The sequence below is a fragment of the Musca autumnalis genome, unplaced genomic scaffold, assembly GCF_047663935.1.
Source record: "Musca autumnalis isolate F117 unplaced genomic scaffold, ASM4766393v1 scaffold_3, whole genome shotgun sequence".
NCBI classification, from domain to species: Eukaryota; Metazoa; Arthropoda; class Insecta; order Diptera; family Muscidae; genus Musca; species Musca autumnalis.
In genome coordinates, this window is record NW_027411866.1 from 194,374,955 (window position 1) to 194,447,043 (window position 72,089).

General features: G+C 35.4%; 4 protein-coding genes across 4 annotated transcripts; 2 read left to right on the forward strand and 2 right to left on the reverse strand.

Annotated features, from left to right (window-relative positions):
• The first annotated feature begins 29,179 nt into the window (after positions 1 to 29,179).
• On the forward strand, positions 29,180 to 30,372 carry LOC141396868 (lectin subunit alpha-like). The gene is made up of 3 exons (XM_073972549.1): positions 29,180 to 29,341; positions 29,393 to 29,504; positions 29,651 to 30,372. Exons 1-3 carry the CDS (start codon positions 29,213 to 29,215, stop codon positions 30,313 to 30,315), a joined length of 906 nt encoding a protein of 301 aa, XP_073828650.1. The 5' UTR covers positions 29,180 to 29,212; the 3' UTR covers positions 30,316 to 30,372.
• Positions 30,373 to 36,589: 6,217 nt separating this feature from the next.
• On the reverse strand, positions 36,590 to 51,833 carry LOC141398391 (lectin subunit alpha-like). Its single transcript, XM_073975677.1, has 4 exons — positions 51,699 to 51,833; positions 37,109 to 37,184; positions 36,902 to 37,016; positions 36,590 to 36,837 (listed from the first exon to the last, which is right to left on the reverse strand). The coding sequence occupies exons 1-4, from the start codon at positions 51,722 to 51,724 to the stop codon at positions 36,590 to 36,592; spliced, it is 465 nt and encodes a 154-aa protein (XP_073831778.1). The 5' UTR covers positions 51,725 to 51,833.
• An 82-nt stretch (positions 51,834 to 51,915) lies between these two features.
• Positions 51,916 to 52,978, forward strand: LOC141396869 (lectin subunit alpha-like). Its single transcript, XM_073972550.1, has 3 exons — positions 51,916 to 52,087; positions 52,486 to 52,597; positions 52,710 to 52,978. Exons 1-3 carry the CDS (start codon positions 51,959 to 51,961, stop codon positions 52,928 to 52,930), a joined length of 462 nt encoding a protein of 153 aa, XP_073828651.1. The 5' UTR covers positions 51,916 to 51,958; the 3' UTR covers positions 52,931 to 52,978.
• A 2,559-nt stretch (positions 52,979 to 55,537) lies between these two features.
• On the reverse strand, positions 55,538 to 57,240 carry LOC141396870 (lectin subunit alpha-like). The gene is made up of 3 exons (XM_073972551.1): positions 57,079 to 57,240; positions 56,507 to 56,618; positions 55,538 to 55,834 (listed from the first exon to the last, which is right to left on the reverse strand). The coding sequence occupies exons 1-3, from the start codon at positions 57,205 to 57,207 to the stop codon at positions 55,617 to 55,619; spliced, it is 459 nt and encodes a 152-aa protein (XP_073828652.1). The 5' UTR covers positions 57,208 to 57,240; the 3' UTR covers positions 55,538 to 55,616.
• Between the last annotated feature and the right edge of the window lie 14,849 nt (positions 57,241 to 72,089).

Below are 72,089 nucleotides of genomic sequence, written 5' to 3' on the forward strand. Positions count from 1 at the left end.
CATCTAGTTTGGGTGAAAAACGTAGATAAAAATGGACGGTATCGTTATGGCGTGCAAATTGTGGACGGATAGAGCTCATTTGGCCTATCTGCAAACTGTAATGCCCGTTTCAATTATTTGAAATATTTCATCTCCATTTTCTTTCGAAATTTGCTATGATTTAGAATTAAGGTTTCGAGATTTGAAGTAGCCACAAAAATTCTACACCTAAAATTGTAGCCCCCGTTTTTTGAAGTTTTTAACAGAATTTTCTGACCGAATTAGCTAGGCATTTTGGGTTCCTAGTGGTCAAAACACTTCTCAGCCAAAAATTGCTTGCAAAGGCCCACATATATTATTTGACATTAAAGTTCACGGTGGCCAAAAAACTTCTCCAGCGAAAATTGTGGACACATGTTTACGTTTTTGTATAGTCCCTATAGTTCACTGGCTGTAATTTTACAGTTAGGCTCCCAGTGACCAAAAATGTGCAACCACAATGTATCTCGATTTCAAGTATTTTTAAGTTTTTTGACCGAATTAGATATTATTTAGTATTTGGGGTTTCCAGTGGTCAAAAAACTCCTCCTTGTTGTAATTGGTAATCAGGATTACCAGCGATCAAAAATCTTCCTCACGACAAGTTATACAAACTAATTATTTCATTTTAGTAATATTTCATGGTGGAGGTGGTGTCCGGCGGAACTTAATGCTAAAATTTTGCACCCGAGTTTCTTTTTTAGGTAGGTCATGTTCGAAGATGGACTATATAGGTCCACGTTTTGGTATAGCCACAATATAACTGTACCGCCCGATTTAAGGTATTTTAAAGATTTTATCTACATTTTTGACCAAACTAGGTTATATTTGACATTTGACGTCCGTTGAGGCTTTTAGCTCCATTTTTTACCGTTTTACCTGAAATATGACATTAGAGGTTGTGACGACGAATTTTCACTTTGAAGCTGGGGTAGGTTCAGCGGAGCCAGGGTCGTCACAACAATTTATTTGGTATAGGGCATTAGAGAGAGGAAAGACACACAATTATTCTTTTCGTTAAAAAACGTTATAAACACTTCTTTATTGATTGGTACTAAAATACACTTAACACAACACTATTATGATGCGGCGCACAGTGTTACCGCTTCCATACAAAAGTGGCCAAAAATAGAAGGAGTTGACCTAGGTTGATGAATTTTTGTACAAGTACTTATAAGGGCATAGGAATGAAAAATTTCAACTTTGGTCCATATCGGTTCAGATTTGGATATAGCCCCCATATATATTTTTCCCCGATTTTGCTATAACTTGGTCAATTTTGACCGAATAGCCTTCAAATTTTATATGTGATATTTTCTTAGGACCCTGAGTAGTTTCACCGATTTTTATAAAAATCAGTTCAGTTTAGGATATAGCTCCCATATATATCTTTCCCCGATTTTGCTATAAATCGCTCAATTTTTGATGCATAACCTTCAAATTTAACATGGGATGTTTCCTTAGACCACTGTTCAGTTTTACTGATTTTGATTTGATTTCGGAAAAACCGGTACAGATTTGGATATTGGCTCCATATATCTTTCACCGATTTTGCTATAAATCGGTAAATTTTTGAAAAATAGCCTTCAAATTTAACATGGGATGTTTTCTTAAGCCCTTTTTCAGTTTCACCGATTTTGAAAAAAAATCGGTTAAGATTTGGATAAAGCTTTCATATATATTTTCGGCCGTATTCGATGCACTAAACAGGCAATGTATGTGAGATATTGATTAAATTAGGAAAATATGACGTAATTATCCGTAATTAAGTGACATCGGGCGAAATTATATATGGAAACCATATTCAAACCAGAACAGATATGGACCAAATTTGATATTTTTCATTCCTGTACCCTCATAAGTACTTGTGCAAACATTCATCAACCTAGGTCAACGGTAAAACAGGGGCCTGAGGAACCTCCCATGTTAAATTTGAAGGCTATTCATCAAAAATTGAAAATCAAGAGCCAAGTGGCTATAGGTAGCAATCAAAAGATATACTCTACGAAATATTAAAAATTTATATTTTTTTATCATATTTAAATTTTTAATTCTTGGGAACGGTACTTTGCCCATGTGCAGTTGATGTCAACTTATTTTACTAAAATGTTATATTTATAGTCCACCCATCAACTCCCCATCCAAAACTTGTAATATTATCAAAAAACTTTTCAGAAAATGTTATTTTAAATGTCGTCTAATTTTCATATGATTATCGCTTTAGATTACCTGAGAAATATTTTTCATATTTAAGGAGCTATAACTTCATTATGGATGCACATATCGACAAAATTCTTTCAGATTCGTTGTATGGGATGTGTTTACTGTAAGGTAAAAATATAAACATATGTAAAAGTTGACAAGGGTAGATACTGATGGCAGGGCGTTTAGCACGACAGCGGGCGGTGCATGTTGACGGAGAGGAATATTGACGACAGGATAGTTGGTGATGACTGTTGCGGCGGATTCGGCACGGCGATGGCCAAAGGACGTTGGCGTCAACGTGGCACCACGCCGCTGGATATAGGTATCTAAAGCCAGGGGCACGACAATCCCCCTCCTGACTCCAAACACAGAGACGCAAAATATGTCTAAAGCCAAAGGCACGTTATAAACCCCACTTGACTCTAAACAACAAGACAACCGTTTTCTGTTTAGCCGAGGGCAACGTTAAAAACCCCACTCAACTCCACAAAACTACTACTAAACTACTTCTACATTTCCCAAGGGAACATTGTAAACCGCACTTAGCACACCAGCCATCAACAGACGACTGCTACGATTGTCTGTTTGCAACCTCCTTTTATACCCGTTGGTTGACTGGCCATCACACCGATGCAGCTAAGCCAGCTGATTGTATGGTGTCGTTGTTTGCCCAGCTGATAGTATGGTGTCGTTGTTTGGCCGCCAGGGTACCTCTCGTTGTCTTTCTGTTGATTACATTCGCCCTATTTCTCTTGGGCGTCCGTTAATTTAAATTATTGATTATAAATTTATTTATTTCAATATAATGATGAAACAAATAAAAGATCTTGTAATCAACAACGAGGCAAGGACTTTTGAGCGTTACAAGGTTCCCAATGACCAAAAAGCTTTTCTACTAAAAATTTCTGAGATAAATCCACGTTTTGTTATACCCCCCATATAACGGTACCGCCCGATTTCAAGCATCGTGACGTTTTTAGCTACATTTGCAGACCGAATTAGCTTAAATCTTTCATTTAGGGTTCCCAGTGATAAAAAAAAAACTTCTCCAAGAAAAATTATGGCCATAGGTCCACGTTTTATTGTAGCCCCCATATAACGGTACCGACCGACCAATCAGAGTATTCCATGGTGGAGGGTATAAAATGTTCGGTCCGGCCGAACTTACCGCTTTTTGTGCCTCATCGAAATAATGGCTTTTTATACCCTCAGCATTTATGCTAACGAGGGTATATATACTTTTATACGGGCAAAATGTGCCTCATCGAAATAATGGTTTTAGACCCCAAGTATGTTTGGACGAAATGTGTTTCAGACAATTTGGAGTCGATTGAGCAATGTCCCTCCGTCTGTCTGTCTGTCTGGCTGGCTGGAGCGCACGATAACTCTCGAACGGATAAACCGATTCGGTTCAAATTTTGGCTTTCGTAATATTTTACCCAAACTTAGTTTAAGTTCGAAGATGGGCTATATCGGTCCACTCCTTCCGGTACCTCCCCCACAAAAGTTCGAAAATGTTCGGAAAATTTGTGCGCACGATAACTCTTGAAGGGAGTAACCGATTTGGTCCATACTTTGCCCATCGTGAAACGTGTACCAGACTTAAATAAGGTTTCAATATGGACTCAATCGGTCCACTCATTCTGGAACCTCCCGAATAAAATTTTGGAAAAGATCAGTTTAGGGCCATCGGTTTGATTTTTGTTTTAGCAACTTGTATTCACTGCCCTTTATACGACGGTACAAGTTTCATAAGGGGCAAGTCCATACTTCCTGAGAAAATAGCCTGAAAGTTGCAAAAAACCCATATGACACCGTGTGAGGTGGTTGTAGCGCAAGATAACTCTCGAACGGATCTGCCGATTCGGTACAAAATTTGGCCTTCTTAATGTTTTGTCCAAACATAGTTTAAGTTTGAAGATAAACCAAACTGAGGGTATATCTCTGTCGACAAAGCCGACTGACACTTTTTACTTGGTTTACTTGTTATATTCTTAGCCTGAAAAAGTAATATAGGATAAAAAGGCATTACACTTTGATACGGTTAATGGATAGTGTCCCTGCAACAAATTAATGCAATCTGTTTCAGGCAATATGGTGTGGATTAAATTATGTTCACCAATCTATCTATCTATCTATCTATCTATCTATCTATCTATCTATCTATCTATCTATCTATCTATCTATCTATCTATCTATCTATCTATCTATCTATCTATCTATCTATCTATCTATCTATCTATCTATCTATCTATCTGCGGTGGCCGATGCACACGATATCTGTCAAAGAAAGTTGCGGCAAAACATCACACGTTCTAATATTTCTTAATAGTGTACATCAAGTGCGAAGATTGACTTGATCGGTCAACATTTTTCCTTTAGGCTAAGGAGGGTATATACACTTTGATACGACGAAAATGTGCCTCATCGAAATAATGGTTTTAGACCCCAAGTATGTTTGGACGAAATGTGTTTCAGACAATTTGGAGTCGATCTAGTCCGTCTGTCTGTCTGTCCTGCTGGCTGGAGCGCACGATAACTCTCGAACGGATGAACCGATTCGGTTCAAATTTTGGCTTTCGCAATATTTAGCCCAAACTTAGTTTAAGTTCGAAGATGAGCTACATCGGTCCACTCCTTCCGGTACCTCCCCCACAAAAGTTCGAAAATGTTCGGAAAGTTTATGCGCACGATTACTCTTGAAGGGAGTGACCGATTTGGTCCATACTTTGTATAGCGTAAACTTTCTACCAGAGTATGAGGTTCCAATATGGTCTCAATAGGTCCACTCCGTCGGGTACCTGCCACACAAAATTTCGGAGAAGTTCAGTTTAGGGCCATCTCTCGAATCGCTTTGATTTTTGTTTTAACAACTTTTATTCACTGTCCTCTATACGACGGTACAAGTTTCATCAAGGGCAAGTCCGTACTTCCTGAGAAAATAGCACGAAAGTTGCAAAAAATCCCTATGACACCGTGTGAGGTGGTTGAACGGATCTGCCGATTCGGTCCAAAATATGGCCTTAGTAATATTTTGTCCAAACATAGTTTTAGTTTGAAGATAAGCCATATCGGTCCACTGCTTCAGGTACCTCCCCCACAAAAGTTCAAAAATGTTCGGAAAAAATGTTTGTACGTTAACTCTTGATGCGAGTGGCCGAATTGGTCTACACTTTACACATCCCAATATATCTACCAGATATAGATCAGGTTCAAATATGGACTATATTTGTCAACTCCATCCGGTACCTCCCACACAAAATTTCGGATAAGTTCACTTTAAGACCTGCTCTCGAATCACTTTGACTTTTTTTGAAGCAACTTGCATTCGCTGCCTCAATTACGATGGTAAACGTTTTTTTTAGGAGCAAGTCCATACTTCTTGAGCAAACAGCCCGAATAGTGTAAAAACCCCCTATGGCACCATATGTTGTGGCTGGAGATCCACTTCCATAACGGTCAATGTCGATCCATTCCTTTTAGTATATCCTCCGCAAAACTTTTGATCTTTAATCCTAATCAAACGCCCAAAAGTTTTAAAACCACCTAAATACATACGTATTTTGGGAAAAAATTGTTTCAATATACACAGACTGAGGGTATATCTCTGCCGGCAAAGCCGACTGATACTTTTTTTACTTGTTAGTAAAAATTTTAATTAATATTGAGTTGGATATCTCAATTAAATACTTATGCCCACTCCCACTGATTATTGCTTGAATTTTTCCAAAATGCACCAAAAATCCTTATATACGGATAGTGAGTAGGTCCAATCCGCGTTCTACGCGTTTTATTCGTTTACAGATATATTCCTACACCTATGTTTGCAAAACCGACAGATAGTTTCTTTGTTTTTGCTTTCTTTTAGGTATAAACAAATTTTGTTTTGTTACTAATATTTCATTTCAACATATATTAATTTTATTAAAAATACTAAATATTTTCAAAAAGAAAACACAATATTTACCAAATAATTAGCACAATTATTATTTTTATTTACTTCAAATATCCAATACACAAATTGTTCTGTTTGTTATTTAAGTATTTTTCATGTTGTGTTCGATTTAATTTATTACAAGAAATACTTTAAATAAAATAAACTACTTCACACAAGTCAATATTTTTTCGAATACTTTGACGTCAATGAGGTGTCAGAAAAGAAGTTGTGTTTAACCCAAAAATGTTGGTTTGTTGAACTCTTCATTAAATTGATATGTTAAATTTACTTAACATTCAATTAAGTGCAACATTTACGCTTCCATCTTAACACACACTCACATCTACAGATACTATTTGCATGATGCTGCATACAATTTTATGCTCACAAGATATTATGATAGTATGCAGCAATGTTAAAAATTATAGTAATGCTGAAATGTATTTGGTTAATGTAGGAAATGATTCGTAACAAGAAACGGCCTTTTTTCGTGTTTTAGCCACAACAATGAACTGATAAAGATTTTTCATCGATTTGACCATAAATGCGGCTTCTAGAGATTTTTCGTGAAAATGCACCTTTAACCCCATACAAATTACAACAATGATCGCTACGTTGGCACGGTTAGCGTTAAGCGATAGCTAAAAAATTTCATACATAGGGTTTCTGGATCATATTAAAAAAACAAGTAAAAAAGTATCAGTAGGCTTTGCCGACAGAGATATACCCTCAGCCTGTGAAAAGTTTTTTCCCAAAAACGTATGTATTAAGGTGTTTTAAAAATTTTTGGCGTTTCAACCGACAAAAATGTTGATTAGGATTAAAGATCAAAAGCGACATTGACCATTATGTAAGTGGATCTCCAGGAACTACATATGGTGCCTATGGGGTTTTTAAACCCTTCGGGCTGTTTGCTCAAGAAGTATGGACTTGCCCCTGAAAAAAACTTTTACCATCGTAATTGAGGCAGCGAATGCAAGTTGATTCAACAAAAATCAAAGTGATTCGATATCAGGTCTTAAAGTGAACTTATCCGAAATTTTGTGTGGGAGGTACCGGATGGAGTGGACAAATATAGTCCATATTTGAACCTGATCTATATCTGGTAGATATATTAGGATGTGTAAAGTATGTACCAATTCGGCCACTCCCTTCAAGAGTTACCGTACGAAAAATTTGTCCGAACATCTTTGAACTTTTGTGTGGGAGGTACCTGAAGGAGTGGACCGATATGGCTTATCTTCGAACTTGAACAATGTTTGGACAAAATATTACTAAGGCCAAATGTTGGACCGAATCGACAGATCCGTTCTAGAGTTATCTTGCGCTCCAACCACCTCACATGGCGTCATAGGGGGTTTTTGCAACTTTCATGCTATTTTCTCAGGAAGTATGGACTTGCCCGTAATGAAACTTGTACCGTCGTATGGGAGGTAGTGAAAACAAGTCGCTAAAACAAAAATCAAAGCGATTCGAGAGATGGCCCTAAACTGAACTTTTCCGAAATTTTGTGTGGGAGGTACCCGAAGGAGTGGACCGATTGAGTCCGTATTGAAACCTTATCTAAGTCTGGTACATATTTCAGGATATGCAAAGTATGGACCAAATCGGTTTCTTCCTTCCAAGAGTTATCGTGCTCACAAATTTTTCGAACATTTTCGAACTTTTGTGTGGAAGGTACCGGAAGGAGTGGACCGATATAGCACATCTTCGAACTTAAACTAAGTTTGGGCAAAATATTACGAAAGACAAAATTTGAACCGAATCGGTTAATCCGTTCGAGAGTTATCGTGCGCTCCAACCAGCCAGACAGACAGACGGACGGACATTGCTCAATCGACTCCAAATTGTCTGAAACACATTTCGTCCATACATACTTGGGGTCTAAAACCATTATTTCGATGAGGCACATTTTGCGCGTATGAAAGTGTATATAAATGCTGAGGGTATAATTAGGTGGTAGGAGTTCCAACAAATTGTTTTTGGGTCGCTCCTGACCGGCTTTAACATGGCAAAGTCCAGGATTTATCTTGGTCCCTCTCTCATCTCAAGTGAACACTGACCTCCCCGTGGTGTCACCTGGGGAGCTGCCTTTAACATCCGTTAAAGGTAGTGAGCTAACATGTGCCGCGCGTTCACCCATAAGAACGTTAAAAACTTTGGTTTTGGCGCCGGGTTAGTAACCCTCCCCTAGAAAAATCAGCCTACTATGAATAAAAAAAGAAAAGAAAAACAAATCCCTCTAAAGTTGACCACCCCCGCAAACGTTTTAAGGACCATGATCTGCGAATCTGCACCTGGAATGTTCGCACTCTTTATAGAGAAGATGCAGTTTACGCATTGGCAGATTTACTTGAAAAGTACAAGGTCGACATTACTGCCATACAGGAAATAAGATGGAATGGGAAAGGCGTCACAACAACACCTAAAGATGACGCACTGTATTATAGCTGCCATGACATAAAGCATGAGTCTGGTAGCGGATTTGTAGTTGGCTGGAGGTTAAAACACCTGGTCTCCAGCTTCACACCCGTGAATGAAAGACTTGCTACAATTCGAATAAAAGCAATATTCTTCAACATCAGCTTTATTTGCGTTCATGCTCCTACTGAAGACAAGGACGAACAGACCAAAGATATATTTTATGAGCGCTTAGAAGAAAGATATAACCGTTGTCCTGCCCATGACATTCAAAATATTCTAGGCGATTTTAATGCCAAAATTGGAAAGGAAAATATCTTTGGCCCAACACTCGGAAAATTCAGTCTCCACAATGAAACATCTGATAATGGCATGAGGCTGATAGAATTCGCAGCGGCAAAAAACATGGTAGTTAGCAGCACCAGATTTAAACATCTCGACATCCATAAGGGCACCTGGCTGTCTCCAGATCAGAAAACAAGAAATCAAATTGATCACGTTCTGATAGATGGAAGACATTCATCGAACGTGTTGGATGTGCGCTCGTTCCGAGGAGCAAACATGGATTCGGACCACTACCTCGTTGCAGCAAAGGTACGTACCCGTCTAAACGTGGCAAATAAAGCACGAACAGATCGACAAGGAAGTTGGACATAGGTAGGCTGCCACAGCATATTCCACTCAACTAGCCCAATTGCTTAAACAAAGCACTCCTCATCCAGATAACATATCAGCGCACTGGCAAAGTATTGTCCGATCCATGCAAACAGCCTCAAAATCCATACTTGGATACCAGAGACCTCTACCAAGGAATCCATGCTATGATTAGTAGTGTCGTGCTGCTACCGAAGAGAAAAATGCGGCATATAGGGCTACTTTACAATCAGTAGCAACGCGTAGCGCACGAGAGAGATATCGGGAGAAAAGGAGAGAGAAGATACGTCTTTTCTGCAGGAGAAAGAGAGGTGGAAAAGCGGGAGTGTTAAACAAATCGAGATGTGCAGGAGCATGAAGTCCGAAAATTCTACCAAAGAGTAAAGCATCAAACTGATGGCTTTGGTACGGGCACCTCCTCCTGTAGAGAGCAGCAAGGTAATTTGGTAACTGATACAGACAGTGTGCTCAGGATATGGAAAGAGCTTTTTTCAAACCTGTAGGTATCCAGCGAATACGACGAAGATACCACAGATCCAATTCCAGAAGATGGTATTGAATGTATACCGCCCAGCCAAGATGAGGTAAAGACAGCAGTAAACCGGCTGAAGAATAATAAGGCAGCAGGAGCCGATGGCTTAACAGCCGAGTGTATTTATCAGCTTCTTAGCACTTAGAACGAGTACCCGACGATTGCCTACAAGATCGTGTCAGGGATATTGTGCGAACGACTAAAGCCTATGGTCAACGAGATAATTGGGCCATACCAATGCGGCTTTAGACCTGGCGCTTTTCCACTTCGGCGCTTTTCCATTTCCGACACATCACCAAAACTAGCAAATATCAACAGCCTCTATTCATCTTAATGGCTACTAAAAAACAAAAAAATATATGTTGAAATGTTGATTTGTATTAGCTACTACTTAATTTTCTTAAAAATGCTGAATCAATTTTAAATTGTTTTATGAAAGAAAAAATAACTTCGAAATAAAATTTATTTTGTAATTTTCTTCTAGATTCGATAAAAATTGCATTTAAAAAAATTAAATTTTAAAAACGGACATAACTCCCATTGGGATTTATGTCCGCAAGGGGTGGTCGGACATAGCTCCCAAAAATTTTGGAAATTATGTCCGCAAACACAGGCGGACATAACTCCCAAAATCGTTTTGGGAGTTATGTCCGTGGGAGTTATGTCACGCACCCACTGAGTAGCTGTTATTTTAATAATAAATAATAAGTATTTTGTGTTCTTAAATAATATAAGTGTTATTTTTTTTATTATTAATTTGGGTTTATTTATTAATTTTAGGTTGGATAAACTGAGAGTTATAAAGGTAAGTAGTTGTTTACAAATTATGTATATATACAAATGACATATTTCATTAAAAATTCAAGTTCGTTTCGTATAAGTTTTTGGTTTGATTGAAAACAAAATTAATTCAAATATTTTTCACAATAAGAAGTTTGGTAGTATTTTTATTGAATTTGTACTCGCAATATTATTAAAATATTATATTATTTCCCAATAGCGCACTGTAGTGGCACTTGGGAAAGTGCGACAAAAATATTTCTGGCAATATACCTATAGAACTGACATTTTTATCCCATTGACTAGATCGAAGTTTTCTCCTGATCCCCATATAGGGAATCATCCCGATTTGAAGTATTTTACTGTTATCAAAACATTGTTCAAGCAAATGGTCTATAATCCTATATCAAAAGTTTTCATTGCAAAGCGAACCCCTCGGCAAACAAATATCAACATTGACATATGATTCGGTATAGCTACTATATTAGGGTGGGGCGATTTGAACATCATAACGGGCACGTTTATGATTCCTGGGATTGTACTGAGCAAAAAAATTATTTGAGCATATGTCTACGGTGACAAACAAGCCTCCCGATTTTGACTTGAAGTTGTTTACCCACATTTTTGGATATTTGGGCTATAACATCCAAACCATTGAGATTTTTGATCTAACACTAAGACAAAAATTGTAGCCTAGACAATAATTAAGAACATGCAAAAGCATTGGAAAGCTCCTTCAGGCAGTTTTTGCCTTGAGACAGAGCAATTTTTTTTGGAAAATATCGATAAATGACACTGTGCTGCAAAAGTTGACCAAGCGTTCTGATGGAAACATCCTATTGTGTTTGAGTTTATGGACAACGAATGTACCTTTGGTTCCTTTGGGTCACTTCCTGTTTGCTACCTTCCACCATAGTATGGAGGGTATATTAAGTTTGTTTTTCTGTTTATAAACCATCGAACTAATCATTTGCGACCATAATGTATCAGGATAAATTCTAAGACGATCTAGCCATGTACGTTTGTTGTAATCATTCTATCGTGCGCAAAAATTGAGATAGAACGCTATAATTTTGCACCCGAGTGTTTCTTTCCATAGTCATTACGTAACCCATTACAAAGTAATGTAAACAAAAATAACAACTTATACTACTCTTTACTAACCCAGCAAAATTTGAATGAAGGGGTTCTATGCGATGACGTGATTTCATTTCATATTTTGCATTGGTTCAAAGCAAGTCGTGAAAGATCCGATCTTTTCATTAGCATTTAAAACGATGCAAAGGAAGTCGTGAAAGATCCGATATTTTCATCAGCATTTGAATCATTTCTACAGATCACTACAAACAAACAAGTTGATTTGTACATCCCTACAAGTAGCGACATCAATACAAAATTTTTGTTATAAAATGACAAATTAAATGTAGGTTCATGAACTAGAAATTCTTAAAGGAGTGCTGTTGGTGTCCATGTTGTAAGATGAACAAAATCAGCGGCTGAGAGTGGACGAAGTAAACTCTGTTGCGGTGCAGCGGCGGTGATTAAATTGAAATTTTGGATGTACACTTTATTCTGATAAATTAGTTCTAGTTATTTCATGAATTAGTTTGAATTAGTAAAGAGTCTGGTTTGTCATGAAAATCATTGGCATCGAACATGTTGCTGGGATGTTAGGAGTACGATGCCACAGAGCGCGTGTGTCCGACTACAAATTCTAGGGCTATGTGTTCAACGCTCACCGTCGAACGGGTACTTTTTGTTAACAACTCAAAGAGCACTGCACATGTAAGCGTTTAAACAATCCTTACTCTTCCATCAAAGAACGAAATATAATTAAAATATGAAGTGTGTTAAAATTGTAAACAAATTCCAACTGTTCTAAAAATAACTAATATTTTTTATCTTATAGCTTTTTTTCAACTTCCAATGGCTATAGAATAGCTAGTTATTGTAGTGTTCAAAGAATAACTAGCAATTCAGTGCGACATGCCCTTGTTAAAATAATGGGTTAGTAAGGGATTTTGTAAGTAGCTACGACTCCCAAAAACTATTATAAAAACCCATTATTTAGTAAGGTAATTTTTTTGAGATTTGATGTTCCTAATGACCAAAAAACTTCTCCACTCCAAAATTACCAAGATCGGTCCACGTTTAAATATAGCCCCCAAATTTAAGGTATTTTTCAGTTCACGTTTTGATATATGTAGCTCCAATAGAACGGCACCACCCGATTTTCTATATTTTGATGGTTTAAGCTTCATTATTACACCGAAATGGTTGACATTTGGTACTTAGTATAAGTTGGGGGTACAAAACACACCCTCCAGAATTTTGGCGGTATAGATCCATACCCTTATATAGCTTACATAGAACGGAAAATCCCGATTTTCTGTATTTGGAAGGTTGTGACCACAATAATTCATCGAAAGGGCTGACATTTGGTATTTAGTCTTGGTTGAGGGTATTCAACTTTCCGCTCCATAGAACGGTAGTTACCGATTTTCGGTATTTTGAAAGTTTTAGCTTCTTTATCACACAGAAATGGCTGAAATTTGGAACTTAGTATTCCTTTAGTCATATTCATGGCCACTACTGTAACTTTCCCCACTTCATCCTAGTTTTATATTATATTATTCTCTTATTTGTTTTTCAACACTCTAAATTTATAATTCTTCATTCTAAGTCTAACTCTCTTTCAAACTTACTGTTATACATAAACTCTCTCTCTCTCTCTCCAATATATTAATTATCATGCTCCTCAATTTGCTCCAAGATTGATTCTCTATTGTTATTACTATTTATTACTACATATTATAAAAGAAGATGTTTTAGAAATAAGGTCTTAGTTCAGATTTGGATCTCATGTAAAGATATTGTTTAAACAAGTACCGGTCGAATATTAAAGCTTCGAAAAAAAATTATAATAGTAATAAAATATTGAATAATAATTGAAGAAATAATAATCAATAATCCATCGAAATGGCTGACACTTGGTATTTAGTTTTCGTTGAGGGTAATCACCATACACGGTGCTCTTGAAGCAAATTCAAATGGAAGGTGCTCACACCTGGGTAGTTTTTGCAGATTCTGAAACTACAATGTTCATAGATGAAAAAAATCAAAAAACAAAAAAATCGCCGGAGCGCTTTTTAAATAAATCGCGATTCAACTTGACATTTTTAGGGGTTGTTTAGGGTTGTTTTCAAATTCAATTCTATTCTATATCGTCTCCTTATAAAACAATGTCATAACTGCAATTTCCCAACTTAAACATATATATCTAAACAAATGGTACAACCTAGGAAAAATTACATAAGTCAGTCTTGTAAAGAATTTTCACAGCTATAAGATTGTCTCAGGTCCCATACCGATAAGACTTGCCGCATTCAAGCAAAATAGGGAAACCCTAACAACAAAAACTAAAAATGTAACCTGATCTTCTTTATCTCAAAAATGCTACCAACTAGGAACAAATCATAAACGTCAATCATCTAGAGAACTTTCACAGCTACAACTTTTTTTTAGTCCCATTCCGATAGGACTTGCGGTTTCCAAGCAAAATCGTTAAAACCTAAAAAAAACTAAAAATGTGAATTATGACCGCGATTTATTTAAAAAATACTACAGTAAATTTTTTTGTTTTAGGATTTTTTTCATCTATGAACATTACTCTTTCCGAATTCACAAAAATGTCCCCTGTGTTAGCGTTTTTTATTAAATGTTAGTAAAGGCCCACCCTTCATGACATTACGATACAGTCAGTGCATCGTCCCAATTTGCACTTCTATATATCAAAAATGGTAAAACCTACCAAAATATGATAAAGGTCTATCTTGTAGAGAATTTTGATAGCTACAACATTTTCTATAGTTTCATTCTGATTGCGGTTTCCCAGCCAAGTCGCAAAAACCTAAGCAACCCCTAAAAATGTCAACTTGAATCGCGATTTATTTAAAAAGCGCTCCGGCGATTTTTTTTTTTGTTTTTTGATCTATGAACATTGTAGTTTCAAAATCTGCAAAAACTTCCCAGGTGCAAGCACCTTCCACTTAAATTTGTTTCGAAAGCACCGTGCATACCGTCTAAATTTGTCGGTATAGGTCCACACCTTCATAAAGCCCCCCATAGAACAATACATCCCTGTTTTCGGCATTTTGAAGGTTGTGGCCTCAATATTCCTCCGAAATGGCTGAAATTTCGTACTTAGTCTTCGTTGGGAATACAAAACTTTCCACCTGAAATTTTCAGGTATATATCTACTCCTTCATATTCCCCTTAAAGAACTGTACATCCCGATTTTCGGTATTTTGAAAGTTTGTGGCCACAACCTTCAAAATACCGAAAATCAGGCACCGCAATGCCTGAAATTTGGTATTTAGTCTACATTGGAGGTAAAAAACCTTATCGACTGAAATTCGTCGGTATATGTCCAAGTTTCGATATAGTCCACATAGAACATTAACTTCCGATATTCGTAATTCTGGGGGTTGTGACGTCAATATCCCACCGAAATTTGTTATTTAGTCTTCCATCGCGTTATAACATGTTCCAGAAGAAAATTATCTGTATAAGTCCACGTCTTCCTATATCCCCCATAGAAACGTAATTCTTGCTGATTTTATCATCCTAATTATTAGTACCGACACTTGATCATTGATATTTTCATGTTTCTTTTAAGAATGTTGTATGTTAATTTTGAACACAGGTGTACACGTCTAGTGTTGCTCACACAAATGAAAGCAAACCGTTTCATCTACAATCAAAGTGAATGTTAAACATGTTGTTGTTGTTTCTTTCCTACCTTTTGTTTGCTGTTATTGCAGGCATACCTTTATCGACAATATCAGCTGTATGCTTGAAAATGTATTTCTGTTTTGATGGATGCTAGTAGAATGCTGTGTTGTTGTTGTATTTGTTGATACTGCATATATTACCAAAACCATACCGGCAATAAAATGGAGCAACACGCATCTACATGACGTTATGCATGAGGTTGCGCTTCTAAAAGAAATATGCTGCAAATAAAGGTGACCATTTGCTTTTCAAAAAACTGAAAAAACAATTATGTATCTGATTCTACTAAGGTGACGTAGGAGATTTTAGATACCAAGCAACGTTCTTGACAGGCTCTTAAAAGCCCAGGTTTTGTTTTGGTCCCTCTAACATCTCTAGATGGCCCGACCTCAAAGTGCTTTCACAATAGAATTTTTAGAAATTTTACCTTTTATATTAGTGTGGAGGGTATAAAAACTATTGAGCAATATAAATTTCAAGTAGAAAAAATTGTTTAAAATCTTTGTTCAAAAACCATTGCAATGGCCACCCTATTCGTAAAATTAAGCCTATACAAATAATGAAGAAACATTTTATGTTATAGTGCATTTTTTAAATTCAATTTATTTGCATTTGTTTTTGTTTTTACACTTATTCATCTCTCTGCCTTTCGGCATAAACATTAAAATGTTCATTCAGCCATACTATCACGCCTCTCTCGCCTTTGGTTGCCAGTCCAACGAATGTTATTGCATTCAATAGAGCATTCTATACTTTTCCTTTTAGCAATGTAACTAAAATTAATTAATAATATAGTCATGTGCATGTATATACCGTACATAGATTTTATTCGTATGTGTGTGTGTGTGTATAGCTATGTATTAACATGAATATATTGCAATTTAATTCTCTACATATTTCATTTATGAAAAACCTTTTCTTTATTAGATTCTGTCATCAAACATAACAACGCCAATGGCTAAATTGAATTTGAAATTAAAATTATGCCTTGCTCTGCTCTCTTCTTTGCTGTGTAATTATATTAGCGGTAGTGATTAGAGTTGTACAATCTAGTTCATTTTAAAGATCTAGTTCAATATCCAGATCAGTCATTCGGATCAGAATGGTTCTTACTTACTTACTTAGCTGGCCCATTACAGAACGTTTGTTCTATAGGCCGAACTAAGAAGAGATCTCCATTTCTCTCTATTTGTTGTTTTGCTCTCTGGAATACCGCGCCTTTTCATCTCATCATCCACTTGTTTGCGCCATCTATTCCTTGGCCTGCCAATTCTGCGTGCACCGCCAAGCGGTCCGTATTTATACGCCTTTTTAGCGGGTTCATCATCGCTCATTCTTATGATATGGCCTAGCCAACGCAATCGCTGCATCTCGATACGTTTAACAATATTGATGTCGTTGTATAGCAGATACAGCTCGTGGTTCATGCGACGTCGATATTCACCGTCAACGCAGATTGGTCCGTAGATCTTTCGAAGAATTTTTCTCTCAAACACACCAAGCACTGCCATGTCTGCTTGCGCAAGTACCCAGGCTTCGGAGCCATACATCAGCACGGGTAGTATCAGTGTTTTGTAGAGCGTTATTTTTGTTTGACGAGATGTGGCTTTGTTTTTAATCTGCTTACTTAAACCAAAGTAGCATCTGTTGGCCAATACAATTCTTCTTTTTATTTCACAACTGATGTCGTTTGTTGTGTTTACGGAGGTGCCGAGGTAGACGAAGTCTTTTACTACCTCAATATTATAGGAACCAACTTCCACAGTCGGTCCGAGCTCAATGGACGCATTGCGCGTCGACACCATCAACTTGGTCTTCTCACCGTTTAACGCCAGACCCACTTTAGCAGATTCTCCTTCGACCTTCATAAAGGTATCAGTTACTTCTTTTACTGATCGTCCCATGATGTCTATATCATCAGCATAAGCAAGTAACATGTGACTATTGGTGTAGATTGTGCCACTTCTTTTGACGTTTGCCTCTCGTATAACCTTTTCTAGCAGGATGTTGAAGAGGTCACACGAAAGGCTGTCTCCTTGTCTGAAACCTCTTTTGGTACCAAACTCTTCGGAGAGGTTCTTTCCTATTTTAACTGAGGACCTCGTATCAGTTAAAGTCATGAATGGTTCACCAGCTTTTAATCGTTCGCTTGATGAAAACACCAAATAGAAACAAACAATAGAATGCAATCAAAATAATGGTTTTAGACCCGAGATATGACGCAATGTGACTCAGACAATTTGGAGTCGATTTAGCCATGTCCGTCCGTCTGTCTGTCTGGTTGGCTGGTGCTCACGATACCTCACGGTCGGATGAACCGATTTGGTCCAAAATTTGGCGTTAGTAATATTTTACCCAAACTTAGTTTATGTTCCGAGATGAAACCTCTACGGCACCATGAGTAGTGGTTGGAGTGCACAATAACTCTCGAACGGATCAGCCGATTCGGTCTCAAATTTGGCGTTCTTAATATTTTATCCAAACTAAGTTTAAGTTCGAAGATATACTATATCTGCGCATACATTCCACAAACGTTTGAAAATGTTCGGAAAAATTGTGCGCACGTTAATTCTTAAAAGGAGTTAAAGATTTGGTCCATACTTTGTACATCGTGAAATTTTTATCAGACATTGATGAGATTTCAATATGGTTTAGGATCTGCTCTCGAATCTCTTTGATTTTTGTTGTAACAACTTGTATTCACTGCCCCCCATTACGACGGTACAAGTTATCTCAAGAGCATGTCCATACTTCTTGAGAAAATAGTCAGAAAGTTTTAAAACACCTCTTTGGCACCATGTGTAATGGATAACTCTCGAACGGATAAGCCGAATCGGTCCAAAATATAGACTTTTAATCCCTTTGTTCTTTGTCCTTTGTCGTATCAACTTGACTTCGCTTTCACAATAACGCATTGCTGTGAATTGCTTGTTTACATTTTGTATGTGATTTTATTCACAATAATGCATTTTGACAACTAGTGTGATAATCAGCTGTTTTCCCGTTGTGCCTGTATTATGTGCCATGGTGGAAAAGTCAATTGAGAAAAATTAACTGTAGGTGGAGCTAACCTCTGTTGTTACGATATCATAACAACATTCTGTTAAACGAAAATTGTTATTCATTGGAATATTGACAACAAAAAATTTAAACTCAAATGTGACAGCAATCATTTTTGTTTTTATACCCTCAGCCTTTAGGCTAAAGAGTGTATTTACACTTTGATACGACCAAAAATGTGTCTCATCGAAATAATGGTTTTAGACCCCAAGTATGTTTGTACGATGTCCGTTTCAGACAATTTTGAGTAAATCTAGCAATGTCCGTCCATCTGTTTGTCTGTCTGGCAGGCTGGTGCGCACGATAACTCTCGAACGGATCAATCGATTCAGTTCAAATTTTGGGTATCGAAATATTTTGTCCAGATTCGATTTAAGTTCGAAGATTATGGCCCATCTCCTTCAGGTACCTCCCGCACAAATGTTCAAAAATTGTCGCAAAACTTGTGCGCACTATAACTCTTGTAGGGAATAACCGATCTGGTCCATACTTTGCACATCGTGTAATTTCTACCAAACTTAGATGATGTTCCAATATGGACCCAATCGGTCCACTCCTTTGGGTACGTCCCACACAAAATTTCGGAAAAGTTCAGTTTAGGACCTGGTCTCGAATCGCTTTTATTTTTGTTTACGCAAATTGTATTCGCTGTCCTCTATACGACGCTGTACGTTTCATTAGGGGCAAGTCCATACTTCCTGAGAAAATAGCCTGAAAGTTACAAAAAACCCTATGACACCGTGTGTAGTGGTTGGAGCGCAAGATAACTCTCGAACGGATCTGCCGATTCGGTCCAAAATTTGGCTTTCGCAATATTTTGTCCAAATTTAGTTCAAGTTCAAAGATGGATTATATCGGTCCACTCCTTCCGGTACCTCCCCCACAAAAGTTCCAAAATGTTCGGAAAATTTGTGCGTACGATAACTCTTGAAGGGAGTAACCGATTTGGTCCATACTTTGCACATTATGAAATTTCTACCAGACTTAGATGAGGTTCCTTGGGTAAATTCCTCCGGTAAATTCCTTCGAGTACCTCCCACACAAAATTTCGGAAAAGTTCAGTTTAGGGCCTGCTCTCGAATCGCCTTGGTTTTTGTTGTAACATCTTGTATTCACTGTCTCCTATAAGAAGGTACAAGTTATCTCAGGGGCAAGTCCATACTTCCTGAAAAAATAGCCTGGAAGTTGAAAAAACCCTATGACACAATGTTTATGGGTGGAAGCGCAAGATAATTCTCGAACGGAAATGCCGATTCCGGCCAAAATTTAGCCTTCGTAATATTGTCTCCAAATTTACTTTAAGTTCGTAGATAAGCCATATCGGTCCACTCCTTCAGGTACCTACCCCACAAAAGTTCAAAAATATTCGGAAAAATTGTGCGCACGATAACTCTTGACAACACACAAAATTTTGGATAAGTTCACTTTAAGACCTGCTATTGAATCACTTTGATTTTTGTTGAAGCAACTTACAATCGCTGCCTCAATTACGATGGTAAAAGTTGTTTCAGGGGCAAGTCCATACTTCTTGAGAAAACAGCCCGAAGGGTGTAAAAACCCCCTATGACACCCCCATGGTCTATGTCGGTCCATTCCTTTAAGTACCTTTTCCGCAAAATTTTTGAAATTTGCACCGGCTGAGGGTATATCTCTGTCGGCAAAGCCGACTGATACTTTTTTGCTTGTTTTTTATACCCTCCACCATAGGATGGGGGTATATTAAGTTTGTCACTACGTTTGTAACTACTCGAAATAATCATTGTAGACCCCACAAAATATATATATTCTTGATCAGCGTGCAATTCTACATCGATATAGCCATGTCCGTCCGTCTGTCCGTCTGTCCGTCTGTGGAAATCACTCTAGCGTCCGAACGGATTGACGTAGGTTGATGAAATTTTGGGAAAATATGTTATATTTACGTAGGACTTTTGGTATTGAAAGCGGGCTATGTAGGTCCACGCTTTCGTATAGCCCCCATACAAAATGACGCGTCGTCGTTTTAAGAAATTTTTAAGATATTTGGCCCATTTTACCACCGAATTGGTTGTAATTTGGTACTTTGTGTCTCCAGAGGCCAAAAAATATTCCTACCAAAGTTGGGTTATATAGGTCCACGTTTTGGTATAGCCCCCATAAAAGTCCCCTTATAAAGTACGCGTCATTTTAATATATTTTGAATGTATTAGACCCATTTGACTTTATAACTTTATATTTTGTGTTTCCAGAGGCTTAGAAACATTTCTACCATAAAATGTTTATATAGGTCTACGTGTTGATATAGCCCCCATAATACAATATCTCCCGATGTTCGATATTTTGAACGTTTTAGCCTCATTATCTCACCGAGATGGCTGAAATTTGGTATTTAGTCTTCGTTGAGGGTATAAAACTTTTCCCCCAGAAATTTGTAGGTATAGGTCCACGCCATCATATAGCCCCATAGAACGGTACCTTCCGAATTTCGGTATTTTGAAGGTTGTGGCCACATTAATCCACCGAAATGGCTGAAATTTGTGGTGGAGGGTATAAAAAGTTCGGCCCGACCGAACTTAACGCTTTTCTTACTTGTTTTTTTTTTGTCATAGACAAAGAAATCCTTTCACCTAAATTCTCTCACTCAATGAGAATTGAGTCAGTTTACGAGATACTCAATTTTTAAAATGGCAAGAACTTTACATTTTTAAACTATTTGTGATGGTAAAAGACAATATGTGGGTAGTATTTGACCGGATCTACACCCGCATATAAAATAATCAAAAAAATCTTGCAATTTACCCAAAAACAAAATGCAATTGAGTGAACACACAGCATATTGGTTGAAAGAGCGACCCCTACAAAAAACAAGCACACTACAATTTCTCTGTCTATCTCTTATTTGTCTATATTTTTTACTTAATAAAAAACAAATAAAAGTATAGAAACAAATTCCAGCCACAAAACACGACGTTAATGTTTTCTTTGATGACAAATGGGAAACAAAAGCGACTAACATTGCTGTTATCTATTCCAGTAAATGGTTTAGCACTCTGTAACCAAAATAGTGAACTATTATCATATGTTTTTGAAAAATACATTTGTTCAAGTCTTTATTTCTACGAGTATACGTCTTTGGTGTTGAACTAGACTGTACATCTTTCGTTCGTTGATCGTACGGTATTCAACTGATTCTAGTTCAGTGAATTATTGAACTACATATATATCGACTGACCTAGTTCATACGCTCTTTTCAATGAATCATCCAATTGAACTAGTTCGTTCATGAACTATACAACTCTAGTAGTGATTAGAACTGACAAACTATCGATAGTCGGACTATCGTTTTGATTACTATCGTAAAACAAAGGTTATGTCGGCCAACAAAACTGGATGTTTGGGTAATCTGTTGCTAATTATTTAATAAATAAAGGCTTCCGAATTAGATATGAATAAAGCTTTACGACAGCGATTAAAACGATAGTCGGACTATCGATAGTTTGCCAGCTCTAGAAGTGATGCTATTTTCTCCATGGGTATGCTTGAAAATTGTTATTGATTGCTACAGAGCTTATTGTTTAATGTTTTAGTTGAAAAATTCATATTATAAAACCATTTATATACATAATTATGAAGTCAAATGAACTATTTCCATAGAAATATGAAGTAAAAATGTAATTACATGTTAGTGGTTGTACATGCAAAACTCTTGAAAAATGTTGATGAATGAATGAGAAAAACAATTGCTTGTTATCTAAATAGATGACCCGATACAGAAAGATTTTCCACAAGCCGGCTTAGAATCGATTTGTAAACGCATCAATCTTTTAAGCATCTTCTGGAATCGAAAATACCATGTTGAGGGGTATAGCAAATCAGTTTTGGTCTCTCTAGAAGAGGTTAAACAATAGTTTTGTATTAAATCTCATTCGGAACTAAAAAACGAGTTAAACTACTTACTAAGTAATGAGTACGGTGGCACAAAGCGTGTGCTAGTATTTTTGTTAACAAAATAAAGAACAGATGGTGGTGCACATGTAAGCGTTTAAACAACCTTTAATATTCGCACGCGTAGCACAGTGTGTTCGACTAAAAATCAGAAGTTCGCATGATCAAATCCATCAGAGAGTGAAATAAAATAAAAATATGAAGTGCGTTGAATTTGAAAACAAATTCCACCGCAACTGAACTGATAATTTAAAATCGTCATGTGGCATACCGCGAGATAGAGGCATCCTTGGCATTTCATCCACACCTCTACGTAAAAAGGTTTGTTTTCGTTGTATCCAACACAATTTGACAATCCCTCAAAAAATGCTCTCGCCGATTGGCCCAAAGAAATTTTGAATAAAAATAGGTAAAACAAGTAAGAATGGCGTTAAGTTCGGCCGGGCCGAACTTGTTATACCCTCCACCACAAGTTCTATTGAAGTAAAATGGAATAATTTGTTTCCTTTCGTGTATGAAGAAGACTTAATACTAAATATCAGCAATTTCGGTAAAACAATGTGAAGCACCATTCTATGGGGGCTATTTCAAAACGTCGATCTATACCGACAAATTTCTTACGGAAAGTTTTTAGGCTCAAATTTCCTATATTTCGGTAAGAGAATGTGGCTAAAACTTAAAAAATACCGAAAATCAAGAAGTACGCTTCTATGGGGATATAGGAAGACGTGGACCTATACTGATAATACTCTTCTGGAATATTTTATTACTCTTGGAAGACGAAATAACGAATTTCAGCTTCTATGGGGATATAGGAAGACGTGGACCTATACTGATAATACTCTTCTGGAATATTTTATTACTCTTGGAAGACGAAATAACGAATTTAAGCCATTTCGGTTGGATATTGACGTCGCAGTCTTCAGTATTACGAAAATCCGGAGGTACCGTTCTATGGGGGCTATATCGAAACGTGGACCTATACCGACGAATTTTAGTCAGAAATGGGGCAATATGAAAGAGTGGACCTGTACAGACATATTTCTGGCGAACAGTTTTATATCACATTGAAGACTAAATACCAAATTTCAGCCATTTTGGTGGAATATTGAAGACACAACCTTCAAAACACGAAAAATCAGGAGGTACCTTTCCATGGGGGCTATATAAAGGCGTGAACCTATACCGACAAATTTAAAGGGGAAGTTTAAGTAGCCCCAACGAAGTCTAAATACCAAATTTCAGCCAGTCAGTCGGTGGAATATTGAGGCCACAACGTTCAAAATACCGAAAATCGGGAGTACCGTCCTATGGGGGCTATATGAAGACATGGACCGACACCGACAAAATTCTGGGAGGAAGTTTTGTACCCCTAAAGAAGACTACGTGCCAAATTTCAGCCATTTTGGTAGGATAATGAAGCTAAAACCTTCAAAATACCGAAAATCGGGAGGTACCGTTCTATGGGGGCTATATGAAGGTGTGGACCGATACCGACAAAATTCTAGGAGAAAGTTTTATACCCCTAAAGAAGACTACGTACCAAATTTCAGCCATTTAGGTGTGATAATGAAGCGAAAACCTTCAAAATACCGAAAAACGGGAGGTACCGTTCTATGGGGGCTATATGAAGGTATGGACCGACATCGACAAAATTCTGGAAGAAAGTTTTGTACCCCTAAAAAAGACTACATACCAAATTTCAGTCATTTCGGTGTGATAATGAAGCTAAAACCTTAAAAATACCGAAAATCGGGAGGTACCGTTCTATGGGGGCTATATCAAAACGTGGACCGATATATCCCATTTTCAATACCAACCATCCTGCAAGTAATAGCAACTTCTGTACCAAATTTTGACTCTCTATCTTTAAAATTGCGAGCTGTATCTTGATTTCAACAGACAGACAGACGGACGGACTGACGGACGGACGGAAAGACGGACATGGTCAAATCGACATAGAATTTTATGCTGATCAATAATATATATACTTTATAGGGTCTCCGACGAATATTTCGATGTGTTACAAACGGAATGACAAATTTAATTATACCCTCCATATGGTGGAGGGTATAAAAACTTTTTAAGTTAAACGGTTTTATGTTAAACATACATTGCAATGTTTAAGATAAATGTACTAAAAACCAAAAAATAATAAAATAGATACAGTCGTGGGAATTATAAACATATGCATAGACTAGACTAAAATAAAACCGTGGGGCACGTCAATTGTCTACAATCGTTAATTAAAATGTTTGTTTTGTAATGTTACACTATAATTAGGCAGTTGTTCAACCGACAACGATGGACGTGTGATAAGTAGGTCTAGTATGTGGAAACAAGCTAGCAAGCTCGATTATAAGCGAGTTTTAGGGTTTCATAGTGGTGAGCGAGTAGTACTTTGTCGATTAAAGACAAACTACGAGCAGTAAAACGCTTCCTCGCCAGGCAGCAGTGTGAATGTCCAACGATAAACTAGTTGAAACATTTCTTTTATTTACATGGAGTGTATAACTATTGGAATTTCCATGAGCAAGAAATAGTAAGTAATTTCCTCACCGTCTGCGGGCCAACTGCCTAACGACGAATTAAACGATTCTTCTATCGCACATTAAGTCGATAATTTGTAGACAATTGACGTGCCCCACGGTTTTATTTTAGTCTAGTCTATGCATATGTTTATAATTCCCACGACTGTATCTATTTTATTATTTTTTGGTTTTTAGTACATTTATCTTAAACATTGCAATGTATGTTTAACATAAAACCGTTTAACTTAAAAAGTTGTTTTACCTATTTTTATTTTCTAGTTTTTAGTTATTATTTCGCATTCTGTTTAATTCGTTTAGTGCTTCATTATTGCAAGGTTTCATGCCCGTTAGTTTATTGCAGTCCAACTCCTCTATACGTAGTCCCTGCAAAGATCTTACTCTACTAAGAGCCACGTAGGCTTGACCTTCTTCAAACAGTTTCGCACCTAAGTATACGACTGCGTGATCCACAGTGCTGCCCTGCATTTTAGCTAGCACGCAGTGACAAAACCTTTTTTTCCTGTGTTTTTCAAGGACGTGGGTTGAAACCCCAGTCTGGCTCAGCTGACTTTATTTATTTGAAAATTTTGCCTATTAGTGCAAAGATAATTTTTAATATTAATTTTAATTAATTTCTCGTTGGAATTGAGCTTAATGACCGTTTATTTTTGCAAGTGAAAAATGAAAGCCGTAGATCGATTATCGTTAACCAATCATCACAAATTTTTTGTAGAAATCGTTTTTTAGCCACAACCATGAACTGGTAAAGGTTTTTTTATCGATTGGACCTTTAGAGCATTTGCATGAAAATTGGCCTTTGGTCGCATAGAAATTACTATGGAAACAAAAATTCCTTTTGTGTAAAAGGTTAACGTTAACAGATCGTCATAAAATTTCATATACACGTTTTTTGGATCAAATGAAAAAAATTAGGGGATAGGCGTTTCAAAAAAATGTCATTCTTTGGGCCGCCCTAATGAACATAGTAGTTTCAAAATCCGCAAAAACTTTCTAGGTGTAAGCACCTTTCATTTAAAGTCGGTTCAGGCGCACCGTGTCGTATCAACAATAATAACATGATAACGATAGCCTCTTTTCTCTATATTAGGAAACAATTTTGATAGTAAGAGGCACTTTAAAAAATAAACAATTTTAATATAATAAATTGAAGAGCAAGTACTACTTCTTCGGGAATTTAAGACTTTCGAAAATATTGACTACTGAAAAATTATAATTAAACAATTTAAATTATAATTATCAATACACTACCCAACAAAACTCAAACTGGGTACTTGCGCAAGCAGACAAGACGTTGCCAAGACAACACCGCGTGTTGCCAGGCGCCATTTGCAATTTTTTTGACAGTTTTTAGCCTGTACGTACTCAGGACAGTTTGTCATGCGACCTTGAGTTGTTGTTGTTTACAGTGACTTCAAAAAATCACATTGCAAAAATGGAATCTACTTGTTAACATTTTCGTCCGATCATTTTTCACAACTTTCGACGTGGATAATCACGGCAAGAGTGCGTCGACCAAATTAGATATTTGTATGTCGATAAAGAACCATCCTATAGCACTATGAAAAACTGGTTTAATGAATTCAATCGTGGTCGCAACTAGCTAAAAAACGAAGGTCGACCAAAATCGGCCATTGTGCGAGAAAAAAATAAGCCGTGCGTGAACGGATAATACAAGATCGCCATGTTATATACCGTGAATTAGAGGCATCCTTGGGCATTTCTTCCACCAACTAACATTTCATATTGCAAAATTGGACAATCGCTCAAACAGAGGCACTTGCGGATTACTTATTTACCTAGCTGGCCCATTACAGAACATTTGTTCCATAGACCGAACTAAGAAAAGATCTCCAATTCACTCTGTTTTTCGCTTCGCTTTTTGGAATACCGCGCCTTTTCATTTCTTCATCCACTTGTATGCTCCATCGAAGCTTAGGCCTCCCGATTCTGCGTGCACCGGCATGGGGCATGTATTTATACGCCTTTTTAGCGGGTTCATCATCGTTCATTCTTATGATATGGCCTAGCTAAAGCAATCGTTGCATCTCGATACGTTTAAATATATTCATGCCTTTGTATAGCTGATATAGCTCGTGGTTCATGCGACGTCGATAGTCACCGTCAACGCAAATCGGCCCGTAGATCTTTCGACGATTTTTCCTCTCAAACACACCAAGCACTGCCTTATCTGCTTGCGCAAGTACCCATGCTTCGGAGCCATACATTAGCACTGGCAGTATCAGCGTTTTGTATAGGTTTTTTTTTTTTTGGTTTGACGAGATGTGGCTTTGTTTTTAAATTGCTTATTTAAACCATAGTAGCATCTTTTGTCCAATACAATTCTTCTTCTTATTTCACAACTGATGTTATTTGTCGTGTTTATGGCAGTGCCGAGGTAGACGAAGTCTTTAACTACCTGAAAATTATAGGTACCAACTTTCACAGTTGTTCCGAGCTCTATCGACGCTTTGCGCGTCGACACCATCAATTTGGTCTTTTCGCCGTTTACCGCTAGACCCACTTTCGCAGATTCTAATTCGACCTTCCTAAAGGTATCAGTTACTACCTTTACTGATCGTCCTATGATGTCTATGTCATTAGCATCAGCAAGTAACATGTGACTATTGGTGTAAATCGTGCCATTTCTTTTGAAATGTACATCTCGTATTACCTTTTCCAGCAAAATGTTGAATAGGTCACACGAAAGGCTGTCTCCTTGTCTGAAACCTCTTTTGGTACTGAACTGTTCGGTTCTTTCCATATGCATCTCTTGGGTCTTCTTAAGGATTTGCTGCAGGGTAAATATCTGGTCAATAGGGGACTTGCCAGGTCTAAAGCCGCATTGGTAAGGTCCAATTATTTCGTTGACCATTGGCTTTAGTCGTTCGCACAATATCCCTGACACTATCTTATAGGCAATTGGGAGAGACTTATGCCCCTATAGTTGGAGCATACGGTCTGATCTCCTCTTGTGGACGGGACACAGGATGCTTAGGTTCCAATCGTCGGGTACACGTTCTTCCTGCCAGATGGTGCTAACTAGCTGATTCATACATCTTATCAGCGCGTCGCCTCCGGTTTTAAACAGCTCGGCTGGTAAGCCATCGGCTCCTGCTGCTTTATTACTCTTCTGCCGGTTGATTGCTGTTTTTACCTCATCTTGGCCGGCTCTTGTGGATTGGTGCAAAGAAATTGTGAATAAAAACGATCGTTGTGCTTCAAACGACATTTATAAGATCGCCACAGACGACGAATCTTGGATCTATGCTTAGGAGTCCGAAACAAAACAGGAATCAACCGGTTAGGTCTTCGAAATCGAGCCAAATCCAGTCCTTCGGACTAAATGGTCGCCAGTTTTTTTTTTTTACAAAACTGACCATGTTTGTTTGCCAAAAGTCTCCTGAGAAATTAGAAAAACGAACAAAAGAGCTCTCACACATCGATTCAAACCAGGGCCTTTTGACTGGACAAAACGTGGAATTGATGGGTCATCCGCCGTACAGCCCTGACTGTGGATCCAATGACTATATTTAGTTCCAGCAAATCAAGAAAAAAGGCGTGGTCAACGATTTTCGTAGCCAGAAGATGTTGTAAAACCCTTCAAAAGCCATGGTTTTGAGGTGCCTATATCTGAGTGGAAAAAGGGATTCAATAATTGATTTGAGCGCATGAAAAAGTGTATAAATCATGCTGGAGACTACTTAAGAAAGCAATAAAACTATTGTTGATGGTATTGGCGTTTTCATTGTTGGACCAGATAGTTATCTTTCAGCCCTCGTAATAGGTCTGGTATAAGACTGATCTAGAAGAATTTGAATTTCATCCGCCTTGTTGCCATCCTTTCATCCCCTGGAGTCGAGGTGTTTTAAGGCGAAATAATTTTAAAACGATTATATCGGCATTTACTTCCGAAAGGATTGTGGTATCTGTAAAAAGTCACAATAGCTGATCAAATAATGGTCCTCTTAAAACGTTTGCTTGTCTCATGGTCATTTGGGGTTCAGTCGTCGCATTCTTCATGTGTAATAGTATTTTTGCCAATAAGCTGGCAATGTACTTAGCCGAACATATTAGTCACAACCTTATCGGATTTTATACATAGTTGAGATGAAACAACCATTCGAAATGGTGGACTATGCCATAGTAAAGCATGTGTGTGTTTTATACGTTTTCAACTCAAGATGTAGAACAGTGTAAAGTAATATATAATTGATAAAATCTCAAGTGGATAACTTTATCAGCTGATAAAGATAGACAAAGAGTTGATGTAGTTTGATTGCCATACGCTTATATATTTCAGTCTCCAGACATAAGTTAAGAAATACATTCACAAAGATGAAGACCTTTCAGGGATACATTATAGGAATTGTTGCTACAATTAATATTATAAATCTGTCCATTGCAAGTCCTACTTGGTATGCAACGAATAATGGACAACGATATCTGATTGAAGTTGATACTAAGGTACGAAAAAAATCATAATTAATTTCAATTTTAAGCATTTCCTTTTTGTAGCTAAATTGGCTACAAGCCAATAACGAATGTAAGCGACGAGGATTGCAGCTTTTGGAAATCGAAAACAAAGAAAAGAATCTTCAAATCAAAAATATTTTGCTTAATATTAGGGGTAAGTTTTAACTCTTCTCAGAAAATATGTTAGAGATATTTTATCAAAACCTGATCGATGCCAAATCGGGTACATGTTTAAAACCCTCTGACCTTTCTTGTTGCAAGAATCTATTTTAAATAACAGCAAACATCTTGTACCTATAGGTGGCTCCAAGGACATTTGGATAGGTTACCACGACGCATTTAATACCGATGGTGATAATTATCGTCCTTTTTACAACCTATCTAGTGGTCTACAAATAACTTACAGCGATTGGTATAATGGCGGCACCTCCAATCGACAGCCACAAGACCATTGTGCCCAGATATCAAATAGTAACAATCTTCAATGGATATCGACAGACTGTTCATCTAAAAATGCATTTATATGTGAAGAACCCAATAATGTTCGACAAGTTGAAGATAAGCGCGAACAAATATTGGAAAGGAATCATAAACTATCCAGTGAATTTAGACAAATGGAAAGCAAATTAAAACAAATCGATGGGGACATACGACAGGACACATTTTCAGCATTAAACAAACATCAAAAATCTACAAATGATGTTATTGCTGATCTGAAACAATCAATTGAAGCTATACTAAAGAAGAAACCTCTCTTGTTAGTCCTAATGGCTGATTCCATAACAACTTTTAACAGTTTAGTGGCGGAAAAAGAGGCTGAACTGGCTAAAATATCGGCAGAGTCTCGGGCAACTGTACTGAGTTCTCATGCTCGTGGTCAAAACTCAGTGAATGATTTAACAACTAAGTTTTCAAATTTACTTACCAGCAATACAAATGAAATTAACAGATTATTGACTTCTTAGGTTCTTTCCCAACTGTTTGAAAAAGGAATAAATAAAGGAAAAATAATTATTTTTTTATTTGATTGTTGTCTTATTAGGACGAAGATCATTTTATTTGTGAGACTTTTTATTTAATTGAATTAATTGAGCTTATCATGACCTAAAGAGTTTTGTATTGAAAAAGTAATATCTAGCGAAGTCCCTACACATCCAACCAATATGCTACGATCGTTTCGCTGGTGGTTTAAGCCAGCTCATCAGGCATATTTAGATGTGGTGCTAGACAAAGGCTGAGTTTGAAAACTTATTGCAAATTTGCAGTTGTGAAGTATTTTTGCAGCCTTCCTAGAATCCTTCTTCAATACAACACATACACAATCGAAGACTTTTTTCTTCATAAATTGTAATGCCTTCAAGTTCAGAAGTTTGATAGATTGGAAGTGGCTTAGCGTTCTAATAGTAGAAAAGACTCCAAAAATAGTATATATGGTAAATTTCAAATTTCCTTTACAAATACATAGAAAAAACATTAAAAACTTTTTTGGCGAGCACATCCGCCATTTTTGGTACATGGGTTACGAAAAAAATCGTGGTTTCAAATCTGTTCGCGTTCACAAAATTGGATGCTGCACTCAAAAGTTATATGCGGTTTTACTCTCGTGTAAAGAAAAAATATTTAAAAATTTCTATTGTGTTGTAATAAGAACATGTATATATGAATCGTTAGCAGCATTTGATATCTATCCGTAGATGCTAAAATAGTTGCTAATTTTATTTTATTTATTTATTTATTATTCTAAAATTTTATTTATTTATTTATTATTCTAAATCAGAGTCCAAAAAATCTCTAAAAAAATAATTTAAAAATACGAACAGAATCTAGACAACGCGTAGAAAAATGTGAGACCAAAATTATAAAGATCGCGTTTATAACTTGCATATTACAGCAACAACAAAGAACGGAAACTTATTGTTGGAAATTATTTCAAAAATATATTTTTGGTTAAATACGAAAAATTTGAAAAATAAATGTTGGGAGTTATTCTGTTATTTCGCTAAATTTCGATCCAAATCCTGAAGTATTTTGCTTAAACTTCTACGAGAAAAGTAATTAGTCATCGTGAAAGTATATTTGCTTTCTGTGATAAGCAATAGAAATAAGAAGTAAAGAGTAATATTGAAATTACAATCAAAGAAAAAACATAGAAGTTAAAAAGCGTATAATTCGCGAATTGGTTTAAATCGGTTGAGGTGCATTTGCTTTTCGGATACAGGGAGTCCATGTCTATCAATATGCATGGATTTTCCCATGTTTCATCCAGCGGCCAAAGTGTGCCATCAGTTGCATCTTACTATTCAAAAAACCTTCAAGTGGGCAAAATTACGCGATGTGCATATGATTATAAGGTGCATCCGATTTCAATGGCCCCCTATTAAAAATACGTCAATATAAATTATTTTAGACAGATTCGTCAAGAACTGCGGATGTGCCACCGCATTCTATTTTGGGATAAATAGGGATATTACTCCTGAATCTTTGTAATTTGTGACACACCTTTTTGGCAAATATTATAATCGCGTATAAAGGATTACATTTATGCAAAAATAATCATAGAAAATCGCGGTTCAATTCGCGGAATTGTCAAAATATATTTTGGCAGATTTTCCTACTTTCAAGGTATCTATTTTCGGCGTTTTAGTAGATGGATTCGACCGCGGAAGAGCTCATTAGAACCGGCACGTTCTAATCCCCGCGGAGTTCAGGGGTACCTGTGCGACAGTTGTAAATTTTAAAGCCAAAAAATAGGTTTTTTTCAGAAAATTTACGCACCAAATTTTCGCCTTTGGATTCCTATTACTAGGAAGCTATACGGAGCACACTCATGAGATATACATCGAACTACGTGGAATCTACAATCCTATAAACTAGTTTGGATTATTATCTAGTTGCACCCTATAATTATAAGAAAAATTCGAAAAACACTGAAATCAAAACTTCAAAATGTCAGCATCGATTTTAGGGGGATGCAGTGTATATATCCGAAAGTCATACACTAGAACCATGTTGCCCAAGGGGTATTGTTTAGTTCTTTCTTTGAGCACAGGTTTGAGTTTTGCGTGGTTTGGCCAGAAATCAAAAAAGAACACAAAAAACAAGTAAACTTCAAAGATGGGTTATACCGGTCCACTCCTTCCGGTACCTCCCCCACAAAAGTTCGAAAATGTTCGGAAAATTTGTGCGCACGATAACTCTTGAAGAGAGTAACCGATTTGGTCCATACTTTGCACATCGTGAAATTTCTACCAGACTTAGATGAGGATCCAATATGGACTCAATCGGTCTACTCCTTCGGGTACCTCCCACACAAAATTTAGGAAAAGTTCAGTTTAGCACCAGCTGCATTCACTGCCCTCCATACGACAATACAGGGTCCATACTTCCTGAGAAAATAGAAAGATGCATAAAAAACCCAATGACACTGTGTGTAGTGGACAGAGCGCAAAATAACTCTTGAATGGATTTGCCGATTCGGTACAAAATTTGGCCTTCGTATTACTTTGTCCAAACATAGTTTAAATTCGAAGATAAGCCATATCGGTCTACTCCTTCAGATACCTCCCCCACAAAAGTTCAAAAATGTTCGGAAAAATTGTGCGCACGATAACTCTTAAAGGGAAGGACAGATGTAATCCATACTTTGCACATCCTAATATATGTACCAGATATAGAGCACGTTTGATTATGGACTATATTTGTCTACTCCTTCTGGTACCTCTCATACAAAATTTCGGATAAGTTCATTTTAACGCCTGCTCTCGAATCACTTTGATTTTTGCATCGCTACCTGCATTACGACGGTAAACGTTTTTTCAGTGGCAAGTCCATATTTCTTGGGAAAACAGCCCGAAAGGTGTAATAAACCCCTATGTCACCATATGTAGCGGTCGGAGATCACGATAACTCTCGAATTGTTCAACCGATTTGGTCCAACATTGGGTCTTCGCCATAGTATATCAAAACTTAATTTCATGGGGCAATACCGGTCCACAACTTCCGGTACTTCTCCCCAATATTCAAAAAATGCTATGACGATATCACTTGAATGGGGCAAACAATTTGGATCTCCTTATATTTTGTCAAAATTTAGTTTAACTTCTAAAAGGCCCATATCGGTCCTCTCTAAAAAAGTTCAACATTTGTGTCTTAGTGCAGTCAATTTCTAATCCAGATTTTTGTCGGCAAGTTCAAATGCCCAAAAAGAGCCACAAGACCTTAAATACATTCGATCTGTCCGTAGGTGAAAGTTTCACTTCACATTGGCTGAGGGTATATATCAGTCGGGAAAGCCGACTGACACTTTTTTACTTGTTGTATTTTATTTTATTTTTTAAAATAGAAAAAAATTGTACAGTGGGCGTGAACACAAATTTCGCGATTTAATATTTAAAATCAATTTTTATCAATGATTGTACTCTTTGATTTTGTCGACATTTGTTATACTAAACTAGGATTAATTGCAAACATTTTATGTCCTATTTGATAGTGGGATTCGCATGCTTACTATTTTTCCTAAATTTTTTAAAATTTGTCAATAAAATTTTTCCTATATACCAACATGCAAAATATGTTACATTACCAAAAAAATTGGTAAATTAAGTAAAACTAATTCATTATTAACCCTTAATATCCTTGCTTCAAGTTTGAATTTCAATTGAAGTGGAGACCGCAAAATTGTGGAGTGGAGACCAGAAAATGTGCTCTAAGAATAGTAAAAACCCTAACAAATATAAAATTTTGTACCAAAATAAATAACTTTACATTTTATTATGTCTGGATTCTTCGTCTTGCTTTACCAACCTCAAATTATCTTGAAATGCCTGAATCAAACAAGCATTTTATATCCATACCATTTATATCCTGACATTCGACTAAAGATCGTGTTATTATGCACAGACTTCGCCTAATAAATTTTCTCATATTAGACAACATCGGCAAATTCTACGGTATGTTGAATAATGATTATGTTCCCCCGAGTGCACCTTAAAAGTATGGATCATTATACGCAGTGCGTCGCCAAGGCTACTAAGAATTATCCCAGACCCGTGCCCTGGCATCGAGGAAGAGTTGCTAACTATCAGACAGACTTCTTTAAACTCTTATCGAAAATTCAGATCCACGACATAACTCAATTACCATCTTTAACTTTGCTCACGACAAAATACCTGGCTTGGCACAGGTTACGTCGCACAGTGGATCAGAAATCGATTTTCCTGGCCAAAACCCCCATATTTTGTTGTCACCGATTTTTAATTTCTATATGGGATTCGATAGTTAACATATTGAAAGTAAGAAAATCAATAAATTAGTTCAGAAATATTGGAAGGTGCGGACGTGGCGTGCTCCTAAAGACGACAATATTTTCCGAATTTTGGAAAATACGTATTTTTTGCAAATTTCTGAAGAAAGAAATAGCTATTTCTCGGAAACAAAAACAGATATTGTGTTCATTGTTTCTTTATTGGGTAGATAGATAGGATTGATGTCTTTAAGAATCGTTTTAACAAATTTCCGTATCGTTTACACGAAGTAAGCTATTTTATTTTCCCTTGTGTACTAAATTTTAGTGAAATGTCAACTTTAGTGTACTAGAACTTTTAGGAAACAGCATGGAACTTTCATGGATTTTTTCAGTTTTTTGTTTGTTCTTCGAAAAATTCATGTAACACCGCGAAATATTCCTCGTATACCCCACATGTGGTATACAAAACTTCATATCTAGACGAGATAAAGCGATTTTGTCCGTCCATTAGAAATTGTACGCACGCTAAAGGCCGGAATTATGGACCAATCTTCACGATGGTGGTCGGGTTCAGACCAGAATATACCCCTATAGTTTTTGGCGATGATCGTGAAATATTTAGGGGATGAAATAAACCAAAAACGAAATTGTTATCCAATTTTGTAGCGGCTCTGGTAGTCTGATCGGCGGGAAATTGTAAGTGCGGTTTAGGTTTACGATAAAGAATATGCCTGCAGTTGTAGATAATGGTCAGATAATATTTAGAGGTTTAAATGGACCAAAACTTTTGTGTGAAAATTGGTAAAATTTTTAGTATATTGACTATATCTTTATTGCTGGAACACATGTTCCACCCACGTATGTTATATTTGAAAGTGGAACTTTTGACCTATCCGTTGATGCATATTGTAGCAATATATCGGTTAAATAGCAGAACTACTATTGTCGAACATATAAGTGGGTTACTTTATCGCTTTATTTTAACTACATTTACCGCATGCTAGGAAATGTCGCAATCATTATGGAAAAGTTTTCAAATCATGACAAAGAAAGTCCCAGTTTTTTTTTAAATTGATGCAAATTACAATTCTGACGTTTGTGTACCACCTTTGGTAAAAAGCAATGCAATATCTCGAAATATTAGTCGTTTTATACCTCAGCTTTTAGGCTAACGATGATTTATAAGACCAAATATGTGCCTAATTGAAATAATGGTTTTAAACTCCAAGTATATTTGGCGGAAATTCGTCTCAGACAATTTGTAGTCGATTTAGCCCTGTCTGTTCGTCTGCCTGGCTGGTGCAATCAAATTTTGAAGTTCGTAATATTTTTCTCGAAATTAGTTTAAGTTCGCAAAAATTCATTTCTTCTAGACCTATGTAGGGTTCGAATATGGACTATATAGGTCCCGACCTGCGGGTACCTCACACACAAAATTTGGGAAAAGTGCAGTGTGAGGACTCGTCTCGGATCTATTTGAAGCAAACTCGTGATACAAAACAATATTTTTTTTTTGAGGTTATATCTTCGTCAGCACAGCAGTAAAAGTCGCCTAATGCCATTTTTAAATTCTTTGGTTTCATTCTTAATACAAATTTTAAAAGAAAATATAACGTGTCGCAATAATATAAAATAAATTCCGTAAACTAAAACTAATGCTCAGGGCAAGTGGTGAGGGGTATCACATGGTCGGCCCGTCCGACTATAGCAATCTCTTACTTGTTAATATATAGGATGATATAAAAAACACTCATATTTTGATGAAAAATAGTAAAAAAATTCAAATGCTTAACGTTGACCTTGAATTCCTCTGCAACTACCATACCGAATTTGTCTAACAAAAAAGGAATTATGAAAATATCCCTATCCTTTGAAAAGTTACAGGATTTTGACGTAGTTGTGTCAAAACATTAATTTATCGAATACAAATTTATTAATTCAGAGGGAATCTTTCCAGTTGTTTAATATTAAATTGATTTGTTGCGTTAAAATGTTTATTTAGTCATAAATCGGGTTTCACAAATAAAACCTTGCTTAAACGTACAAGGGACATCATTCCATTTTAAATTATATGGGCTGTAAATATGAACACAATGTTCATTTCCTTTGTAATTATCCGGCTGTTTGTTCGCCCAATTTGAAAATGTCATACGTTTGCCAGACATTGACCAATAAAAAGGACGATTTTTTTCACCACTAACTTCAAGATCACTGGCACCGATCCATAAATTTGGTAGTGAACCTATATATGTATAATGCAATTCAAAAGATTAATTAAAAGTAAATATTAATTTAAAGCTACCTACCTTCAAATGAATTTCTAAGCAAAGCATCCAATGCATCACTTTTGGTAAGACTTTCAATTTCCACTAACCGCAAACCTCGCCGTTTACATTCATTTACGGCCTGGTGCCAATCGAACTGAAATATACATACAAATGAAATTAAAAATTTACATATATTTGTAAAGAGTATAAAACAAATAAGTATATAGATATATGAATTTTGCTTACATTTTGTTCTGCATCAATTAAATAAATATGTCCATCTTCAGCCTCTAACCAATTGGGTATGGCCTCAACAAATTTACTGAAAATTATATTGAAAATTAGAACACAAATACCGAATGTTGTTATAAAATTCATCTTCACAGATGTTTTGCTAGCAAATGGAAAAATTTGATGAGCTTTTATATTACCAACAACTCCAGCCATAGAGCATCATTGGTTTGATAACAAAAAAACTGATTTGAAGATAAAGATAAAAGAAAATTATTTCCTGTAAACATTGGCAATTTGTAATGACATTTATTATCAGCATATTTTGCGTCGTTAAAAAAGGTTGATATTTTACATAAGCCTAACCTTGAACTTGTTGCTTACTGTAACATTGTGCTTGTTTAAATCATTTTAAAGATAAGTTGAGTGATATTAAAAGTTCGACAACTTTTGATTATTATACAATCAACATTCCTGCTAATGTGTATATTAGGGCTATAACCAAAAAAATACCACACCAGTACCGTGGGAATTTTGTCCTGATAACGAAAACGCGTTTCTGAGATCGATTCGGTGAAAAAAGTTTCCGCACCGACTGCGATTACTAAAACCATTTGATATTTTTTCTACTTAAAATTTAGCTTTGTTTGAATAAATATTTATAGAAAACCAGCAAAATGCCCGCTACTTCGTATGCGAAAAAGGAAAAATATACAAATAAACAATACTTTATATGAAAATGGTGAACACTAACAATTTTCATGTATTAATACTTATTTTAATTGACATTTAATTTCATTTAAATACCGTTCGTAAACATTTAGTTAGAATTTCCAATAAAAAAAATCATTGCCGCATCCTCGAGTCAACATTTTAAATTTCAGTCCACGTTTCATTACAACGGTACGGGCAGTTTAAAAATTGTATCCACGTTTTCTAACCGAAATAGTTGTAATTTCGGAATTTGTGATTTAAAAATGTAGTTCCGCATTTCCAGCACCAGCTCAATACCTCAGCCCTCAACGACCTCCATACCCAATTTCGAAATTTGTATGCATTTAAGAAAACCTCTTATCTAAATACTAACACAGAACCTTATACAAATTCGAAATTTCAGCTATATCCCTTTATGCAACACCAAAACGGTACCAAATATAGCACTTATAATATGTAATAGTTTCAAAAATTACATCCCTATATCAAAAACTATATCGGAACAACGATACCCATTTACAGCTCTATCTGTTCTCCTAAAACCAAATTTAATGAATTTCCAAAACATCCTTCTAATCTCCACTCTATACCCCAACTGCTATCCTACTACCGAATTTCACAATTTCAGCTCTACCTCTTATGATACGTATGTATATCCACAATGACATACATAACTCAAACCTACACACCAGCAGCGACTATAGTAGCAAATTTCCGAATTCCATATACAAAATTTAGTACCATTTAATACTTTTCGTACGAAAGTACAAATTTTAATGACTAACTCAATCCTCCACTCCGGCAATAATCTTAATTCAATATTTGAGGATTTTAGCTCGATTCGTTGACCAAATCCAAATTTTATCACGTTAAGTATAATTTAGCACTTTTGGTACACATAAAAACGAATTTCAAAGTTTACTTAAATCCTTTACTCCAGCAGTAATCTTAATTCCAAATTTCAGTACCATTTAGTACTTTTTCGTTACCTAATAGTAAGTATTTCCCATATCATTTCAGCCATCAACGACCCTCATACCAAATTTCAGAATTTGTACGCATTAAAAAACTCCTTATATTATCGTTCATGCAATAACAAAGACGTTCCAAATTTAGTACTTTTCGTACACGTGGGTATTAAAAAAAATTACCTTCTTATATCAACGATTTATACCAACCGCGATTCTCATTTATAGCTCTATCAGTTCCCTCAAACCCAATTATAGTACTATACATATAAATACATAAGAACGAATTTCAAAAAAATTCCTGCCAACCCCTTTGCACAATAACAAATTATATCAAATTCTATACCATTTAGTACATTTTATAGTACGCATTTTCAAAACCATCACCATATCTTAACCCCACATACCAACCGTGACTCTAAGAACAAAGTTTAGAATTCCACCCGTTCCTGCACCCGATACAACATTTAGAACTCTTTAATACTTTTCGTAAATATGCCAATATTACACACCAATACTCACCCTAACTCCAAAAATACAGATTCCAGTTCCGTCCCTACACCCAACAACAAATTGAGTACCATTTAGTACTTTTCTTAAACTTATGGTACGTATTTTGTGAACCACATGTCTCAACCCTACACTATTATACAAAACAACAACAATAATCTTAATTACATTTAGTACTCTTCGTACCCATAAGTACGATTTTCCAAAACTACCTCAATTCTTCTCTTTAACAGTAACTTTAATTCCAAATACAGAGTTCCAGCTCTCTCCGTTCAACCATATCTATATTGTACGAAATTTAATACTTTTCGTAACCATAAATAGGAATTTTACAAAACTCCCTCAATCCTACAGGCCAACTGTAATCTAAATTCCAAATTTCAGGATTCCAGCGCTATCCGTCCCAAAATCAAATTGTACCAAATTTAATGCTATTTAGTACTTTTCATAACCATAAGTACGAATTTACAAACTTCCTCAATCCTACACTCCAAATGTAATCTTAATTCCAATTAGGATACCAGCTCTATTCCTTCACCCAAATCCAAATTGTACCAAATTTAGTACCATTTAGTACTTTCCGTACCCATAAGTACGAATTTCCAAAACAACCTCAATTCTACACTCCAACAATAATCTTAATTCTAAATTTCAGGATTCCAGCGCTATCGGTTCACACAAATCCAAAGTGTACCAAATTTAGTACCATTTACGAAAAGTATTTCTTACTCAAAAGTACAAATTTCCAAAACTTCCTCAATCATACAGTCCAACAATAATCTTAATTCAAAATTTCAAGATTCCAGCTCTATCCGTTCACCCAAATAGAAATTGTACCAAATTTAGTACCATTTCAACTTTTCGTATCCATAAGTATGAAATTGCAAAACTACATCAATCCTATACTCCAACAGTAATCTTAATTATAAATATCACGATTCCAATATTTCCACGAGACATAGATCAAGTTAGAATATGACCTATATAGATTCACAATGGCACCATGAGTAGCGGCTGGAGAGCACGATAACTCTTGAACGGATCAGCCGCATCAGATATCTCAATAACGGTAAAAACTACGAAGATATCATAAATGTCAATCTTGTAGAGATTTTTCATAGCTACAACATTTTTTTAGTCTCATTTCGATAGGACTTGCAGTTTCCAAGCAAAATCGTGAAAACCTAAAAACCCTAAAAATTTCAATTTGTTATTTTTTGTTTTTTTTTTGATTTTTCTCATCTATGAACATTGCAGTTTCAGAATCCGCAAAAACTTCCCAGGTGTAAGTACATTCCAATTAAATTTGTTTCAAGAGCACCGTGTGTATTATATATCTGTAGGCAAAGCCGACTGATACTTTTTAACTTGTTTTCCAAGAGATAATGTAGGTTGATATGGAATCATACAACACACAGTGGATCCACATGTATGTATCAAGCCAATGCGCCCGTTACAGCTATGTGCTGCTGCGAAGAGTGTTTTAAGAAACAACGAGCGTAACATTCACCCCCCTTACCCCTCTGGAGGGGGTATACGGTAAGAATTGTTTTAGGCTGTTAATACAAAATGACATGAACAAAGGTCGCGATTATGTTATGATGCAAAAATAGGCTTGGGGAAACAAAACAATCTTCAAAACAACGTAAAATCCAACCGATTTAGCGGATTAAAAAAACCAACATTTTTGTCTGAAAATTTTTAATATAGATCTTTTAGCGTTTTTCCTCGTAGACACATACCCGCCACGTAAGTCATATATGGAAGAAGAATGCTTGACCTTTCCATTGATGCCAATTATGTTAATCTACGCGGTCAGATAACAGAGTTATACCCTAATATATCCATAGAAACAATATTCTAGGGTAGCCTTATTCTGCGACCCACCATTCATAGTCTGGCACTAGATGACATCTGATTTTAATACTGAACAATCTTAAACCTATGGCCTACTTTGGAAAATTATTCCCGAGGTGGGCACTGGTTGGCATCATGACCAAAACCTTAGGTCAAATTTAAGTATATGATCGAATTGGCATTCCAAAATACACTAAGAAAATATGCAGCGAACTAGAATTCCACAACACGCTAAGACACTATTTTTTATAGAAAACTAAGCTATTACCTCATCCTTCAAAACCCACTATAATATTTTGTTATACCTATTAGTTTCGCGATATTTTGAATATATTTAATTGCACTTAAAATATAGGTTGTACTCACAACAAAAAATATTAGTCAAATGTTCCGAATTTTGAAGCTATTCTTAAAAAGATCGTGTTCGAATGAAACGAAAACTAATATATTTTTAAAAAGGTCCATGTCATAGCCGTCAGAGTTGCCAGATGTTGTACCAAACTTTTGACATTCATTTTTTTATTTTTGGCCAATGGGTGGATACATACACTGTGCAACGGTTCCATTCAATTTCGGTATTTGTAAACATTCAGTAAATTTTCAACAAAATAAAAACGCGGCTATATCTGTTGTACTATTAAAGCATTCCCGCTGTACATGCATCACGCGTTTTTTAGTGCACCAATTGTGGAACCCACAAAATTTTACTAAAAAGGCTCGTGTCGATTGGTGAAAAGTAATTTTGAAAAAATACGATCGAGGTGCTTTGAAATACATTCAACCATTATGCTATATTTCACGGGTGGTTAGACCGATCTAACTTTAATCCTAATCAACATTTTTGTCGCCAAATTCAAATGTCCAACCAGCTAGGAAAGGATCAAAGTCGGGCGGGGCCGACTATATAATACCCTACACCACTGTGAATATGTAAAATATATGTGGGAGCTTAATCAAAATCAGAACAGATTTTTATAATTTTTCACATTTATTTGTAGACCAAATTCCTTCACATAGTCCAAATTTCATCAAAATGTGACATATATAACGTGTTTCGTGCATCAAATACCTCAAATCCGTCGAAAATATATATGGGAGCTATATCCAAATCTGAACCGATTTCGATATGATTTGCCACAGTTGTTTCTAGACTAACCACCGTCACACATTCCAAATTTCATTGAAATCGGACATATATAGCGTGTTTCGTGCACCACATGCCTTAAATCGGGCGAAGATATATATGGGGGCTATATCCAAATCTGAACCGATTTTTACCAAAATAAATAGCGTTCGTCCTTTGGCCAAAAAAACTATCTTCCCCAATTTTCATGCGATTCGGACAATAAATGCGACCTGTACTTTGTTTACAAAAATACATGGACAGGCGGACAGACGAACAGACAGACGGACATGCGTAAATCGACTCAGAAAGTGATTCTATGTATATCCCTAGAAGGAACTATGGGTCTATCTCGTTTCCTTTTGCATGTTACAAACTAATGCACAAAGACATAATACCCCTTCCCACAAGGTGGTGCAGGGTATAAAAAGTGTCACAAAATTCTGAGAAGACCCTAAATCCCTGAGAAGATTCAAGTCCCAGCCAAGCTCAGTCTGTTTTTTTTTTTTTTTTTTTTTGAAATTTTGCCTACTTGGGCGAAGATCGTTTTTAATAATTTTTATTAATTTTCTTTTCTTTTTTATTAATTTTACTTTGAAAATCCATAGAGCCATTTTTGATGACAAATATTCCCATTTCCATTATTAGGAAAGAAATATATACAGTGGCATTCGTATGTATATTCTTGATAAGGGTAAAAGTCTGAGTCGATCTAGGTATGTCCGTCCGTCTGTGATAATCAATGGAGCATCCAGAAAAAAGAGATTGGGCTCTGAAATTTAGGAAAGATCCGTCTATCGGACCACGTTTTGGTATGGTACCGATATGTGCATTACGGCTATAACCAAAAAAATACCACCACATAGCCGTGTAGAGCATGGAAAACTATTATGAAATACGGTGTAAATTTTTCTCTATCTTATCTGTGATAACAACATATTTGCTTTTCATTAAAATTTTTATTTTTTGTAATCTAATTTAAAATCATTATCAAACCGTTCTGGACCAATTTGTTCTCAAATCGCGCCATTTCGGAGCATATTAGGAACTTTTGACACTATTGCAATTTTTGGTTTTTCTTTATAAACTCGTGAATTTTATGTTTATATTTTTTGTACCTATCGGACAAGAGAATATGGGGTCATTTGCAACGAATTAGCTCAAGTTACAGGCTGTTTTTGTTGACTTTGCCTGTATTTGTTTTCTATAAATATTTTTTCAGACAAAGTTATTTTAAATTTTTAAATAGAAAAAAATATGAAAACGGCTTTAGTAATCGCAGTTGGTGCGGATACTTTCTTCACCGAATCGATTTTAGAAACTCGTTTGCGTTATCAGGACAAAATCCCCTACACGGTAGTGGTGTTGTATTTTTTTAGTTATAGCCCTATGTAGAAGCATCCCTTCTTTTAAAAACGGTCTATAAAATCACCCTTGCTTTTATGTGGCCCCACCTAAGAATATATTGCACCACCTAGGATTAAAAATTAAAAAAAAAAATAATAATAATAATAAATAAAATTAATAAAAAAGTACAAAAAAACTTCAAGGTACTTGAAATAGAGTCAAACCATTACATGGGGGCAATACCAAAACGTGGACTGATATAGCCAATCTTCGAACTTGACCTGCCTATGCAAAAAAGACACTCGGGTGTCTTCTCAATTATTGCGGACGCTAGAGTGATTAAAACAGACGGACAGATAGACGGACTTGCCTAGATCGTCTTAAAATTTTATCCTGATCAAGAATATATACTTTATAGGGTCACAAATGATTAGTTCGATGTGTTACGAACAGAAAAACAAACTTAATATATCCTCCATACTATGGTGGAGGGTATAAAAAAGAACAAATATTTGCACGACCAGTAACATGTGGGAAATTTTGTCCTAATAATGAAAACGCGTTTCTAAGATCGATTCAGTAAAAAAAGTTTCCGACCCGAGTGCGATTACTAAAACTCTTTTGATATTTTTTCTACTTAAAATTTTAAATTAGCTTTGTTTGAATAAATATTTATAGAAAATAAATACAATTCTCACAGGCAACGTCATTAAAAACGGTCTGTAACTTTCGCGAATTTGTTGCAAATGACACCATATTCTCTTGTCCGATAGGTACAATAAATATAAACATAAAATTCGCGAGTTTTTAAAAAAAACAACAAAATTGAAATATTGTCAAAAGTTCCTAATATGCTCTGAAATGCAGCGATTTGATAACAAATTGGTCCAGAATGGTTTGATATTGATTTTAAATTAGATTTAAAAAAACACAAATTTTAATAAAAAGCGTATATGTCATTATAACAATTAAATTAAAAAAATGCATTACTAAACTTCAATGCATTTGGTGCGGAAACTTTTTTCGCGATAGAGAAAAAATTACGCCTTATTTCATAATAGTTTTTCATGCTCTACACGGTTATGTGGTGGTATTTTTGATATTTGCAAAAAAGTGCAAAAAGTTATATCCCTAATGTGCATCCTTTTGTATAGGCCCAATATAACGACACCGACCTACTTCAGATATTTAAACGTTTTTAGCTAAATTTTCCGGCCGAATTAGAAGTATTTTCGGATTTCCGGTTTATTGTGGCCAGAAAACTTCTCCAGCAAATGTTAAGTTCATTGTCAATGTTTTGGTATAGGTCTAAAATGGTATAAACTGATTTAAATTGTTTTAAAAGTTGTATATACATTATACAACGTAGAAGTTGAGTGATACCAAGCAACGCTCCTGACTGGCTTTAACATGGCAAAGCTCAGGATTTATCTTCGTCTAACTAAATTGATGATCAAATAACTACAGCTTGGTATTTATATGCATGGGCAAACGAGCCGAATAATCTACCAAATATCAACGTGATATTTTTTCTTCTGAAGATGATTATTTAAATACGAATAAGTGTTTGAATTTGAGATATGCAGTGGATAAATCTATCGTTGGTACACAATACTTCATTCAGTAATGTCCACCAATGCTGGTACAATAATTGTTGAACGATTTTCAAAATCGAAAAATGAAGATATTTTCTAAAATAAAACAACAAGACTAATTTAAATAAATTTATTTTTTTGTTTTTTTTTTTTTTTTTTGGTAATATACACATTGTTGAAAAGTTACAGGCCAAAAAAGAGGATGTTGTAATATTTTAAGAAAAAATTCCACTAATTTTAAAGTTTCTCATGGAGTTATGCGGTAAAGAAGGAGGAGAAGATTAATATCATTAAAAACGTATTTTCCAAAGTTTTGAAATCAACAGGAGAAAGCAGTGATTTCTTTTAAAACAATACAATAATTTGTTCGTCTGGTTAAATTGTTTTAACACACACAAGCACAATTGATTTGGTTGGTTAGTTTACTTTTTTTAGAACAAAGTTACGAATGGTTTTGCGTCATTTTCTGTTTTATTTGTGATAATATACAAAATGTTTGCTTGATTTGCTTTTGCGTTGATAAATCAGCCGATTTCTTGCTGGTTTTACAGTTATGGTGTCTGTTTATAATTTACTACCTTACACTCTGAGACAGCACTTGATGGAAAGGATTACGTATGTATTCACATTTATACATAAAATAAATAAAAACAAGTAAAAAAGAATCAGTCGGCTTTGGTCTTTTTAGAATTTTGTGTCCATTTTGTACCTTTGAACTTGCCGACGATAATGTGGATTAGGATTAAAGTTTTGCGGAGGGGCTACTTAAATGAATAGACGACATAGGAAGTGGATCTGATTTTGAGAGTCATATCTTTTTGATATATATTGGTCACACTAGTTATTTCAGTGGGTCATCTTATAACTTTTGGACCAGTATGCCAGGAAGCATGGACTTGTCCACGGAAAACATAATATGACTGTAACCAGCAGGACCACAATGAACAGCATCGGCATTCATTTCCAAAGCATCTTCGAGACCCTAAACTGCGTTTCGACACGAATGTTGAACTTTCGTGGGGGAGGTACCCTAAGGGAAGAAGAAGTTTTCTTGCTCTCCAGCGACGACATACATATAGGGGTTTTTACACCTTTCGGGCCGTTCCCTTAAGAAGTACGGACTTCCCCCTGAAAAACATTTATCGTCGTAATTGAGTGTCTCGAGAGCAGGTCTTAAAGTGAACCTATCCGAAAATTTTGTGTGGGAGGTACCCGAGGGAGTGGACAAATATAGCCCATATTTAAACCTGATCTATATCTGGTAGATGTATTAAGATGTGTAAAGTGTGGACCAAATCGTCCACTCCCTTCAAGAGTTATCGTGCGCACAATTTTTCCGAACATTTTTGAACTTTTGTGGGGGAGGTACCTGAAGGAATGGTCCGATTTGGATTATCTTCGAACATAAACTATGTTTGGACAAAATATTACGAAAGCCAAATTTTGGACTGAATCGAGAGTTATTTGCGCTCAAACCATTACATGCTTTGTCATAGGGGCTTTTTGCAACTTTCAGGCTATTTTCTCAGGAAATATGGGCTTCCTCCAGATGAAACTTGCACCGTCGTATAGAGGGCACTGAATATAAGTTGCTACAACCAAAATCTAAGCGATTCGTGACCAGGCCCTAAACATAAATTTTCCGAAATTTTGTGTGGGAGGTACACGAAGGAGTGGACCTATTGAGACCATATTGGAACCTCATATTTCTCTTGTAGAAAGTTTACGCTAAACAAAGCATGGACCAGAACGATCTCTCCTTTCAAGAGTTATCGTGCGCACAAACTTTTCGAACTTTTGTGGGGGAGGTACCAGAAGGAGTGGACTGATGTAACTCATCTTCGAACTTAAACTACGTTTGGGCAAAATATTACGAAAGCCAAAATTTGAACCGAATCGGTTCATCCGTTCGAGAGTTATCGTGCGCTCCAGCCAACAGGACAGACAGACAGGCAGACGGACATGGCTAGATCGACTCCAAATTGTCTGAAACACATTACGTCCAAACATACTTGGGGTCTAAAACCATTATTTCGATGAGGCACATTTTCATCGTATCAAAGTGTATATACCCTCCTTAGCCTAAAGGCTGAGGGTATAAATAGAGGACATAGAGTACGTCCAATGGAAAAAGAGAACAAATAGAGTACGTTGAAAAACAGAGTACGTGCACCTAAAATAAAGTACTGTACTCTATAATAGAGTACGGTTGGTCACGGTAGATATAAGACATAATTTTCAGAACTTCATATACATAATTTTGACACTGGTGTACCTATAGAATACACTGAAAGAAAAATCTACGTAATATGAATGAAATCCTACATCGTATCAATGAAATTTGTCATTGATTTTGAGCCAACGTAGAGCTTCATTGAATAAATGAAAAAAGTTTCATTGAGTTTCATTGAAGTAAAATTAACTCCTTCATTTATGCAATGAAATACTTTCATTGTTGTAATGACGCTTCTTCATTTATGCAATGAAGCCTTACGTTGGCTCAAAAACCAACGACAAATTTCATTGGTATAACGTAGGATTTCATTCATGTTATGAAGTCATTTCATACTCACGTAATGAACAAATATGAAGTCAATGCTAAATATGTTTATTTAATTTTATTGCAATTAGTTTTGACCATTAATACAACAAGTCATATTTAATACCTCAGGTATTAAACACATTAATGATAGTATTGGGCGTTGTCATCTGTAAGTAAAATTGAAACAATAAACAAATTGCTAACAAATTGACTGGTTTTCTAAACAATAACTTACCTCCATCTTTTGCAGCTGAGTCATCCCCTGTGTACGTCCACGATGTTAGGATATAGCATTTTTTCTTCAGGGAGTAGTGCTTCATTGGCCACGGACAGTCTCCGTAATTCCACTGATCATTGGATTTTCTATTTTTTATCTCCATTGCAACTATAAATGAAAATTAAAAAAAGTAAATAAACGAACACATAAAAACTACAAAAAATAATTTAACCAATATTTGAATTTTCATTTCACATTATTTAACACTTCATGCTTACTTTCAGCGAAGTTAATGATCCTTTTGAGCGTTGTCATCTGTAAGCAAAATTGAAAACCATAAAATAGGGGTGTCTTTTTACGTGATAATTTGTAATAATTATTACTAATGTTACTAATTTTGACAGTTGTATAAGGGAAAAGTTGCTGAAAAAAATGTTTCAGCAACATTTAGTAAGTAAAAAGACACACCTAATAATTTAGGTAATTTATCTTTTCTTTCTAAACATTAACTCGCCTTTATCTTTCGCCGTTGGACAGAAAACTATACAACAATACAACATTTTCTTTTTCTAAGTGAGAGATGCTTCGTAGGCCAATGGTAACAGATTCTCCGCCATTCCACTCATCTTTAGATTTTCTATTGAATGCTTCCATTACAAGAAAAATATAAATGAAAATTCACTTAAAAGAACAACTGAATACCTAAAAATAATATTTACATTTTCTTTTCATGTTGAACACATCACAGTTTTTAAAGTTGAAAACACCAGACGTAAAATAACTTTTTTTTCATCCACACTTGACTGTGGTTTAGTGCAAACTAAAACAATGTTATTGAACATCTTTTGATGTAGCTAAGAAAGCGGTGGTTGTCTTGCCAACACGTGTTTTTCCACAAATCGAATTCAATGAACGACAATACAAACAATAACACTGTGCAGCAGCATTTTTGGGGGGTGGAAAATTTCTTTTGGAGATGAAAGCCCTTGATGAGTATACTAAGAACCCAAAAGGAAATTTTCGCCATAGGTCAAGTTTCTGAGATATCGCGCGATGAAGTTTTTGATTTTTTCCCTATAATACTTTGGAAAATAGCTCCATATCTCCGTTTGGCGCTGTTGTAGCTTCATTTTGAGGTGACATGTCTTCAGTCAAATCCATTGGTGAATCTTTTTGTAGAACATTTCATTCTTCTAACTCAATGCCTTTCATGTCCTTTTCGTCCTTTATTTCTTGAACCGTAGTGAAAGTACCACAAGATGAGATTTTTCAGCATACAAATATTCTACAAATATGTTGCTCAGAAGATTTTATGTACGGTTCTCTTTGACAACTAATCGATTTTGTCCCGTTTTCATTGTCCTTTTTGACATTTAATCGGTTTTGGTTCAGAAATAAACTAAGTTTTGTTTTTCTGTATATTCGTCATTGGGTATTTATTGGTATGTACACATAACTATTGGTTATTGCTTATGTAGACATCTGGGGTGCTTCTGAAATATTTACCACAAATAGCTATTGTAATGATGAACACGTTAATAACAAATTTTCTTGGAGGATAGATCCGGTTATCTCAATTTTTGAACCGGATATTCCGACATTAAAACCGATTTTTGAACCGGTTTTAAGTAACCGATTAAACTTATATATATACCGTTAAAAAGCTTATAGATTTGTCAATCAAACTAAATTATTTCGCTGCTGAAAACGTTGTTAGTTGCAGTTCTAGAACAAAAAACCGTTTTAATGAACCGTTTTTAAGGAAAAATATCAATACGCGCAAATATGGAGATCAAAGGCTGGGGGGCGAAAAATTCTTTTTGGCGATGAAAGTCGATGAAGGTAATATTACGAACCCGGAAGGACAGTTATGCCTTAGGTCAAACTTCTGAGTTATGACGCGATCAAATTTCGTTAAGTTTTTTGTCATGTAGGTATGTATAGTTTGTCAATAAATTAATTTCGCTATAACTCAGAAGTTTGACCTACGGCATAACTGTCCTTCCGGGTTCGTAATATTACCTTCATCGACTTTCATCGCCAAAAATAATTTTTCGCCCCCCAGCCTTTGATCTCCATATTTGCGCGTATTGATATTTTTCCTTAAAAACGGTTCATTAAAACGGTTTTTTGTTCTAGAACTGCAACTAACAACGTTTTCAGCAGCGAAATAATTTAGTTTGATTGACAAATCTATAAGCTTTTTAACGGTATATATATAAGTTTAATCGGTTACTTAAAACCGGTTCAAAAATCGGTTTTAATGTCGGAATATCCGGTTCAAAAATTGAGATAACCGGATCTATCCTCCAAGAAAATTTGTTATTAACGTGTTCATCATTACAATAGCTATTTGTGGTAAATATTTCAGAAGCACCCCAGATGTCTACATAAGCAATAACCAATAGTTATGTGTACATACCAATAAATACCCAATGACGAATATACAGAAAAACAAAACTTAGTTTATTTCTGAACCAAAACCGATTAAATGTCAAAAAGGACAATGAAAACGGGACAAAATCGATTAGTTGTCAAAGAGAACCGTACATAAAATCTTCTGAGCAACATTTTTGTAGAATATTTGGATGCTGAAAAATCTCATCTTGTGGTACTTTCACTACGGTTCAAGAAAAAAAGGACGAAAAGGACATGAAAGGCATTGAGTTAGAAGAATGAAATGTTCTACAAAAAGATTCACCAATGGATTTGACTGAAGACATGTCACCTCAAAGTGAAGCTACAACAACGCCAAACGGAGATATGGAGCTATTTTCCAAAGTATTATAGGGAAAAAATCAAAAACTTCATCGCGCGATATCTCAGAAACTTGACCTATGGCGAAAATTTCCTTTTGGGTTCTTAGTATACTCATCAAGGGCTTTCACATTCAAAAGAAATTTTCCACCCCCCAGACTTTGAGTTCCATTTTGTGTCACAGTGTAACAAAGAACTGAGAAGACCATTCTTTTTAATGTGGATGAATATTTATGTATACCAACGCCAATCGGCGACAGTAGCGAATTTTCGTACAGTTGATGACGTTTCTGCTAGTTTTGACAAATATTCATGCATACATATTTATTTTATATGTGATTCTATACATATGTATGTAGCCAACATATAAATGTGTTCTTTTTATGATTGTCAAAAATTTAATTTGTTTAATAAAGACAAAATAATTAGAAGACTAATTTTATAAATTAACACATTTACAAAGAATGCAAAACGCAAAAAGCAATTTTTAAAAATGTTTCATTTATTTAATGAAACTCTTTCATTTATCTAATGAAACTCTTTCATTTATTTAATGAAACGGTTTCATTCGTTATTAGAGCAAATCAAACACATCGAATATATACATTTTTCGCCATTTTTTTAAAGATGTTTGCGTACTAGTGTTTTTAGCCCATTCTATTTAGTTTGAATTCAAAACATACATATTTTTTTTTTAAATTTATAGAAATTAAAATTTTCATTGCATCAATGAAATCCGTTTCGTTTATACAATGAAACCAAAAATTATGGAATTTTAAATAACGTAAAGTTTCATTCCATGAATGACACATTTCATTATATTAATAGAACGTTTCATAGCATCAATGAAAAATAATCAATGAAACCCGTTCATTGATACAACGAAGCATTTTTCTTTCAATGTAAAGAGTTTGTTCTGTTATATACAAAGTTGGGACTGAGTTTATTATCTATTGTTGGTTTATATGGATTTACCGTTCTTTATCGTCTCGTGATGTCATAGGAAATGTTTACATTATTAAAACTTAATTACACATATAGACAGCAAGGCAATAATAAAGCAACAAAACTCGTATTGATATAAATTTTATATTAAACTTAAATCCAAATAATAACAGATAATCACTATACATATCTGAAATTTACAATAAATCATATTGTCAAGTATTTGTAATAAATACCCATCGGCCGCGTTTTAACAGTTCAGTTTACTTTGAAAATTAATCGTGAACAAAATGAACTTCTTCAAAGTAATAGTACTATTTTTTTGCGGATTGGCAGTACTTTCGAAGTCAGCCCATGCAGATCCAAAATTTCAGCGTGGAATTTATGGTGGCGGTTATTACATCGAAAGCACTAGTAAGGTTCGTTGACGAAGAAAGTAGAATGTTAAATATTTTTATTGTCGTCTCTGTTTTAAATTTTGGAAATATATTATCCAATTTTTCATTCAGTAAATATAATATGCAAAATTTAAATTAGTTGCATATAACACAATTTTCACTTTGGAGCAACAATTTCTTGCTCCATCTGTTCATTGTCAGAATGATTTTGAACATAAATACGACAACATTTTATTTACTGCAAAACTGACATTTGTCCTATCAGTCAACATTTAAGAACATTATGGGGGTTATCGTGAACGGCAATTCCCCGTGAATTTTTTCACTTTCTCCCTTAAGTTGCAACGGCGGAAAAACAAAACTCACGGGGAAATTCCATTGATGATAACCCCCTATAACATAAATTTTTCACAATTTAGATAAATTGGTTTCAAGCTTCACACGAATGCGCTCGTAAGGGGAGGAAACTTGTTGAAGTTCAGAACAATAGTAAGCATTTGGATGTAACAAATGCATTGCGTTCATATATAGGTACGTATGTATACCCATCACAACTGGTTTCTTTGTGCTTCGAAAACATTTTCAACGAAGAACTTATACCTAATGTTTTTAATGAAAATATCAATTTATTATTTATGATCAGGAAGTCGCGGGATATTCTGGATAGGAGCCAATGATGAATACAAAAGCAGTTCTAAAAATCGCCCTTTTTATTGGTCATCATCAGGCGATCGTGTAATATACACACATTGGATGTGGGATGAGCCAAACAATCACAAGGGTAAACAACATTGCATAACCATAGACTCTCTCGAATGGAACGATAAGGACTGCACAGAAAATTATGGATTTATATGTGAATAAATTTGATATTCTGGAACTTTATAAAATAAATCTGAAGTTACGACTTATAAAAAATTGTGTACCTATTTACGATTTGTGATGCAATTTTATGGGATTTAATCTTCTAATTGGTTGTAACTTGTATTTTGAGATTTCAAAAAAACATTTTTATTATAAACTGTGTCTATATTGGTCCACTTTGTGGAGTTTTAAAGGAATTAGTCCCATATGCCCACCGCATTGGTTGTAGATTTGAGATTTTGTGTTTCCAGAGGACAGAAAAAATGTTACCAAAAAACTCTATATAGGTCAAAAAGTTGGTATAATCCCCATATAACGGTATCGCCGCACAGTGATGCCGCTTTGGACAAAAATCGAAAAATGTGATGTTAACTTGTCTATATGTATGTTAACATTTCTTTCTTACAGTAAACACATCAGACACTACGAATCTGAAAGTATTATGTGGATATGTGCATCCATAATTAAGTTATATTATAGCTCTTTAAATATGAACAAGTAAAAAAGTATCAGTCGGCTTGGCCGACAGAGATATACCCTCGGCCTGTGTATATTGAAACAATTTTTTCCCAAAAAACGTATGTATTTAGAGAGCTTTGAAAATTTTGTTCGTATGAAAAGACAAAAATTATGATTAGGATTAAAGAACAAAAGTTTTGCGGAGGAAATACTTAAAGGAATGGATCGATATTGACCATTATGGAAGTGGATCTCCAGCCACTACATATGGTGCCATAGGGGGTTTTTACACCCTTCGGGCTGTTTGCTCAAGAAGTGTGGATTTGCCCCTGAAAAAAATTTTAACATCGTAATTGGGTCAGCGGATGCAAGTTGCTTCAACAAAAATCAAAGTCATTCGATAGCAGGTCTTAAAGTGAACTAAGGCCAAATTTTGGACCCAATCGGCAGATCCGTTCGAGAGTTATCTTGCGCTCCAACCACATCACACGGTGTCATAGAGGTTTTGTGCAACTTTCAGGCTATTTTCTCAGGAAGTATGGACTTGCCCCTGATGAAACTTGTACCGTCGTATGGCGGGCAGTGAATGCAAGTTGCTAAAACAAAAATCAAAGCGGGAGCAGGTCCTAAACTGAACTTATCCGAAATTTTGTGTGGGAGGTACCCGAAGGAGTGAACCGATTGAGCCCATATTGGAACCTCATCTAAGTCTGGTAGACATTTCACGAGTTGCAAATGATGGACCAAATCGGTTGCTTCCTTCAAGAGTTGTCGTAAGTACAAATTTTCCGAACATTTTCGAACTTTTGTGGGGGAGGTACCGGCATGAGTGGACCGATATAACCCATCTTCGAACTTAAACTAAGTTTGGACAGAATGTTACGAAAGCCAAATGTTGGACCGAATCGGTTGATCCGTTCGAGAGTTATCGTGCGCACCAGCCAGACAGACAGACGGACGGACATTGCTCAATCGACTCCAAATTGTCTGAAACAAATTTTATCCAAACATACATGGGGTCTAAAACCATTATTTCGATGAGGCACATTTTGACCGTATGAAAGTGTATATACCATCGTTAGCATAAATGCTGAGGGTATAAAAATGCCTAATAGAAGTCGTTTGCATTTTCAGTGTTGTGCTGCATTTTAAGAACCATTTCTACAAAGTTCGCATATTCTAGAAATCTATCACACTGCGGTCTCAGAACTTTGTTAATTCGCACCTTCGCATTTTTTATTTCGCACAGTGTAATTGACTTTTAGAAGTTAATTTCAGCATTTTCTTAAACATACATTCATGCATGTCCGAATGTCCGTCTATGTATTTTTGTAAACAAAGTACAGGTAGCATTTACAATCCAAGTGAAAATTGAGGATGGCTATTTATTGTCCAAAGGAAGAAAGGTATTGTTTTTGATGAGATTCAGATTTAATGTATTTGATGCACCAAATACGCCAAATCTCTCCTTATTCGATGAAATTAAAATTTTAAAATTACATTGACATCGGTCTAGATTCGGATATAGCTTATCTATATATTTTTTTGACAATTTGAGGTATTTGACGTACCAGAAACAAAATACAATTTGGAAAATGTGACGGTCTACAAAAATTTCATCAAATTATATAAAAATTGTGGTGGTGGTTGTTGTTACTGGTTTACTTACGATTTAGTGGAAACTGTTCGGCAATGTTTATAGCTACTTGTAATTGATAACGTGATGAGCAATCCGAACAATTAAATCACGTTTATTTCTTATCTTTCTTTAAATTGTGGCTTCCTTTGTATGATGTTTGATAAGATTAAATAACTGAAACTACAAACGAAGTAGGGATGTCAATCTTGAAATTTTCCGGCAGTTTTTAACATTTAATTGGGGCCTTAAATAGGAAATTAATTTGAATGGCGTTTTTTAATGGAAACTCATAATAAAATCGAAATATAAGTATCGTCATTTCTAACAGAAGTTAGAATGAATTAAATTTCTCAGAAAGTGACAAGTTCCGAAAAGATCATACTTTTTATACCCTACACCATTTGTGGGAGGTTATTATAAGTTGGTTTTGGCCAAAATGCTTGTAACGCATCGAAATAATGGTCGTAGACCCGTAGTTTTTGAAAAAAAAAAACCATCAAGAAAGTGTATACTCTTATATACAAACTCTATTTTATTGTATAAATGTAAATCTTTAATACAATTTAGATTTTGAAATTCAATATCAATTTATTCACAAATAAATCCATAATTTTCTGTGCAGTCCTTATCGTTCCAAACGAGAGAGTCTATAGTTATGCAATGTTGATTGCCCCCGGTATTGTTTGGCTCATCCCACATCCAGTATGTGAATGTTACAGGATCACCTGATGACCAATAAAATGGACGATTTATAGATGTGCTTTTATATTCGTCATTGGCTCCTATCCAGAATGTTCCGCGATCTCCTAATCAGGAATATTAAATTGATATTTTCATTAAAAACATTTAGTTGGCTGCATAATATTGCTATCAAAACAAAAATGTATATTTATCTTTTTTAGAATTTTTTATAATTATACCCTCAGCCTTTATGTACCCTGCACTTTGATACGACCAAAAATGTGCCTCATCGAAATAATGTGTTTAGACCCCAAGTATGTTTGGGCGAAATGTGTTTCAGACAAGTTGGAGTCGATGTAGCCAACTGTAGCCGGTACCAACTGTAGTGGGTAGTATGTAATATAACCCTCGAAAGAAGAAACCGATTTGGTCCAAACGTTGTACAGCCTCGAATTATATCCGAATAATAACTACATCGTGCCACGCCTTCGGATACCACCCACACAAAGTTTGGAAAGTTTAAGGACTCGTCTGGGATCGTTTTTAATTGTTTATCAACATGTCGTGTATGTGACACAGTTAAGACGGTAAAATTTTTTTTCGTTGGCAAATCCATACTTCCTGAGAAATTGGTTCAAAAACTAAACAAGCCCCTATAGAAGTCATATGTATTATGTTTGCTTATTTTCTTTAGGTCCGAGGCTGAGGGCATATCTGTGTCGAGACTGATACTTTCTTACTTATTCATTATTTATTATTGCAAACAAGCATAAACCTGCCACAAAGAGTGTACTTACCTATATTTAAAAGCAATGCGGTCGTTACATCTGAATGCTTATTATAGTTTTGAATTTCGACAAGTTTCATTCCCATGCGAGCGCATTCGTGTGAAGCTTCAAACCAATTCATCTAAATTACGTGGAAAATTTATGTTTTAATGTATATAAGTAAATGTCAAAAAAATTTAATGAAGGTAAAGCCAAGGTTTGCGCTATTATAATAGGCGAATATAATGATTAGTGTTTAAAAAATTTTTAATAATTAAAATTAGTATCTCGAATCCATGCATCAAAAATCTTTAACGTAGCTTAAAAAAAATGTATTTACTATTTTGCTTTATTTTTTGATTGAAAACTTAAATATTTTGACTTTGATTTATGTATTTTAAGACAATTATGATTTTAACACATTTTCTTTCTTGATAAGTTGAAAGACTAGTGACCAATAGACAATTTCTTCTTCCAAAGAAATATTGTCGTCTGCATGGTAAAAATGCAACTGGTCCATATTGTCGGTATAATCCTAACTGATCAAATGAAAAGCCAAATTTAAAATCAAACGGATTTTTGTTTTGTTTTTTGTTTCGTACCATACGAATACTTTCGATATAATAACCACCATCATAAATTCCACGTTGAAATTGAAGATCTGAATGGACGGACTTCAAAAGTACCGATAATATGGAGAAAATAAGAACTATTACTTTCAAGAAGTTCATTTTGTTAACGATTGAAGTAAACTGAAATTTGCAAACGTGGAGCCTGAAGTTTTATATAGAAATATTAAGCTAGCAAATATATTTCTTATTGTTATTTTTTGGATAAATACTGAAAATTGCATTTTTATCATTATTGCAGCTTAACTACTTTATTGTCTATATCTGTAACTGTGTTTTTTATGGTTATAATCAAAAAATGTAAATATAAAGTATTGTAAAATTTATCTATGCAAACACGACAACGTGCCTGATTTCATACATATGAGGCCCTCAGCGCCAATACGACCTAACCCACATTAAAACCAGTAAGGAAAGGATCAAAGTCGGACGGGGCCGACTATATGATACCCTACACCACTGTGAATAGGTAAAATATATATGGGAGCTAAATCCAAATGTGAACAGACTACGATATAATTTGGCACATATATTTCTAGACCAAACACCGTCACACATTCCAAATTTCATCAAAATTAGACATATATAGCGTCTTTGGTGCATCAAATACCTTAAATCGATCGAAAATATATTTGGGGGCTATATCTAAATCCGAACCGATTTCGATAAAATTTAGCACACTTATTTCTAGACCAAATACCGTCACACATTCCATATTTCATTGAGATCGGACACATATAACGTGCTTCGTGCACCAAATACCAAAAATCGGCCAAAAACATTTTGAAATATATAAATCCAAAAAATTCCATTGCAGTTAGTATAACAAAGTTTTATACAATGCAATAGGGAGTTTCTTTAGCATGTATTTTAAAAGGATCCGTTTGGATCTTAATGGTCAGATTGATTCTGTGACAGTTTTTCGCCCAAAATTGAAAAATGACGATTTGACGATTTTATGGTCCGATGTGACGACTTTTCACGTTAACCAGAATTGCATGAAATAAAAGACGATAACTATATTTTGACCAAAATTCCATGCTAGACTTTAAGGGAAACAATGTTAAAAACCCGATTTTATGAGCTTTTTTAATGTTTTATAGCAATTTCCAGAGGGATTGGCTACGTTTAGGCACATATCTAGAATACAGGTATTTTCATAGTTTTTGCCTCATCTTCGATTTACATCAGCTAAAAATTAGGATTGTTAATGGATGAAAATCTTCCTGAAAAGTTTTTAAGATAAAATACTTCCTACTAATGGCCTCTTAAAGCAGTGAGTCAGTTTTGAATGATAGTTTTTATCGATTTCCCACTACCCAACTACCAAAATGTCCGTATACCGATAAACATAGACGGTCACACTGTCAAGCAAGCGATATTTGAGCTATTAGCTGTCATTCAAAACTAGCTTTACCTTGCTCAGCTTGCTGCATTACTGCAACTCGATAACCATAGGGAAAACTATCATCTTCTGAAAGCTGTTTTATAGCGGTATTTAAGTGAGATTGGGTTAGAATTATTTCTGTGGGTTGTATAGTTTATGTTGTTAGTCTTATTGTCAAAACTATCAGCCAAAAAAGTCGCATTAAACGGTTTTCGACCATGTTGACGATTTTCCAAATTTTGTTGACGATTTGACGATTTTGTTGACTATTTCCGATCAAAAACTGTCGGCAACGCTCATCTGTGATCCCGTGCAAACAACTCCAAGTTGGGTTTCTTGTTGTCAGATCGTGTTTGGATTTAATTGTTTCATCATCTAAACATGGCTAAATATTGACTTTTTAGAACAAATCTTTTTTAGCCTCTGCAGCAAACTTGTTGATAAGATAATCAACTCCGACAAATGAATGTATTGCCTCAACATGTATTATATTTCACACCATATATCCAAAACTGTATTTTTTGAGTTTCAGAATGAGTTGTTGAAAACATTAGTTAAAAGATTTTTCAAAAGGTTACTTGCTACTTGCTAATTTAACGGTTACTGACCAGAATTCTAGAATTTGTTTAAGCTTTACTGTTTTTCTTAGTTAGTCTGTTTGACATGTAAGTTCTACACGTAGAAAAATATATGTTAGAAATATGTTTGGATCCAAACAAATATTTGGGGCTGGTTGCAAACAAATACATGATTGTATCCAAACATAGTTTGTTTGTGCCCAAACAAATATATGTCTGCAACATTTTGTAACATATCTCAATTTTATTTGTTTGGGTACCCACCTATTTTTTATGTTAGAACACATTTTTTATGGGTGGAGAGAGGATTTTTGTCAAAGAGAGTAACAACAGGGCTCTGGCGGCTGCGGAATGCTGTTTTATAAGAAAGAGCTATGTGAATGGTGTAATAGGAGACGCAGAAGCTTGGGTGTTGTGTATGCCAAACACGCTTGTTTCGTGCTTTTTTCTTCAGTTTTCTAAATACAATCGTTGAGTAAAGACGGTAAAGTGAGTGAATAAATCAGTGTTTTGTGTTTTCTTAAAGAAATGGTGATTTTTAGTAAATTTAATGCCCAATACATTTTATAATTGAAACAGAAAGGTGAATGGAAATATTTGATTGGACAAAGAAGAAATCGCATTTAATATTGGTAATTACATAAATACATATGGCGAAATTAAAAATTAAAAATTTTTTTGCGAGCACATCTACAATTTTTTGCATAGAGGTTAAGAAAAAAAAAAAAAAAAAAAAAAAACAAAATACATGTTTAAGAAAAATATTCACAAAATTGGACGATGCGCGCAAAAGTTATAGCGATTTCTATTCTCATATAAAGAAAAAATATTTGGGAGTTCTATAACTATTTCGCTAAAATCCCATACAATAACTAATGTGTACTGCTAAAACTTCATCAAGAAATATGGTTTACCATCGTGAAAGCTTATTTGCTTATTGTGATAACTTATAAGGATAGGAAATTAAGAGTAATATTGAAATTACAATCAATCAAAAAATGTGGAATTTAAAAAGCCTATTATTCGCGAATTAGTTAAAATCAGTTGATGCTCATCCGTTTTAGATACAGCGAATCAATCGCTTTCAATATCTATGTATATTTCGATGTTTCACTCAGCGGTCAAAGTGCGCCGCCAGTTGCATCACACAATGCAAAAAACATTAAAGCGGGTAAAAATTGCGCAATTTGAATACGATTTTGATGCGCATCCGGTTTCAGTAGCACCCATCAAAACTACGTCTATATACACATATTTCAAACAGATTCTTCAAGAACCGCGGATGTGCCTCCACATTCTATTTTTGGTAAAAAACCATAATACTCGCGAATCTCTGTAATTTATGGCACGCGTTTTCGCAAATATTATAATCGCGTATAAAGGTTTCCGTTTACGTAAATATTTTTAAAGAAAATCGCGGTTTAGTACGCGGGTTTGTCAAAATAAATTTTTGCTGATTTTCGTATTTTCAGGGTATCTATATCCGCGGTTTTAGTGGATGGATTCGATCGCGGATGGGCTCATTAGATCCGTCGCGTAAAAAACTAAATTCACGCGGGGTACAAAGGAAATTGAATCACACTTGTAAATTTTAAACGCAAAAATACGTTTTTAAAAAGAATCACTCATCAAATATTGGCCTTTAGACTCCAATTACTAGGATACTGTAAGAAGCGCACTCATGAGATATGCATTAAACGACGTAAAATCACGAGCTTTATAATCCTAATATTAGTTTTGAATATTATCTTGTTGCGCGTCCGAATTATTAAAAAAAATCAAAAAAAACGCGAAAGTGTTCTTTGAGTCTTTCTTTGGGCATATGTCTACAAAATGTAAGGTTAAGCCAGAAATCGGATGGGAGCATAAAAAAACTTGTTGGCTTCAACCCATTTTTACCTATTTTTCTACACAGCTTCCACGTAAATTGATTTTAATGGCCGATATTATGGGAACCCTCCTAAAACACTTCATTTTAAAAAATGTATATCATACTATATAGAATATGTTAACAGTTCGCGAATTCTGAATGGGTGAAACTCGGATTCATCGATTGTAAAACATTTTTGGTTTTCGCCATATGTATATTTGAAATATTGTACATCCATATTTATTTATTACATTATATAATCATTTGATTCCAGAAGCCGATTTCCCGCTGATGATTCAACTTTGAGGGAAATGTGTTTTATTTCAAAACTAAGGAGAAACTTTCAACGATGTTCCTATATAATTTTTTCTTTTTAAAAGTGTGACTTTTTATAAATTAGGTATTTCTTTGATTTTTTTTTATTTACCTAGGTGTCTGTTGTTGCTTTTGCCTTTCAATAAACCACCACCATTTATAAATGTGTGTGTATTATAGAGATAGCCAGTGAGCGCTTACTGAGAGCAAGTGAGCATACATTTCAATGTGTTTTACGCATTTACGTAGACATGTGTTTGTTTTTTTTTTTGTGGCTTTTGGGTTTGTATTTGTTTGCACCCAAACATATCATTTGTTTGCTCCCAAACATTTATTTGTATGTTTGCAGGACCCAAACATACATATGTTATGTTTGGAACTGATTGCAAACAAACATATGTTTGCTGCACAATATGTTTGAAGGATATGTCAGAGATGCCTTTTTCCCTCCGTGTACTACTTTAGGGCTACAATATTGCTAAGAACTGCAAATCAAAATTCCTATTAGTTTCTGATATAACGCCCGATGTAATTCAATACCGAAAACGAAATAATAAAATCCCTTTTTATGTAACAAACATGAGTGTAAGGTGTGAAGTTATAAAAACATTTTTACGATTTTCACAATAAAAATCAAGTCGTATGAACCACGTGCTGAGCAATCTAAAAATGTCTGGAAGGGTCCCCTAATTTGTTTGCCATTTGATCCAAAAATCTTATATATGAAATGTTTATGGCGATCTTTATAATAGAGTGTAATATGAAGTTAAGCCATTGGGGTAATACTTCAGACTTAAACAATCATACGAGAATTGCACTCGCCGAGGGAATTTTAAATAAATTCTAACAACTCACTCACAGGTAACTTACTGAACTCGATGACTTTTTAGTTGAATCGTGCTGGTAGCTTGCAAAATATGTTGTTGTGGTGTTTTTTTTTTTTTTTTGGATAGTCGAAAAATGGAAGTCATTCTCATTAACATCAGAATACTCGATACTTACTTCGCGGTGATGTAATCATGATATTGGTAGCGTTTTGTAAACATTACTCTCTATAATAGAATGTAATATTAAGTTAAGGCATTGGGGTAATACTCCAGACATAAACAATCATACGTGATCGGTTAAAGTTAACCCGTGCCATCTGTAAATCATTCCTCGAGTTAACGACGAATATCGCTAAATTAAAAAAACTTACAACTATGGTAATTAACCGAATTTTTTGGTAAGTTAACAAACCAAAATAAAGTGGTCGATAAGTCCTACCGAAAGCAACAGTGTTGTTAACATATGTTGATAACACTGTACAACAAAATTGAACTTTTTTACAAATTACAAGAAACCCCGCACAGATTATGAAACAGGACCGAAAAAAGAAGACACGTGTGCCGTCGTTTTGAAAGTTTAGGTCGAGAAGTAACCTAAATAGGCGTGGCAAGTTCCGCCCATTTCTACAGGTTTTTAAATATTCGACATCCGATTCCTTAGAATCCTTGCATTTTAGGTATAAAGTGTCTTTGGCAATATTACCGACAACAATGCGGGGTATCTTTTTATGGAAAAAATTAACCCTCATGCGAGTCACTAAAGGGGTCTTTTTGGTCCCTTTTTAAAAAAAGTTTAAAAACACCTTTAAAATGAGATCGTATCAAATCAATTTCATTAAAATATTCACCAAAATTAGAGATATACGATTTAGATTTATGGCAAAACGAGTCGAATCGTTTTCCATCACATACCTGATATTCACCATAATTATTTCGAAAACTTTTTGTTTCGAGCGTACAACATGTCCTTGATATATTAGTGTCGAAACCCACACAAAAAAATATTTGTTTGTATCCGAAAATAACGAAATTCTGGGCAAAACTCGTAAAAAACGATTTTGAGCTTTATCTCAAGAACAAGAGCTGATGGAGAAAAACCGAGACCGGATTTGAAAATAACTTGCCGAATTCAGTTAGAAACTAAACAAGTAAGAACGGCGTTAAGTTCGGCCGGGCCGAACTTGTTATACCTTCCACCACAAGTTGTATTGAAGTAAAATGGAATAATTAGTTTCCTTTCGTGTATGAAGAAGACTTAATTCTAAATTTCAGCAATTTCGGTAAAACAATGTGAGGCACCATTCTATGGGGGCTATTTCAAAACGTCGATCTATACCGACAAATTTCTGACGGAAAGTTTTTAGGCTCAAATAAGACTATATTTCGGTAAGAGAATGTAGCTAAAGCTAAAAAATATCGAAAATCAAGAAGTAAGCTTCTATGGGGATATAGGAAGACGTGAACCTATACTGGAATATTTTATAACTCTTGGAAGACGAAATAACGAATTTCAGCCATTTCGGTTGGATATTGACGTCACAATCTTCAGTATTACGAAAATCCGGAGGTACCGTTCTATGGGGGCTATATCGAAACGTGGACCTATACCGACGAATTTTAGGCAATATGAAAGCGTGGACCTGTACAGACATATTTCTGGCGAACAATTTTATATCACATTGAAGACTAAATACTAAATTTCAGCCATTTTAGTGGGATAATGAAGCCGCAACCTTCAAAATACGGAAAATCGGGAGGTACCTTTCCATTGGGTCTATATGAAGGCCTGGACCTATACAAGGGGAAGTTTGAGTACCCCCAACGAAGTCTAAATACCAAATTTCAGCCATTTCGGTGGGATATTGAGGCCACAACGTTCACAATATCGAAAATCGGGAGGTACCGTTCTATGGGGGCTATATGAAGGCATGGACCGATACCAACAAAGTTCTGGGGGAAAGTTTTATACCACCAACGTAGACTAAGTACCAAATTTCAGCCATTTCGGTGTGATAATGAAACTGAAACCTTCAAAATACCGAAAATCGGGCGGTACCGTTCTATTGGGGCTATATGAAGGCGTGGACCGATACCGACAAAATTCTGGGGGAAAGTTTTATACCCTAAAGAAGACTACGTACCAAATTTCAGCCATTTTGATAGGATAATGAAGCTAAAACCTTAAAAATACCGAAAATCGGGAGGTACCGTTCTATGGGGGCTATATCAAAACGTGGACCGATATATCTCATTTTCAATACCAACCATCCTGCAAGTAATAAAAACGTCTGTACCAAAATATTGACTCTCTATCTTTAAAATTGCGAGCTGTATCTTGATTTCAACAGACAGACGGACGGATATGGTTGAATCGACATAGATTTTTATGCTGATCAATAATATATACTTTATAAGGTCTCCGACGAATATTTCGATGTGTTACAAACGAAATGACAAATTTAATTATGCCCTCCATATGATGGAGGGTATAAAAATGATCAACAAATGTTAACAACACTTTTGACAATGGTAGGACTTAGCGACCACTTTATTTTGGTTTTTACCGAAAAATTTGGTTAATTACCGAAATTATAAGCATTTTAATTTTACCGATATCTGTCGTTAACTCGCGAATGATTACAGAATTCCACTACAGATGGCACGGGTTAACGTTAATTTCATATTACATTCTTTTATTGAGAGTAAAGTTTACAAAACGCTATCAATATATAACTAAACTTTCGGCTTTCCAAAAAAACAAAAAAAAATAAAAGTAAGAAAAGCGTTAAGTTCGGCAGGGCCAAACTTTTTATACCCTCCACCACGAACTGTATTGAAGTGAATTCCAAAAATTCCGAAAATTGGGAGATATCGTCCTATGGGGTCCATATGAGGGCGTTGACCTATACCGACAAATTTCAGGTGGAAAGTTGTATACCCTTAACGAAGACTAACTACTAAGTTTCAGTCATTTCTGTGGGATATTTAGGCCACAAACTTCAAAATACCGAAAATCAGGATGTACAGTTCTGTGGGGGCTATATGAAAACGGGAACCTTAACGAAGACTTACTACCGACTTTCAGACACTTCGGTAGATATTGAGGTCACAAGCTTCAAAATACCGAAAATCAGGAGGTACCGTTTTATGGGGGATATACTAAGGCGTGGACCTGTACCAACAAGTTTCTGGGAGAAAGTTTTATACCCCCAACGAAGACTAAATACCAAATATCAGCCATTTCTGGGGAATATTGAGGTCACAACCTTTAAAACACCGAAAATCGGGAGGTAAGTCTATGGGAGCTATATAAAGGCGTGGGCCTACACCAACAAATTTCATATGGAATGTTTAATATCCCAAATGAAGACCAAATACCAAATTTCAGCCATTTTGGGCGATTAATGTGGTCACAACCTTCAAAATACCGAAAATCTGGAGGAACCGTTCTATGGGGGCTATATGAGGGCGTGGACCTATGTCTACAAATTTCTGGGGGAAAGTTTTGTACCCCCAATGAAGACTAAATACCAAATTTCAGCCATTTCGGTGTGATAATGAGGCTAAAACCTTCAAAATACCGAAAATCGGGAGGTATCGTCCTATGGGGACTATATCAAAATGTTTCTTAGCCTCTCGAACACACAAAATACAAAGTTACAACCGATTCTGTGGTCAAATGGGACTAATACATTCAAAATATCGTAAAGTAACGCGTACTATATGCGGGGGCTATATCAAAACGTGAACCTATATAAACAAACTTTGGTAGAAATATTTTTTAGCGTCTGAAAAGACATAATACAACCCATTCGGTGGTCAAATGGGACAAATATCTTAAAAATTCCTTAAAACAACGACGCGTCACGCGTCACTTTGTATGGGGGATATACGAAAACGTGGACCTACATAGCCCGCTTTCAATACCAAAAGTCCTACGTACATGTTATAGTTTTTACCAAAATTTCTACCACCTACTTCAATCCGTTCGGACGCTAGAGTGATTTCCACAGACGGACAGACAGACGGACGGACATGGCTATATCACGCACGCTTATCAAGAATATATATAGTTTGTGGGGTCTACAATGATTATTTCGAGTAGTTACAAACAGAATGACAAACTTAATATACCCCCATCTTACGGTAGAGGGTATAAAAACACAACAAAATACGTTGCAAGCTGCCAGCACGATTCAACTTAACTTCTTAGTTCGAGTTATGTAAGTTGAAAAACATGAATCCAGTTACCTGTGAGTATGTTGGTGGAATTTATTTAAAACTTTCCTTTACAGAAATCGAAGATTTCTTAGTTGAATCGTTTTGTCAGCTTGCAAATATTTTGTTCTGGTTTTTTTTTTTTTTGGGAAAGCCAAAAAGTGAGCGTCATGAACATTTGAATACTCGATGCTTAAAGATGACTGCAACATGGTATTGCGTATTCTGAATTTATAGGAAAATCGATGTATCATTGGTAAGAAACTTTGTTTAAAAGAAAACGATATTCTTCAATTAGCGTGGAAGAGCTTAGTACGATCATAAACAAAAGGGAACTAATTTTTCCATTTTATTTCAATACAACTCGTGGTCGAGGATATAAAAAGTTCCCGGCCCGGCCAAAATTGACGCAGTTCTTATTTGTTTGAATAGCTGAAATTGTTATCAAAACTGATTTTTATTTGCTAATCAGATCCACAAAGATACGAATGTTAAAAACAGTGAGTTCAAAATTAATTTTAAATATTACCATTACCCATTGTGTGAACTCTTGTATTTTCTTCTTATTCCCCAGACCGCTAAACATTGTAATAACCTTAAAGCGAATACTTTGTCAGATATATGGACGCCGTAGGTCAGTACTACATACATATATGCACATACATTCATTGTATTTACACCACAGCATAATTGTACGTTTGTTTGTTCATACAGCTGGATTGAGACGATGACCATTTATGCTAGAACATGTCCACAAAAAGATAATGACGTTTCTTATTCAGGGTCAGTTGACAACAATGTCTGGTGCTATTGGACACTAAATTTTTATGGCCAAAACGGGGGAGAGTTAAAACGAAATTGTGTACATAGTTTCAAATGCAGTCGGCGGCTATGCTGCTCTACTTACTTTTTATTTCCACAGAAGAGGAGTCATTATCAGAATTAGAATGATGTTCGTGCAGCCATCACCAATGACCACGACCACATTAAAATGTTTGCTCACCGAAACAAAAATATCCACTATATTTTTTTCAAAATGATAAAAGGTTGTGCAAATGTTTTTTATATGTAAATTAAATATTAATTTTTATTAACTCGGAAATGGTAATGACATATTTTTTTTCTTTCCAAATGTCCGGTGACACCGAAGCCACTTACATTAGAAAGTTACAATGTAATGCGAAAAATATACATTTTAAATGTACAAAAGTTTGATAATTCGAAAATGTTTTCCAGTTCAGTGGTCATTTTGGAAACGTAAATGACTTTGGAGATATCCACAAATTGTTAATAAATATTCCCCCTTAGACGCATCATGTTGGGTTGTGTACTGACAATCTAATTATGATGATGTTTTGAAAACACTCTGCTTTCCGTTGTCATTTATCAAAACTTTTATCAGATAATGTAAATAATATTTATATTTGTTTATTTTTTTAAAGGGGGAGTATGTACAATTGTCTGATAAGCAATGAGACTATACGAAAAAATATTCTGGGTAATCTTTATATATAAAACTCAATTGTCATTTGTTGGTAATTGAATCAGTTGAAAACGGCTAGAGCGATTTGGATAATTTTTTGTGGAAATGTTAGTCATAGTCCAGTTTAGGTTTTTATGCAAAGAAATATTGGCCACGCCCACTTTTCCGCCCACTTTTATAAATATGTTATATCTACGGAACTACTCAATAGATTTCCCTGAAATTTGCAGGGAACGTAGAGTGATAGCCCCCGGTGGAAAAAGGCTACATATTTGGTTGAATTTCGGATCGGGCGGGGTACCTCCCCTATGCCCTATTTTTGTAAAAATGCAATATTTGCAACAATTACAAATGTATCGCCTTGAAAATTAATTTCCGAGTCAATGGCGATTGTGTCTCCGACCTTACGTGCTTATTTGGGGCATTAAGACTGGACAACGCCCACTTTTTTTTAAATATGTTATATCTACGAAACTACTAAATCGATTTTTCTTGAAACATTCAGCGAATGTACAGGGTTGGTCCCCGATAAAAATAGGCTACATATTTTTTGACTTTCGAATCGGGCGGGTACCTCCCCTATGCCCTATTTTTGTAAAAATGTAATATTTGCAACAAATACGAAAGTATCGGTTTGGGAATTTATTTGCGAGTCAATGGCGATTGTGTCTCCAACCTTACGTACTTATTTTGTGACTTAAGATCCGACCACGCTCACTTTCTAATTAGGTTATATCTACAGGGGATTTTCAAGAAAATCGCGATTTGTCTAAACTTTTAAATCTTTATAACTAAAAATCAAATATCGTTCGTTGGTAATGGCATCAGTTGAGAACGGCTGGACCGATTTTCGACCTGGGTTTTATACAAAGAAAATTTGACCACGCCCACTTTTTTCAATTTTCTATTTTTATCATTTCTACAAAAGCTACTGAACCGATTTTCCTGAAATTGCCAGGGAATGCACAGAGATGGTCCCCGCTTAAAATAGGCTACAAATTCAGTTGAATTTCGGAAAGGGAGGGGAACTTCCCCTATACCCTACTTTTTTTAAAATGTTATATCTATATATATAAAAGAGTAGTGAGGTGAGTGACTGACTGACTGACTGACTGACTGATTGACTGACTGATTCATCAACGCCCAGACGAAACCGCTGAAGCTAGAAAGTTGAAATTTTGGGTGTAGGTTGCTGTTGGTGTGTAGGGGTGAGATAAGGCTGGGTTTTTGGAAATTCGACCTAGAAGTGTACGAAAAGTACTAAAAGGTACTAAATATGGTACCCTTTGTATTAGGCAAACGGTAAGAGCTAGAATTCTGAAATTTGGAATGAGGGTCACTGATGGAGAGTTAGAAAGATGTACCAAAGGGTTTTTGGAAATTCGAACTACAAGGGTACGAAAAGTACAAAATGGTACTAAATTTAGTACAATTTTGATTTGGGTGAACGGATAGGGCTGGAATCCTGAAATTTGGAAAGAGGGTCACTGATGGAGAGTAAAAAAGAAAGGTTTTAAGAAATTCGAACTATAAGTGAACGAAAAGTACAAAATGGTACTAAATTAAGTACAATTTGGATTTGGGTGAACGGATTGAGCTTGAATCCTGAAATTTGTAATGAGGGTCACTGATGGAGAGTAACAAAGAAAGGTTTTTATAAATTCGAACTATAAGTGCACGAAAAGTACTAAATGGTACTAAATACAGTACAATTTGGATTTGGATGAACGGATAGAGCTGGAATACAAACATTTGGAATTAGGGTCACTGATGAAGAGTAACAATGAAAGGTTTATGGAAATTCGAACTACAAGGGTACGAAAAGTACTAAATGGTACTAAATTTAGTACAATTTTGATTTGGGTGGGATTGAGCTTGAATCCTGAAATTTGTAATGAGGGTCACTGATGGAGAGTAACAAAGAAAGGTTTTTATAAATTCGAACTATAAGTGCACGAAAAGTACTAAATGGTACTAAATTTAGTACAATTTGGATTTGGGTGAACGGATAGAGCTGGAATCCTTGAAATTTGGAATGAGAATCACTGATGAAGAGTAAAAATAAAAGGTTTTTGGAATTCGAACTATAAGTTACGAAGAGTAATAAATGGTACTAAATTTAGTACAATTTGGGCTTGGGTGAACGAACAGAGCTGGAATCCTGAAATTTGGAGTGAAGGTCACTGATGGAGAGTAAAAAAGAAAGGTTTTTGGAAATTCGAATTACAAGGGTACGAAAAGTACTAAATGGTACTAAATTTAGTACAATTTTGATTTGGGTGAACGGATGGAGCTAGAATTCTGAAATTTGAAATTAGGGTCACTGGTGGAGAGTAACAAAGAAAGGTTTTTGGAAATTCGAACTATAAGTGCACGAAAAGTTCTAAATGGTACTAAATTTAGTACAATTTGGATTTGGATGAACAGATTGAGCTGGAATCCTGAAATTTGTAATGAGGGTCACTGATGGAGAGTAACAAATTAAGGTTTATAGAAATTTGAACTATAAGTGCACGAAAAGTACTAAATGGTACTAAATTTAGTACAATTTGGGTTTGGGTGAACGAATAGAGCTGGAATCCTGAAATCACCTTTGGAATGAAGGTTTTTTGGAAATTCGAATTAAAAGTATACGAAAAATACTAAATGGTGCTAAATATAGTACAATTTGGATATGGGTTAACGAATAGGGCCGGAATCCTGAAGTTTGGAATGGGGGTCACTGATGAAGAGTAAGATAGATGTGCCAAAGGTCGAAAAGTCGTAAATGGTAGTGAGTTTAGTATGATTTGGATTTGAAGAGCTGGAATCCTGAAATTTGGAATTAAGATTACTGTTGGAATATAGAATTGAGAAATAGAGGTAGCTTTGGAAAATCATACTAATGTGCACGAAGTAGTACTAAATGGTACGAAATTCGCTAAAATTTGTATTTGCGTGAACAGATTATTGTTGGAGTGTAGGATTGACGTAATTTTGGAAATTCGTACTTATGGAAAAGTGCTAAATGGAACTACATTGGCTATAATTTGGGTTTAGGTGAACGGATATAGCTGAGATATGAAAGTACATTTCGGAAAATCGTGTACGAAAAGTGCTAAATGGTACAACATTTGGTACCTTTTGGTAGTTGCAATATGGTATAGAATTTTGTACAATTTGTGATTTTGTAAAGGGTAGAACTGGAATTTTGAAATTCGGTATTAGGGTAGCAATTGGTGTTTAGAGTAGAGGTAGGAAGGACGTTTTGAAAATTCGTACTTATTTATACAAAAACTACTAAATAGTCCTCAAATGGGTTTCAGGGGAACTGGTAAGACTGGAAAAGTGAATTAGGGTTAGGATATATGTTGAACATAAGGAAGTAATTTTTGAAACGTTTACCTATGTGTACGAAAAGTTGGGTAAAATGTTGGTACCAAAACCATTTTAAATAGTTAAGGTACTAAATTTGGTGTTGGGTGTAGGAACAAAGCAGGGATTATATAATATGGAAATACGCTATTTGTACAAAAAATACGAAATGGAAAAATATTTGTTATGAAGGTCAATCTAAAATTTGAGACAAAGTTCTGAGTTTGAAAAATTGTACTGAATATTGTTCCATTGATTTGATGTTAACCCCAAGGAGATTCTAAATAATGTACTAAGATTAAGTAGTCAAACGTGAAGTATCTTTTCAAAAAATGTTTTTTGTTCTGACCGCTTTGGTATGTAAATTTGAAAACGTGGTCCAATGCGACAATTTTGTTAACTAGAAGGTATTTACCCCCTGATATTAAAAAATCCTAAATTGAAATGCCTCCAACAAATTTTCCGTTATATACGGTTGACTTACCCGTGCACATTAACTACAATTTTTTGTAAAGAAGTTTTCTAGCTTTTCATGCCACAAATTCCGAATTTCGGTTGGAAAATGTGCAGAAGATCTTAAAAATACTCTAAATCTTCAAAATATCTCTTCTAATAAACGTGGATTGAAGTGGAGATTTTTTAAATTAAACTTTTATATCCTCTGAGTATTCAAGGTCCAAATTTAAAGAAAATTGGACAATATAGATTTGTTCTTCTTTTAAAATACACTAAGTCGAGAGGTACCGTTATACGGGGATATACGAAAACGTGGATTTTTATGACCATTTTGAATGCCGAAAATTTAACGGACCTATTCGGGTTCTGGGCGAAAGGGTGAGATAAAGTTTAGTGTTTGGAAATTCGTACTGGAAGGGAATGCTGTGTTAGTGAAGGGTTAAAACCAGGAGTCAAATCTGAAATTTGCAATATGATACATAGCTTTGGAAATTCG

Excerpts from the sequence above, each read along its gene's own strand:
- LOC141396869 (XM_073972550.1), top strand. The coding sequence starts at position 51,959 with ATGAACTTCTTCAAAGTAATAGTACTATTTTTTTGCGGATTGGCAGTA. Across the intron at positions 52,088-52,485 it reads ACATCGAAAGCACTAGTAAG|ATAAATTGGTTTCAAGCTTC; the intron begins GTTCGTTGACGA and ends TTCACAATTTAG. Across the intron at positions 52,598-52,709 it reads TGCATTGCGTTCATATATAG|GAAGTCGCGGGATATTCTGG; the intron begins GTACGTATGTAT and ends ATTTATGATCAG.
- LOC141396868 (XM_073972549.1), top strand. The coding sequence starts at position 29,213 with ATGAAGACCTTTCAGGGATACATTATAGGAATTGTTGCTACAATTAAT. Across the intron at positions 29,342-29,392 it reads TGATTGAAGTTGATACTAAG|CTAAATTGGCTACAAGCCAA; the intron begins GTACGAAAAAAA and ends TCCTTTTTGTAG. Across the intron at positions 29,505-29,650 it reads TATTTTGCTTAATATTAGGG|GTGGCTCCAAGGACATTTGG; the intron begins GTAAGTTTTAAC and ends TTGTACCTATAG.
- LOC141398391 (XM_073975677.1), bottom strand. The coding sequence starts at position 51,724 with ATGACATCACGAGACGATAAAGAACG. Across the intron at positions 37,185-51,698 it reads TCACGAGACGATAAAGAACG|TAAATTTGTTGAGGCCATAC; the intron begins GTAAATCCATAT and ends TATAATTTTCAG. Across the intron at positions 37,017-37,108 it reads TAATTGATGCAGAACAAAAT|TTCGATTGGCACCAGGCCGT; the intron begins GTAAGCAAAATT and ends TGTATATTTCAG.
- LOC141396870 (XM_073972551.1), bottom strand. The coding sequence starts at position 57,207 with ATGAACTTCTTGAAAGTAATAGTTCTTATTTTCTCCATATTATCGGTA. Across the intron at positions 56,619-57,078 it reads ATATCGAAAGTATTCGTATG|ATGAATTGGTTTGAAGCTTC; the intron begins GTACGAAACAAA and ends CACGTAATTTAG. Across the intron at positions 55,835-56,506 it reads CGCATTGCTTTTAAATATAG|GAGATCGCGGAACATTCTGG; the intron begins GTAAGTACACTC and ends ATTCCTGATTAG.